Source organism: Benincasa hispida, chromosome 8, assembly GCF_027475165.1.
Source record: "Benincasa hispida cultivar pf3 chromosome 8, pf3_genome.v1.1, whole genome shotgun sequence".
In the NCBI taxonomy this organism is placed as follows: domain Eukaryota; kingdom Viridiplantae; phylum Streptophyta; class Magnoliopsida; order Cucurbitales; family Cucurbitaceae; genus Benincasa; species Benincasa hispida.
Window position 1 is genome coordinate 50,618,937 of NC_143485.1, and position 72,089 is coordinate 50,691,025.

General features: G+C 35.0%; 4 protein-coding genes and 1 long non-coding RNA gene across 9 annotated transcripts; 3 read left to right on the plus strand and 2 right to left on the minus strand.

Annotated features, from left to right (window-relative positions):
- Positions 1 to 4,424: 4,424 nt before the first annotated feature.
- On the plus strand, positions 4,425 to 5,135 carry LOC150034658 (uncharacterized). Its single transcript, XR_016531406.1, has 2 exons — positions 4,425 to 4,562; positions 4,748 to 5,135. It is a non-coding gene; the product is annotated as an uncharacterized LOC150034658 (long non-coding RNA).
- An 11,671-nt stretch (positions 5,136 to 16,806) lies between these two features.
- LOC120083283 (B3 domain-containing protein Os01g0905400-like) lies at positions 16,807 to 21,867 on the plus strand. Of its 3 annotated transcripts, none has more exons than XM_039038960.2 (8): positions 16,827 to 16,979; positions 17,347 to 17,541; positions 17,997 to 18,165; positions 18,568 to 19,537; positions 19,631 to 19,738; positions 20,287 to 20,370; positions 20,451 to 20,596; positions 21,368 to 21,867. In XM_039038960.2, exons 3-8 carry the CDS (start codon positions 18,034 to 18,036, stop codon positions 21,626 to 21,628), a joined length of 1,701 nt encoding a protein of 566 aa, XP_038894888.1. In that variant the 5' UTR covers positions 16,827 to 16,979; positions 17,347 to 17,541; positions 17,997 to 18,033; the 3' UTR covers positions 21,629 to 21,867. The 3 variants fall into 3 exon arrangements, with proteins under 3 accessions (XP_038894886.1, XP_038894888.1, XP_038894887.1); XM_039038959.2 differs by having other exon boundaries at positions 17,432 to 17,541; XM_039038958.2 differs by having other exon boundaries at positions 16,807 to 17,541.
- Positions 21,868 to 22,427: 560 nt separating this feature from the next.
- Positions 22,428 to 43,825, minus strand: EMB2423 (telomere length regulation TEL2 family protein). Of its 3 annotated transcripts, XM_039038190.2 has the most exons (13): positions 43,663 to 43,825; positions 42,782 to 42,810; positions 42,570 to 42,672; positions 41,486 to 41,657; positions 40,978 to 41,163; positions 40,609 to 40,739; positions 26,704 to 26,980; positions 25,986 to 26,200; positions 25,721 to 25,819; positions 25,113 to 25,639; positions 24,107 to 24,876; positions 23,692 to 23,890; positions 22,428 to 22,714 (listed from the first exon to the last, which is right to left on the minus strand). In XM_039038190.2, exons 1-13 carry the CDS (start codon positions 43,823 to 43,825, stop codon positions 22,556 to 22,558), a joined length of 3,030 nt encoding a protein of 1,009 aa, XP_038894118.1. In that variant the 3' UTR covers positions 22,428 to 22,555. The 3 variants fall into 3 exon arrangements, with proteins under 3 accessions (XP_038894118.1, XP_090172425.1, XP_038894119.1); XM_090316299.1 differs by lacking the exon at positions 42,782 to 42,810 and having other exon boundaries at positions 43,663 to 43,803; XM_039038191.2 differs by lacking the exons at positions 42,570 to 42,672; positions 42,782 to 42,810; positions 43,663 to 43,825 and having other exon boundaries at positions 40,978 to 41,244; positions 41,486 to 41,623.
- A 49-nt stretch (positions 43,826 to 43,874) lies between these two features.
- LOC120082853 (uncharacterized) lies at positions 43,875 to 45,796 on the plus strand. Its single transcript, XM_039038193.2, has 2 exons — positions 43,875 to 44,449; positions 45,346 to 45,796. The coding sequence occupies exons 1-2, from the start codon at positions 44,070 to 44,072 to the stop codon at positions 45,470 to 45,472; spliced, it is 507 nt and encodes a 168-aa protein (XP_038894121.1). The 5' UTR covers positions 43,875 to 44,069; the 3' UTR covers positions 45,473 to 45,796.
- A 726-nt stretch (positions 45,797 to 46,522) lies between these two features.
- LOC120083766 (Cysteine proteinases superfamily protein) lies at positions 46,523 to 49,974 on the minus strand. Its single transcript, XM_039039626.2, has 7 exons — positions 49,729 to 49,974; positions 47,929 to 48,112; positions 47,683 to 47,850; positions 47,475 to 47,606; positions 47,319 to 47,400; positions 47,003 to 47,113; positions 46,523 to 46,897 (listed from the first exon to the last, which is right to left on the minus strand). The coding sequence occupies exons 1-7, from the start codon at positions 49,787 to 49,789 to the stop codon at positions 46,814 to 46,816; spliced, it is 822 nt and encodes a 273-aa protein (XP_038895554.1). The 5' UTR covers positions 49,790 to 49,974; the 3' UTR covers positions 46,523 to 46,813.
- Positions 49,975 to 72,089: the final 22,115 nt, after the last annotated feature.

Here is a 72,089-nt window from a genome sequence, read left to right on the forward strand (position 1 = left end):
TCACTAGAAGTCGATTGCTCCCCAAAGTTAACACAATATCCTTCTCAGAGGATTGGAATCAAGTGAAAACAGCCATTTTTTCTTTCTATAAGAATCCAACAAAAATGTTTTTCTAAAAACGTTTCAGATCTTAATTAAATATAAAAAAGTTTCATATCTAAATTAAATAGGAAAACATTTCATATCTAAATAACCGTTATCAAATTTAAATATGAAAATACATTTAAAAATATTTTGGTTAAGACAAGTCATTCCAACAAATAACTAATTAACTAGTCATTCCCAACGGCCAACAATCAATTGCCTTTGAAAAATCCAAAATTTCCTTGTTGGGTTGCTTTTGATTTTGTTGGTTGAGGGATTAAATGAGCACCAAACTTGGATAAGTTTCTTTCATTTCATGAATAAAGAAAGGTTTGCTTTGTCCTTTGTTGAAGACAAATCGGGCAAATCATAGCCCCTCGTTTGAAAACATTGGCCATTAAATTGCTTCGGATTAGAAAGCAAAACACGAATAACAAGGGAGGGAAAGTTTGAAATATAAGAACCTGCCATCTTCATCTTCAACATTAATGGATTAACATTGAAGGTTCGCAGCTCCAATTTCAACGGAATGGACAGCAGCTATGGCAATAATGGATTCACTTTGCTATCCCTTCCAACTCCCACTTTTATAGACAAGCAAAAGGGTGGAACTCCAAAAATAAAAATAACATTTAAAAATAATAAATAAAATTTGTTGCTATTGTTTGTTTACGGTGTTTAGGGCAATAAGTGAAGCTCTCAAGTTTGAGACGTAATTATAAAATTGATATTTTTATCGATAAGATCTAAGAATTCTTCGAACCAAACAAGAAGTTAATTTACAACTCGATTAGGTACCTCCGACTCCTTTAGTGAATTCAACAAGTAAGTTTGTGAGATTCGAATATTTAACGTTAACATAAAAGGAAAGAAATTGTATTTTAATGGGTGAGCTATGTTTACGTTGGCATGAAATTTAAAAGAAACTAATTCGTCCTTTTTTTCTCAATAATTTGTATAAATGGAGGATGAAATTATCGACTTTTAGATTGACAATAGATATTTAGGAGGAATTTAAGTTGCACGTAATCATTGTCACGTTATATTATTATTATTATTATTATTATTATTATTATTATTATTATTATTATTATTATTATCTGAAAGAACATACATATAATCCCTTAAAACATTGTTTGGTTCAAATTTTAATGTTTTGAAGGGATGAAATGGACTAGAAGTTTCAAATTAAACAAATATCAAAATAACTAATTCAACAAATATCATGTGACAATTAATAATCCTCGAACTAAGAACGTCCAATAGATCCTTGAAACTTTAATTTTGCATTTAATAGACCTAAGATGTATTGGAAGTCTTTTAAAAAAATAACTTGTCTTTTTTTTTCTTGGACTAATATCGATTGTGGACTAATAATATACATTTAATATCAGTTGAATTATGTTTATTTTGACAATTAACTAATCTATTAGATATAAAATTAAATATTATATCTATTGATATTCTAAATTTTTTATTATGTGTCCACTAGATTTACTAATTTTTTTAAAAAAGTTGTCAAATAGGCTAATAATCAGATTATACACAATTAAAAACTTAATTATGTTTTTCTGATATCGACAACTTTACATTTTTCATTTTGAAAAGAAAAATAGAACTATCCACATCTACCACAATTTCCCAATATATAAAACATATGTGTGAAAAAAATAATAACAATAAATAAATAAATAAAATAATAAATTTTGGGCATTACAAATTATAAAGTTTAATTTGAAAATATGGCAAATTGATTTCATATTTAAAAAGTAGCAAAAGGATTAAATTAATAATTAATTAATAATTTGCAAAAATCATTAATACCCTCAGCTCCAATAGATTACATTCTCATTTTAATTAAAAAGAGACAAATTTTTTAATCCTAACAAAATCCAGTTGAATTGTAACAAATCATTAGAAAATAAATTAAAAATGAAATAGAACCCCTAAGAAATCAGGTAAAGTCTAAAAAATGAAGAAAAAATCGAAATAAGATGAAGATAAATCAAGATGGCACTAAAAAAATATAGTTAAATTCAATATAATGATAATAATAAAAGAAATAAGATAAAATTAAAAAATTAAGAAAAAATTGGAATAGGATGATGGTACAAGATTTGTTTAGAAAAAGTTGGGATCTCATATGGGTGTTACTTGTTTGAAGGACAATAAAACTAAACAAAAGAAATGAAAAAATTAGAAACTAAAGTTGGTTTATAAATACATGCAGTGAAATAAATAGAAAATATTGTTTAAACTCACCTCATAACACCAAAAGTATCTGATAGAAAAATGAATTATAGTGTAATTCTTCGGATACACAAATATCGTTAGACTTCTAAACTCATAATTATAAAGTAAGATTGGTTGACAAAGAAAAAAAAGTTAATTACAGTGTAATTTTTCAAATATAAAAATTTACAGTGTAATTCTTCAAATACAAAAATTTCATTCAACTTCTAAAGTGGAGAAACCCATGATTATGAGTAAGATTGGTTGGCAAAGAAAAAAGAAAGTCAATTACAGTGTAATTCTTCCAATAAAAAAATCTCATTCAATTTTTATCGTAAAATTTTTTTCCGTAATCTTTAACATTGAAGTAACTTGTCCACGATACTAAAGAAATAGAGAAAATTATGAAAGAGAAATGGCAGGAAAAAGAAACCCACTTACACGTAACATGGGATTAATCTTTGCTTAAGCAAAGATACCACCACAACCAAGTTCGAAAGCCGCCATTTTTGCCACGTGCAAACTGCATGTAGCTGTTACCTGATAAAATAGACGCCCAATTCCTCAAATTTTCTGTTTTTCTTTAGCTTTCAAAATTCACTATTTGGTTAAGTTTTTATTTTTCTCTCTCCTGGTTTTTATCTTTCCCTGTCACTTTGTGCCAAGTGGCATTTTATACATTAATAAATATCAGCACCGCGATAGCATTTGCATGGTAGTGAGTCTCTTCGTCTACCAAATTTCCTTTTCTTTCTCTACTGCTTTTTTCTTTTCTCTACATGGTATCAGAGCTATAAGCATCCTACCCCTTCTTCCTTTATGGCGTCAAGCTCAGGAACATCAGAAGAAGATTCCACTCTGCCGGTGACATCAAATCCAGGTACTCACTCGACTGTCCCACCTTTAACCAACATCTCCATATCCTTACCATCATTTACCCCACCTACTACTCAACAAATTCCTCCTCCCGTTCGAAACCCAATTTTCCCTCCCTAATATGGTCCTCCACCACCGCCTCTTCATCTTTAGTATGTCGATTTTCCTGCCCACCACCCATTTCCGACTCAGGTACCACATAATCCGTTTTCCACAATCCCATCTCTGTAATCTCCATTAGCAAACTTCCCTCACATGTCCCAATCCCTCACCGTCAAACTCAATGATTCCACCTACCTCCTCTGGAAAAATCAGCTTCTAAACTTAATCATAGGCTACGGCCTTGAAAGCTTCATCGACGACACCTATCCCCAACCTCCCAAATATCTCGATCCTCAATAGACACACATCAACCCTCATTTTTCTTATTAGCAAAAGTGCAATCACACTATTATCAACTGGTTCTACTCCTCCTTAAATAAAGATAAAATGGGTGAAATCGTCGGCTATGAATCAACATTGGAGATTTGGGAAGCTCTTCAAATGGTCTATAAGTCGTCTTCAACAGCTCGGATCATGGGACTGAGATCTCAACTACAAAAAAATAAGGAAGGACGGTACTACCGTGTCCTGGTACCTAGCGAAGAACAAGGACATTGCTGATAAATTTGTTGCCATTAGAGAACCTCTGTCTTGTCGTGACCATCTCAGTTACATTCTTGAAGGTCTCGGAAATGAGTACAATCTCTTTGTGACCTCTATTCAAAACAGAACTGACCGCCTTCCATAGCTGATGTTCGAAGCCAGCTTATCACATATGATTCTCGGTTGGAAACACAACTGTCATGGATCAACTTCAACTCGTCCAAGTCAACGTTGCCCATCTTTCTCTACATTCTCAACCTCGACGACCACATTGGCAACAAAACAACAGACCATCCTTCAGCCCCCCCCTCCCCTTCTAGGTATTCTTCCTAATCCTCATTTCTTTCCTATTAATGTTGCTGACTATACCTTTCCTCGATCCCTTGCCCGAGCTCAATGACCACCCCTTCACCAACCATCGAATTCCTCAAATCGGCCTCAGTGTCAAATCTGCAATAAAGTTGGCCATACAACCTTATCATGCTACAACATTGATAACCCCAAATACAGAACCATCCACCCTCCCCAAGCTCACTTTGCCCAAACCATTCCAACCACTAATCAATCCTTATCTTATGTAACCGTATCCCCTATTACCAAATCCAATCATCCGAATGAAGACTGGTATATGGATTTCGGAGCTACCCACTACATGACCCCTGATCTGTCTAACATCCAACAGCCTACTCCATATTATGGTGGTGAACAAGTTGTGATAGGCAATGGTATGTCCCTTCCCATCTCTCATACTGGTTCTTCACGTTTTCTATCCCCTATATCTAACACCCATGTACATCTTCATTCTGTCCTTCACACCCTTTCCATCTCTCAAAATCTTATTAACATTGGTCGCCTATGTTATGACAATCATGCTTATGTTGACTTTTTCCATGACTCGTTTGTTGTGAAGGATCTTCAAACCAAGAATCCACTCCTCTAGGGCATACTTGATCGTGGTCTATACAAGCTCTATATCAATCCAGCTGCTCCAAGTTCATCTACTTCCTCCCTTCATCCCACAACTTTTGTTTCAACATTCACTGATGTCTCCCTGTGGCATCGTCGCTTGGGACACCCTTCCTTTCCAATAGTTCAGTCAGCCTTGTCTAAATACAGACTAAATTACAAAAATAATGCCAATATGTCTACTACAAGCACTGTCAAATGGCCAAAAGCCATCGTTTACTATTTCATACTTCCACTTCCTGTCCCTTCTCTCCCTTTGACATTGTGTATGCTGATGTATGAGGTCCTTCCCTTATAAATTCAGTGAATGAAGATAAATATTTTCTCTTGTTTATTGATGCTTTCTCGTGCTTCACTTGGATATACACAATAAAAGCAAAATCTGATGTTCTCCCCTGTTTCATTAAATTTCAAACAATAATATCTAATCAATTTTCCAGCACTATAAAAGCAATCTAAATTGATGGAAGAGGTGAATTCATAGCCCTCTCATCTATTCTAGACAAACTTGGCATACTCCATCGTATATCCTGCCCCTACACCCCCCAATAAAATGGCGTTGTTGAGCGAAAGAATAGACATGTTGTAGAGGTCGGATTGTCCATGCTAGCCCATTCCTCTATTCCACACATCTTTTAGCCATTTACTTTCCACACGACCACATAGCTCATAAATCGGTTACCCACACCTCTTCTTACCAACAAGTCTCCCTATGAAACCCTATACAATAAGCCTCCAGATTACCAGCTTCTTAAAGTGTTTGGTTGTGCTTGTTTCCCCTTCCTTAGACCGTTTAGTGATCATAAGCTTCAATACCGATCTCATGAATGTATATTCTCAAGTTACACTTCTTTACACAAAGGGTATCTTTGTCTTCATCCCACCTCCGGTCGTATATATGTCTCTAGGCACGTGGTATTAAATGAAACTGCCTTTCCTTTCATATCTAAACTCCAAACACAAACTCCTTCATAGTCTCTCCCTCCCCCCCCCCCCCCCCCCATTTCCATTCCAATCTAATCCCATCACTCTTCCCTGTTTCTCCTCACTTAATCAGTCTACTGCCAGCCTCAACACAATAATGTTCATCACCATGGTTCCCCCCATCTATCTTCTTCCAACCCCTCTCTCTCCTCCCAACCTACACCAACCAGCTAACCTAATGTCCCTACCTTTCAGCCACCCGATCCTTCCACAAGCTCACCACATTATCCTATTCCCTCTCTCTCACCAACACTCACCCCTGTCTCCTCAAATCACTCCCCTTTACCACACGTAACCATTTCCAATATTCCCGACCCACCACAGCCTCTCCCTCTCACAACCAATATCCATCCTATGATCACACACTCTAATATGGGCATCTTCAAACCAAAGGCTTGGCTATCGGTTGTCATTGACTAGGACAAAATAGAACCACGGTCGTACAAGGAAGTACTTCTTCATCCCAAATGGAAACAAGCTATGCTTGAGGAGTACAAGGCACTCATACGAAACAACACATGGTCCTTGACACCTCTTCCCCAAGATCGTAAGGTAATTGGCAGTAAATGGTATTTAGACTTAAACATAATCCATCAGGTAAGATTGCTCGATTTAAGGCCCGCTTGGTCGCTCAAGGTTTTAGCCAAGACTATGGTGTTGATTACTTTGAAACATTTAGTCCAGTTGTAAAGCCTACAATCATCCGGATTGTACTATCCATTGCATTATCCAACAATTGGGCCATCCAACAGCTTGACGTGCATAATGCCTTTCTCAACGGTGACCTATCTGAAGAAGTATACATCAAGCAACCACCGGATTTTATAAGCAATCAACATCCGGATCATGTCCTGCTCCTCCATAAAGCCTTGTATGGTCTCAAACAAAGCCCTCGTGCATGGTTCTCAAAGCTCTGGGGTTTCTCAAATGCAAAATCTGATACGTCCATGTTCATCTTCCGCAGCCCTCACATCCTAACCATCTTTCTCATCTATGTTAATGATATCATTATAACCGACAATAATTCTTCAACTATCCAACACTTTATCAGTTGCTTACACACTCACTTTGCACTCAAAGATCTTGATGATCTATCTTTTTTTCTTAGCATTCAGGTAGTTGTTGGATCGATATGGAAACCCTAGAGGGGCGGGCGGGGGGTGAATAGGGTTTAATTAAACTTTTTTTCTAAATTAACCCAATTAAACTAATTAATACACTTTTTATAAATAATGAGAAAAATTCAATTTATGCAACAAATAAGATGACAAAAATGTGATAATTTAATTCTATCAAATTTTAACAAATAAATAAGAACAAACTAAAACATACAATAAATTACTTAAATTAATTACAAAAATAAAAAGGAAAGAGTTAGAGAAGAAGACACCATAATTTTTATAGTGGTTCGGTCAAACTCGACCTACTCCACTCCCCAAGCGCCTCTTGGGAATCTGAATAAAATCTTTCTGAATCTTTCCACGGATTAGAGCCCAACCGTTACACCACCACTCCTTTTATGGGTTCAAAAGCAAACCCGATCCTTTCCACGGTTTAGGATCAAACCGTTACAAATGTTGGAATTTTTTAAGAACACAATACATCTCTCACTAGAGTGGATTTACAAGTTCAAGCACTCAACAAGTTTATCCTCACAATACAATAACACTCTCTCAAGAATAAGATGAAAAGAAAATTGGGAACTTAGAGAGAGCAACAATGGAACTTTTGAGTTTTTGAGGATTATGAAATGTAAAATTTATGTATTTAAAATTTGGAGAGGAAAATGGTTTATATAGAGATGAAAAAAATTTTAGAAACCACAATTAATTTGGACCATTGGATTTTGGAAAAGAAAAATCAGTGGTGGAGATTTTAAACTAAAATAGTCGTTAGATACAAACAAAATATAATATTAAATTCCATTTCTTTTGAAATTCATTTTCTTTTTAAAGTTAATCCAAAAAATCAAAAAACATACCATGTGTCAAAAATTAGCTGTTAGACACATACATAAAATAATATTAAATTTATTTTCCTTTTAATTTATTTTTTTTTAAATTCATTCTTTTTAAAGTCAATCCAAAAATAAAAAACATACTATATGTAAAAAAAACTAGCCGTTAGACATAAACATAAAATAATATTAAATTTATTTTTCTTTTAAATTTCTTTTTAATTTCAATTTTTTATTTTAAATCAATCCAAAAATCAAAAGTCCATCATATGTTAATCTCTTAATGATCCACCATTCAACCAATATGCTGTCACATGTCTATATGCAAATGGTTTGGTTATGTCACGTCATCCACCACGATATTTTCTCTATAGACTTGTTTCGATCGTATCGACTTCGTTTTAGCTCCGATTTGAGTGATTCAAGAGGTGTTGGAATCGTTGTTCTGAGCTCTACGCTATGAACATATTAAAACACTAAGATTTTCAGTAATTAAAAATTGAGTTTGTTATCATCAAAGCATTGATTAATTAAGTAATTAAAATTAATTAATTTGAGATTAAGGGCCAAAAAGCCAACAATCTCCCCCTTTTCGATGATAACAAACCATTCAAGAAAAATAGCTTGAAATACATGTAAACCATATGTAGCACATAATAAAATTCAACATATCACCATAAAGATCATTCTTGAAATTCACTCAAAAAAATAAATTCTCCCCCTAATTAATACAATCAAAATCATAACAAATTTATAGCATATTTTTCTTAAACTTCCCCCCTTTGGAATCATCAAAAAGAATAATTAAGAAAAATTTAGAACTACATAAATGTTTCCCTTAAAAACATGAACATAAATTTAGCACAACTCCCCCTAAGAATATTAACACATGCTTTCCATATCTCTCCCCATCAAAATGCCTTCTAAAAGATTTAACAAGTAAAATTATAAAATCAAGAGGTATCACAACGAATAATACCGAGCTCAAGCCTATTTTTGCAAAATTTTTCTTCATTCAAAGGCTTGGTAAAAATATCCGGTAATTGATTATTAGAGCCTACAAATTCAAGAGTAATATTATCATTTTGCACATGCTCTCTAATAAAGTGATGCCTAATATCAATATGCTTAGTCCTAGAATGATGTATAAGATTTTTAGTCAAATTAATAGCACTAGTATTATCACAAAATATAGGCACATTATCAAACTTTAATCCAAAATCACAAAGAGTTTGTTTCATCCAAAGAATTTGAGCACAACAACTAGCAATTGCAATATATTCCGCGTCGGTAGTGGATAAGGCAACCAAATTTTGCTTTTTACTAAATCAAGAAACTAAGGAACTACCAAGAAATTGACAAGTCCCACTATTAGTACTCTTACGATCAAGTAAACTACCCGCAAAATCCACGTCGGAATATCCTACCAAATTAAATTCAACATTTCTAGGATACCATAAGCCTAAATCAATAGTACAAAGCAAATATTTAAAAATTCTTTTAACGGCATGTAAATGTGATTCCTTAGAACAAGATTGAAATCTAGCACAAAGACATACACTAAACATAATATCGGGTCTATTATCGGTTAAATAAAGTAAAGATCCAATCATACCTCTATAAGTTTTTATATCCACACACTTACCTTTTTTCATCCTTGTCAAGCTTAGTGGATGTGCTCATAGGAGTTTTTGCAATTTTACCTTCATTGAATTTGAACCTTTTGAGCAAATCCCTTGAGTATTTTTCTTGACTTTTTGGTTTGGAGTCCAAGGAAGAAGCTAAGTTCTCCCATCATACTCATCTCAAATTCACTATACATACACTTAGAAAATTCTTCACACAAAGATGAATTAATAGAACTAAAAATAATATCATCCACATATATTTGTACTAAAAGCATATCATTTTCTTTAGTCTTAATAAAAAGAGTAGTATCAATTTTACCCATTTTAAATCCATTCTCAAGCAATAAATTACTAAGTCTATCATACCAAGCTCTTGGAGCTTGTTTTAAGCCATAAAGAGCCTTTTTCAACTTATAGACATAATTAGGAAAATCAAAACTTTCAAACCCCGGAGGTTGTTCTACATAAACTTCCTCTATGATATAACCGTTTAAAAATGTACTTTTCACATCCATTTGATACAAAATGAAATTCTTATAAGAAGCAAAAGCAAACAACATTCTAATAGCTTCTAATCTAGCAACGGGTGCAAAAGTTTCTTCATAATCTATTCCTTCATCTTGACAATAACCTTAAGCTACAAGTCTAGCTTTATTTCTAATGATATTTTCATTTTCATCAATTTTATTTCTAAAGACCCATTTAGTTCCAATTATAGAAGCATGAGAGGGCCTAGGGACTAACTCCCAAACTTTATTCCTTTCAAATTGATTTAATTCTTCTTGCATAGCTAAAATCCAAAATTCATCATTTTCAGCATCTTTAAAACTTTTTGGTTCAATTTGAGAAACAAAAGCAAGATTATTAAACATATTAAGAGAGGAACGAGTTTTCACACCTTGTTCGGGATCATCAAGAATTAATTCTTAGGGATGGGAAGGAGCATACCTCCACTCTTTAGGCATGGATGAAGAACCAACTTCATTCTTTTCTATTAAGCTCACCTCTTGCTTACTTGAAACAATTTCCTTGCCTTTGTCACTAACAAGTAAATCTCCAAAATTTCCTTCTAAAACATCACTATAAATAGGCTCATTAGAAATAACATTGCAAGATTCATCAAATACTACATGCATAGATTCCTCAATTACTAAAGTTCTTTTATTGAAAACTCTATAAGCTTTACTAATATAGGAATAGCCAAGGAAAATACCAACATCCGTCTTAGAATCAAATTTTCCAAGTCTTTCTTTGTTATTCAAAATAAAACATTTGCAACCAAAAACTTTGAAATACCCAATATTTGAAATTTTGTTATGCCAAAGTTCATAAGGAGTTTTATCCAAAGAAGGTCTAATTAAAACTCTATTTAAAACATAACAAGCGGTGTTAACAGTTTCCGCCCAAAAGTTTATAGGAAAACCATACTCATGCAATATTGATCTAGCAAATTCTTGCAAAGTACAATTTTTTCTTTCAACTACACCGTTTTGTTGAGGAGTTCTAGAAGTGGAGAAATTATGAGAAAAATCATTTTCTTCACAAAAAGTTTCAAAAGTATTGCTATCAAATTCTCCTCCATGATCACTCCTAATTTTAGAAATCAAAAAACCTTTTTCATTTTGAACTCTTTTTGCAAAACTAGAAAAGCTTTTCAAAGTATCATCCTTATGTTTTAGCATCAAAACCCAAGTAAATCTTGAAAAATCATCAACTATCACAAAGGCATAATAGTTCCCTCCAAAATTAGCAATTCTAGAAGGGCCAAATAAGTCCATGTGTAATAGTTGAAGGGGTCTAGTTCTAGAGATTACATTTTTACATTTGAAAGAGGACTTAGTTTGCTTACCCATTTGACAAGCATCACAAACTTTGTCTTTTTCAAATTTAAATTTGGGAAGACCTCTAACCAAAGAATTCTTGGAAATATTTGAAATTAAGTGCATGCTAGCATGTCCTAGTCTTCTATGCCATAACTAAGAATCATTATGCAAAGCCAATAAACATTTATCATTAATAGGACAATCACTCAAATCAATAGTATAAACATTTTCATCTCTATTTCCAACAAATATAACTTTTCTATCACTAGCATTTTCAATGATGCAATTCTTTTTATCAAACACAACTCTAAAGCTTTTATCACACAATTGACTAATACTAAGTAAAACATGCTTCAAACCATCAACCAAAAGTATATTTTCAATTAAAATAGAAGATTCATTACCTATGCTACCCTTACCAATTATTTTACCTTTCTTGTTGTCACCAAAGGTTACAAGACCTCCGTCCTTTTGGGAGAGAGAGACAAACTTGGATGGGTCTCCCGTTATGTGCCTCGAGCAACCACTATCCAAGTACCACTTGTTTTTCTTAGAGGCTTTCAAACAAACCTACAAACACAAATGTTCAAGTTTGATTCTTTGGTACCCACACTTGTTTGGGTCCTAGATGGTTAGCATTGACAAACTTGGGAATCCATTTCATTTTTGCAGACATTTAAGGCATTGGATTTAGACAAGTAACAAGAATAAGTTGTATGTCCAAACTTGCCACATGAGAAACAAACAACATTATGCAAAGATTTATCTCTTACAACAAATTTATGCACTCTACTTTTCTTGGAGAAATTATTCCTTGGAGCATTGTGAAACTTTGCCCTTTGAGAAAAATTTCTTCTTGGAGAAGTAGTATGAGCATATTTCGACTTAAAACACTTAGGTCTAATATGGCCTTCAACACCACAATAATGACATATAGGCACAAAGTTAGATTTAACATGCTTAGACACAACCTTAGGCTTATTAAACTTAGGCATATTATAAGATGTTTTAACAAAGATAGCTTTAGAACTTGAAGGAGTAGAACATTCATCAATATAGCCTAAACCTCTTTTATCACCAAAAGGCTTGCCTACTTCAATTATCTTGTCTAATCTTTGAGAACCTATTGTCAACTTTTTAATAGATTCTTTAGCCTTATCAAGTTCTTGCAAAGCACTAAATTCCTTTTCTTTGAGTAATTTAATCAAATTTTCTTTTTCACAACTATCATGCTCAAGAAATTTAACTTTGTCAAGCAAGGCATTTTTCTCATCACAATCAAAAGCATGTTTGTCACAAGAGATATTCATTTCATCAATATGCATAGCATCATGCTCATTCTCTTTTAAACAAGCAATTTCTTCAAGTAAAGACTTATTTTTACTAGATAAAACATTGTATTTCTTTTTAAACACAACATACTTAGAACTAAGTTTTTCTAAATCATTTTGTATATTTTCAAAAGCTTCGAACAATTCATTATAAGAAAGAGGTTCTAGAGTTACCTCATCATTTTGTTCATCCTCTTTGTCACTATGAGCCATGAAGCAAAAATTGGCCACTTCTTCATTATCACTCCCACTTTCGCTTTCATCGCTATCATCCCAAGTAGCTTTCATTGTTTTCCCACTTTCGCTTTCATCGCTATCATCCCAAGTAGCTTTCATTGTTTTCTTCTTGGATTTCTTGGATGATTTGAGAAAAGGACAATCGGTTCTAATATGACCAGCTTCGTGCATTCATAGCATATTACCTCATCCTTTTTGCTCTTTTCACCTTTTGACTCTTTTTGGTTGGAGAGATGCTTCTTGAATTGCTTCTTTCTCTTAATGAAGTTCTTATACTTACATGAAAGATAGGCAACATCATCTTCATCAAGGTCATCTTCATCTTGGGAGTCAACTTCTAAAGAGATGGTCTTTAAAGCTATACTCTTTTCTTTCTTTTTCTTCTCATCCTCCATGTTTTTCTTGATCTTTATCTCATACGTCAACAACGAGCCCATGAGTTCATCAATGGAGAGAGATTTGAGATCTTTTGCCTCTTGAATGGTGGTGACTTTAGGCTCCCATTGTTTAGGCAAAGACCACAATAGCTTCTTTATCTTCTCAAGATTTGAGTACTTTTTTCCAAGTCCTTCTAAAGCATTGACAATGTTAGTAAATCTATAAACATATCGGAAATAGCTTCATTTTCATCAATTTTAAACATTTCATATGATGAACTAACATGTCAATCTCTGTTTCTTTTACTTGATTAGTTCCTTCATGAGTAATTTCTAATTTATCCCATATCTCTTTAGCAGTTTTGCAAATAGACTCTATTATACTCAACTTTATTCAAAGCACAAAATAAGCAATTAATAGTTTTGACATTTAAAGAGCATGCTTTCATTTCATTTATTGACCATTCTTCCTTAGGTTTTATAGTGCTAACACCGTCTACATCTTTTGTTGGAATTTTAAAACCTTCCTCAACAATATCCCATAAATCATAATCAATAGAAAGCAAGAAAAATCTCATTCTATTTTTCCAATAACTATAATTAGTATCATTAAAGAGAGGAGGCTTTGTAATAGATTGACTATCGGTATAAGGGATAAAACCTAAAGTTGTCATAGCTAAAAAAACAATTAAGTTTATCAAGAAATAAATATTTCAAGAAGAGCAACCCACTCTGATACCAATTGTTGGATCAATATGGCAACCCTAGAGGGGGATAAATAGGGTTTAATTAAACTTTTTTTCTAAATTAACCAATTAAACTAATTAATACATTTTTTATAAATAATGAAAAAAATTCAATTTATGCAACAAATAAGATGACAAAAATGTGATAATTTAATTCTATCAAATTTTAGCAAATAAATAAGAACAAACTAAAACATACAATAAAATGCTTAAATTAATTGCAAAATTAAAAAGGAAAGAGTTAGAGAAGAAGACACCGTTGGTTCGGTCAAACTCGACCTACTCCACTCCCCAAACGCCTATTAGGAATCCGAATAAAATCTTTCCGATTCTTTCCACGGATTAGAGCCCAACCGTTACACCACCGCTCCTTTTACGGGTTCAAGAGCAAACCCGATCCTTTTCACGGTTTAGGATCAAACCGTTACAAATGTTGGAATTTTTGAAGAACACAATACAACTCTCACTAGATTTACAAGTTCAAGCACTCAACAAGTTTATCCTCACAATACAATAACACTCTCTCAAGAATAAGATGAAAAGAAAATTGGGAACTTAGAGAGAGCAACAATGGAACTTTTGAGTTTTTGAGGATTATGAAATGTAAAATTTATGTATTTAAAATTTGGAGAGGAAAATGGTTTATATAGAGATGAAATTTTTTTTAGAAACCACAATTAATTTGGACTATTGGATTTTGGAAAAGAAAAATTAGTGGTGGAGATTTTAAACTAAAATAGTCGTTAGATACAAACAAAATATAATATTAAATTCCATTTCTTTTGAAATTCATTTTCTTTTCCAAAAAATAAAAAAACATACCATGTGTCAAAAACTAGCCGTTAGATACATACATAAAATAATATTAAATTTATTTTCCTTTTAATTCATTTTCTTTTTAAATTCATTCTTTTTAAAGTCGATCCAAAAATAAAAAACATACCATGTGTAAAAAAAAATTGCCGTTAGACACAAAATAAAATAATATTAAATTTATTTTCCTTTTAAATTTCTTTTTAATTTCAATTTTTTATTTTAAATCAATCCAAAAATAAAAAATCTATCATATGTTAATCTCTTAATGATCCACCATTCAACCAATATGTTGCCACATGTCTACATGCAAATGGTCTGGTTATGCCACGTCATCCACCACGATATTTTCTCAATAAATTTGTTTCGATCATATCGTCTTCATTTTAGTTCCGATTTGAGTGATTCAAGAGGTGTTAGAATCGTTGTTCCGAGCTCTACGCTATGGACATTTTAAAACACTAAGATTTTCAGTAATTAAAAATTGATTTGTTATCATCAAAACATTGATTAATTAATTAATTAAAATTAATTAATTTGAGATTAAGGGCCAAAAAACCAATGCTCATCAAATTTTTTACACTTATCTCAGTCCAAGTACATTCACAGTCTACTTGATCATGCGAGTCTTTCCGACTGCAAGCCCATTCATTCTCCTATTGTCGTTGGTACCATTTTGTTACTGATGGACTACCACTAGACAACCCCTCTGAATACAAAAGCTTAGTAGGAGCCCTCCAATACTGCACTCTAACCAGACTCGACATCAGCTTCAGTGTCAACAAACTTTGTCAGTTCATGCACATCCCAACCTCTTCACAACTTCAAGCAGCAAAAAGGCTTCTTCGCTACCTCAAAGGCACTACCAATTATGGTATCCTTCTAACCAAATCCCCTGTTTTGGCCTTAACGTGCTACACTGATGTGGATTGGGTCAGTTGCCTGGATGACAGACGAAGTACAAGTGAGTCCTGTGTCTTCTTAGGTTCCAGCCTCATCTCATGGTACTCCTCCAAGCAAAAAGTAGTTTCCCATTCCAGTGCCGAATCAGAGTATCGTGGTCTCTCCAACGCTGCTGCCGAGGTACTCTGGATCCAATCTGTTCTGACTGAAATTGGCATTGGCCAAATCTCAACACCTCTGCTGCTCTGTGACAATCTCAGCGCCGCCTACATGACCGCCAATCATGTTTTACATAATCGAACAAAACATCTTGAGATCGATCTTCATTTTCTCAGAGAAAAGGTAGCCTCCAAGCAACTTTCAGTCAGATTTGTCCCCTTCGAAGACCAACTCGCAGACATCATGACAAAGGCCTTACCAAGTCCACGCTTTCTTAGTCTCAAGACCAAGCTTACAGTCACGGCAGCTCCTCGTTCACTTGCGGGGATGATAAAATAGACACTCAATTCCTCAAATTTTCTGTTTTTCTTCAACTTTCAAAATTCACTATTTGGGTTGTTAAGTTTTTACTTTTCTCTCTCTTGGCTGTTATCTTTCCCTATCGCTTTGTGCCAAGTGGCATTTTATACATTAATAAAAATCAGCATGCGATAGCATTTGCATCGCAGTGAGTCTCTTCGTCTACCAATTTTCCTTTTCTTTCTCTACTGCCTTTTTCTTCTCTCTACATTACCAACATACTCCTTGTTTAGAAAGATAATTGGCTAAGAAGTCGGTGAAGAAAGAAAAGGTGGAGGAATTGAATTAGTTTGTGCTGGAAAAATTGCAGTGTAAGAAAAATTGAATATTATATATAAGATTAGATAATTGGGAAAATGAAAAGAAAAAAAATTGCATCTTTTATTTTAATTTCAAAACAATGTGAGGAGATAAGCTAGGTGAAAATTAAGATCTATGTTTAACAAAAATTGGTAAAACAAAATTAGTTACATTAGATATTCGGTTGAGGGGCTTTTGGATGTTGCAGAAGATCAATATCATGTGCAGATAGCAGAGGAAGATTTGCTATATTCCTGAAAAAATCTTATTCTGGTCATATATCCAAATGAGAATGTTGCTGCTGATTAGCTCACAAATGTCTAGGCCCAAGGCCCAAAAGAATTGGGCTCAACAGAAAAAGGCCGATCCTTCTCTTCATCCTTAGAGTAAAACTTGGCGCTTGACAAGGTCGTCACACCGTCACTGGTGACTGAACCCGCCGAGTAAAACCGGAGTTCCCTCTGCGGCTCTGCGGATTCGACAAAGACATTTTTAGATTGGTTTTAGAGCGAGAAACAGAGGCTCGTGATTCTGGGACTTCAGCATTCTTCATATAGAGTTATCAACTTTCTTTCCTTAAATTCCCTTTTTCTTTTTCCCCCCTTTATATTCAACTGTTAATTGCTTCAAGTTCATTGTTTTCTAGAGAAATGTCTTAGCTTTATTCCTGGGCTGAAACTTATTTGCATGGCTCATTGGCTAAGTAAGAGTTCGAAATAAATAATGCTGGGTTTTGTTTCTTGCATGGGAATGGTGTGAGTTGTTGGAGGGAATGAAGGGGAAATTTTGTTCTTCTTCTAAATGTCTGTGGATGCAAAGAAACCCTTCAACGAAAATGTCTTATTTGGACTTTTTGATTTTCCCTTTTGTGGGTTTTTCCTTTTTTGAAATCCCATGTCCAGTTAACTCTTTGTGGATTTATCAGGCTATTATGTAATTTTTGTTTGGTGGAGGCGGAAAGAAGTTGTGTTTTTCGCCTCTTCTGATTTCAAAGATGTTATGCATTGAAGGATCTCTCAAAAGGCTGGTCGAGGCTTCACATGAAAGCTGCAGGAAGCTTTCTGTCTCCTGGGCATCTGAATGAGAAGTGCATTGTAGTTGGTATATGAGGCTGAACTTGGTGAGCCCTTAGAATCTCACTGTTTATTTAGTTTTTCGCCTAATTATCCGGTTCTATTTTTTTCTTTTTCACTTTTGTGATTGAGCTTTTTTGTGCCTTATATTGGAGAAAAAAAGTGCAAATGATCAGATTTTGTCTCAAAGGATATGTCTTTTCTTTTTATTCATCCTTCAACTGCATTGGTTTTAACTTCTCTTGTGCTTACATGGTGGATTTGAAGATCTATAAATTGCTCTGAAAAGGGATAGACTTTTCAAAATTTATCCAATTACTTCATAGATTGCATCTTTGAGATACAGGAAGTATTTCACCAAATTAGAGCACTGTTTTTACCATCATTATTTGCTTGTCTGAAATTTGATTTTCCACCTCTTTGTTTTGGGATAATTTCCTCTTGGATTTTCTTTACTCTTCTTTACCTCTGTCCTAACAATCATTCTTCCATTATGCGGTAGGTCCATTCCATCTTTTTGCGTTTGAGTATAGCAAAAGATGAGCAGCAAGGTAGAAGCCTGTCCAGAATGCACCCAAAGATGCTTACATCTTCATAGAAAGACAGGGAATTTATCATCTGTTACGTCATTCTTCAAAGTGATGTTTGGAGATCGCTTTTCTGAAGTTTTGGTACTATATGACTTCCAAAATTGTCTTCAATTTCCTATATCTTTGTATTTATATACATATTTCCTCTTTACATCTTGTCTGTTTTATCCAAAATGGTAATTTGCTAATTTCTGGTGGCATTCTCCATTCTTTTCAAATATATTAAAGAACAGTGCCTTGTTTAAGGTGTTGAAGTTCTTATAGCTATTAGATATTGAATGGCACCCCTGAGATCTTTCCTTTTGGACAATCGCTGTCCCTGTAAATTTTTCTATGTTGTTGTCGACATTTTTTATGAGTTTATTAAGTTCCCTTGAGTAGTCATGTGCTACAAGCTCTCAATTTGTTCTGCACGGATATTTTTTTGCCACTGATGTTGTGTTCTATTATTTTATTCTTTGATGATTACGTTCTCTTTTGTAGTACTTTCCGCCTATGTTTGCTGCTACACTGTCGAGGTTGGTTGATAAAAAGGTTGTTCTTGAGGATTCTCTTGGACAACAATGGAAGGTAACAGTTTCCAATTGTGAAGGATCCCTTGCCTTCCAAGAAGGATGGAATACTTTTTCATTAGATCATAGTCTAGAAATTGGAGATTTTTTGATCTTCAATCACGTTATGGACTTGCACTTCGATGTTAGTATCTACACTAAAACCGGTTGTGAAAAAATAGAGTTCGCTAAAAAAAGCAAAATGAGGAAAAGAACTAGAAGTGCCGGTCCTGTAATTGAGACAACTAATGAAGGTTTGACAAATCCGCAAGCTTCATACCCCTCTGTGGGTTCTGAATCCAATGTGGCATTATCTCAAGATAAATGTAACGTGGCTGGTTACCGAAACATGAATGTAAACCAGGACAAAAGGCCAAAGTACTGGAGGAATGATGAGGGTTATGGACCTCTCTTTAAAGTAGATGTTGTTGATGATTCATATTGTTTCATCAACCAAAACAAGGATGTAGGACTGGAGGAAAACAGAAGCCCCTTACTTGACTTGTTTTCCATGGAAATGCAGATAGTCAAACCCTCCATCAATGAGAATACCACAAATAATGTTGCTCAGGATGAGTTAGATCCTAACTGTACTTCCACATCACAGAATGCTGCAATCATTGTCAGCCCAGTTAACAATGCTCCAATCGATATTAGAGGAAACATGGAAGTATTGCCTTTGGATATATCTGCCAACAAGATAATTGATAAAAGTCAATGTTTTGAGGAGGCTGAAATAAAGATGAGTGTCTCTGACAACGATCCTTGCCATGACAAGACTATCGAGGTTCCTTTTATTTCATCTGCAACAAATTCTGAAGATGTTGAGCATTTTTGTGACACGCCATTAAAAATGGTAAAAGACTGCCAGAATGTACCAGCAATATGCAGCACACCATCAAGTGAGTACTGAAGTCATATAATACATTTCTGTTCTGATTTACATTTGAGACCACTTTTTCTTTTACAACTAATCATGTGAATAAATATTTCAGCAATTACAAGACATGATCAGGTCTCCAATCATAAATGTACATCTTCCACCGAACATTGCCGTAGTGTGAAACAGGAGTACCCTCCAAATTCCTTGGAGGTTAAAAAATGTCTGTATGGTTTGTTCTCTATTATGGTTGCTCTTTATGGGAGTTGCCTTTATAATTAATGACATGTCCTTCACAAATATATGAAATCTAACCTTATGCTTATGTTACTACCACGTTTTATAATCTATCGTGTTAGGGATGGTTATGTTTATCGTAACCCTAACGTAATGACCATTTTACATCTTCACTTTTCTCCATTGCTTTGTTATGCTTTCGCCATGAATATTGTAGTGGAATGGAGAAAAATGAAGATCGTGATAGAGATGACCATCGCGTTAGGACTATGATAAACACATCCCTAATGCACTACACTATAAAATGCAGTAGTGTGCTTTGACGTAGGCATGAGATTAGATTTCATACATTTGTAGGGGATATGTCATTAATCATAAAGATGCCCATGAAAAGGTTATCCATACAAAAAAAACTTCTCTTATGGTGTATAATTGCCAATCCACACTTCTGTAGAAAAGAAACTTCATTTCTTGCCCTCCCAAATCTGACAAATGTTGTAACTTTAGCTTATTGTGAATGTCGTATTCAAACAGGGGACATGACAAAGATCATTAAGAAGGAACCATTGGAAATTAGAACAGAAGTGAACAACTGTGGAAACTCCATTAAACGAATATGTAATTCATCTTAATTTATCACATTATTCCTTTGTAGTTTTTGGTTCAGCTTGTCTAATTGAGTTTGTTTTTGCTTACAGTGGACCCGAAGGTCATTAAGAAGGAGTTCATTGTGACGTCTAATCAAAGTGGTAGAGATAATAATGATGACACTAATAATGAATATCCGATTGGAACTCCAGCCCATATCTCCTGTATAATAGCTAAAGATACTCTCTCTTTTCTGGTATGCTACTGCCAACTCTCTTTGTTAAGTATGTAAATTTTATTCATATAAGTTTGTTAAAGGTTATATGACATGCTTTTGTCTTTATCTGACAGAAAATTGATATTGATGAAGGGCAACTTCATTTGAGTTTCATTACCATAGCCATTTAGAATGTATATTGATTGTATCATTTGAGTGTTAATATCTTTTCTTGTCTTCAATAAAAACATTCGGCTTTAATTATAAAAAAAGCATTTAGAATTTATAAGTTATTCTTGGTCTTTAACTGTTTGATTGGATTGAGGTTGAGCATTTCTGTCTTCTCTTATAACCAAGAGCCATGTGTAGTTGAGATTTGGGAATTATACATAAGAGAGAGGGAAAGTCCAGTACTATTCTTTACTCAGACTGAAGTGAGACAACCTGTGGATAACAGTGAGACCCATTCTTCCAAGAATTTTGAAAAGCGCATGCTTTTTCCTCAAAATATGAGAGAGGTTGAGCATTTGATAGTTATCTAAACAGGTAGGTATAGGTAGGTCCTTGAGAAAATCACATTTATCCCCAAGACAAGTAAATGCTCAAGCTTAAGTGAGATAGATACGTACTTACATCGACACACACGCTCATATGTTGACATATTTATGTGTGATATCGTGTTATGACTGAGAGTACCAATAGCATACGAACCATGCATGGATGCATCTTCACATTTCGCGTTTCTTATGTATCAATGAGCTAATTTCTTCATTGACTACCATTTCTCACTTTGTTCTGCTACCCATAAAGGAGCTGCCGACGAGTTTGCACCTATCATGTTCAAGAGGCCGAAGAAACCCAGAGAAGAAGAAGGTAGTCTTTCTTCGGGATCCCAGGAAGAGATTGTGGCCAATTCTTTACCATGAGATGCCTAATGTTAAAGTTTTAACAAGTGGATGGGAATCATTTTGCTCTGCAAATAAAATCCAATCTGGGGATGAGTGTTTGTTTCATGTCGAGGATGAGCTCGAGCGCATATATGAAGTCAGTGTTAGGAAATGTAAAAACTAGTTGTATTATATGATTCTAGAACTCTACATTTTGGTTTCTTGTTTAAATCTCCTGTGGAAAAAAAGAAAGGCATTAGTCTGAGACAATGGTGGAAACTGTTGCAGTGTACAAGTTTGGGGAAATTCATGCTGTTGATTAGTACTTTTGTACGGAACTGGAATGGTGGTATTGTTAATTCAAACAGTACTATAAATACAATGCAACATCCTACAATGGAGGTTTTGTAGGCATTCATCTTATTAATTATTTCAACACTGGTTTATCAATATCTGTGTCAGTATTTTCAAACTGGCAACTTGGGAAGTGGTAGAGATGTTCTTGTTACACTATCTTGATTCTAGTTTTATATATTCAAATCCGCTGAGCTAAATGGATTTGATTGATTTGTTCTCTGAGTTCTTTATTTTAAAAAAAAATTGAAAAACTTATCTAACTTTTGAATTTAAATTTGAGTGCAGAATTATGTCAGCAAACTTTTGAATAGTTGAATTGAAAATTCATAATTCATGTTATCTAGATATTGTAAAATAATAATTTTATAAAATTTATAACATAATTTATGTTTCTCAATTTGTTAATAATAGCTAAATTCAAGTCAAATTTTTTTTTTATTTATAAAATTTTATCAAACGCTTTGAACAAATGTTTAAATCAAAATTCAGTATTCGAACTTGTTTGATATGAAAATATTTCAGGTTTCTAAAGTGTGTCATGGTGTAGTCATATAAGAGTTTGTTTGGAATGACATTACTTAGTATTTACCTTTTTGAAAGCATAGGGATCAACTTAAAACCCAGGATTTAAAAATAAAAAGTCAACCGAGAGAAAATAGCTTAAAATTTAAACTCCAGTGAGCATTTCACGTCAGAAAATAAATAATTACAAGAGAGCTCAGAAGATTTTTCTTTCATTTTTTGCTTGTTCTCCCTAATATTCCACATCGGAGAAGGGGATTTTGATCGTACCCTTTGACAAATCTGATGAAAAAGCAATGTTTTTTGGCTTGAACGTACTGTTTGCAGATTCTAGTGTTCGAGTGGCTTGGAGAGCCATCTCAGAATGGAGTTGGAGGCACGTCATAGCCATCTACAAACCAAATAAGCAATTAGTGAAAGTGGGCATAGTGAATTTGTAAAATGGTGTCAAATTGTGCAAAGCAAATAGAGTACAAGAAATAAGTAGGATGTCTGAAAATGAAAGAGCTTGTACTGGAAGAGTGGAAGCAATTAGATATGGATCTTAGAACTTTGCATCCTCACTAGTACATGTTCAAAATCCAATAAAAAAAACACTTAAATCCTGCCTCTTGTACAAGTTATCTATCAATCTATAAATGTCTTTTTGACATAATGTAAACGGTAAAATTACATCACAAATACAATTCAGATGATAGAGAATGATTATTTCAATCAATATACCACATTGGCCTTTTGTCGAATCATTTTTTTGAAGTTAAATGTATGAGCACGCTCCTTACCTACATATTTAGCTTATCTCCCTCACACGCCACCATTTCCAACTTCATCACTCGTTACTACCACATTGATCAAGGTCCCAACATTTATCTAACCATCTAGCTGATTTCTACTCTAGTAGTTCTAAAACAATTATGAAAGGTCGAGGATAATACTGCAATTTTTAAAAGAAAATGAGTAGTTTAACTTTATATCTATACATGCCATGTTGGTTGACTAATCTGATAGGAATGCTGTTAAGGAAATATATAGAGTATTGAGGATACATTAACAATCAGTTGGAGAAGTTATGATAGCTTGTCATGACTAGAGGGAGTGGGAATGGGAAAGGCAAGCAATATTTTAATGAGTGATTTAGGACTTGCGAGAATTCTCAAAACAGTGAAGGTTCAAATATCTTTAATATCGGTCTATCTTGTATTTCCATTATTGTTAATCCTTCGATAAATTTCTATCATATTCACTAGACTTTCAGAAAGTACCTTCTAAATCCACAGATGGTACTAATATCGATCACAAAGCACATGTAAGTACAACATGGAAACCTAATGCATAATTATCTCAGTTTTAATCATTAAAATTCCTTACCATATAGCATTCTCTATCTGGGTCAGAGTCGGCCACATGAAGGGACCATGTGCGAACCCATTCAAGTCCTTCAGATATTTCAAGGTTTCCTTCAAGCAAGCTGGATACTATGTAAGAGGGATGTATTGCTACCAGTATGCATGAAGCTGCAAATAGAACAGCTCGCCTGACATATGCTTCCTTGTGATGGCATACCTCACTGCATAACATGGAAATTTTACAGTTAAGGAAACCATTAACAAGCATAGAAGATTGTTATGCTTCCTTTGATTGTCGATATTTACCATGTTAAACCATCAATCAACCCAAAAGCTTAAATTGATTGGACTATGTTAAATTTAATGATATCAATACTTAACCTTATGTTATAAACCATCTACTAATTCAACCAATCGACTACACAATAGAAAAATACCTGGATCTTAACATATCTAAAAGAGGAGGGGCCAGGGCAGATGCTTCAGGATGCATGGCTGCACATTTCATGCACACACCAAGCATATATATGAGTTTTCCCAAGACAATGAAATCCCTATTCAACAAGTCCACCCCATGTCTTTTCTTATCGAAGCCTTGCATAGCTGGAAGCATAAAGGCAGCCGCATGTCCTGGGAACTTATTATGAGATAACTCCATTTCATTGTCTTGCATGTTAGCTGATTTCAGGCTCCAGCGTCTCGTCTTTCCTCTTTTGACGTGACCAGGTTTTAAAGGTAGTTCTCGTTCATAACTATTTGACCAGTTTGGTAAAGTTCCTGTTCCTGATCTCTCTTTCCAGGAACCAGCTCCAGGAGGCCCTTTACTACTTGGCAAGAACCATGGTTGAGTCTCAGCAGTGGTAGCTATGAGAGTCCTTGACTGATGTTTTGGCTTCATAGTCTTCGCATTAGAAAGTTCCTGAGCTGCATCCGTCATGATATCAAGTATCATTATGCGCTGACTGGTATCCACATTAGGTGAATAGAGTAGTTTATTGAGAATATTAAGAGATTCAACTGGGCACATAACAATCAAGGCAACCAGCGCTCTTTGCCTCTTGTCTTCAGTTGATTCTTCCTCTCCTTCAATAGCTATGTCAGAGCATCGGACTTGAACAAGAGTTCTCGCAAGATCTGATGCTACATGTCTAAGTTCATCGGGTGATGCTCGGATGAGCTTTTCAGAAACATCAAGAGCTCTCTCTACCTGCAAAAAAGATGATCAATTTCATGTCAAGAAAAGAACTTTTATCATTTTATAAATATGACAAACCATCATATGATGATTGTAAGCATAGTTCAAATAAATATGACAAACCATATGATCTCTCAGACAAAATGCAGAATATTACGATCTCACAAACACCTTAAGCTAATTTGACAAAAATAAGAAAGTGTGATCTAACTCCTGGACATTAACCACCAAGAAACTTGAAGACTCACCCCTTCAACATCATCAGATTTACGGAGAGACCCAACTACATCGACCAACTGTGACAATTTTTTTTTAAGATCTGTGTCATCATCCGACAGATCATATGGCTGTAATGATGAGTCACTGGTGGAATCAGATATATCACTTTCATTATCGTCATTATCCTCAGAAATAGATCCACAATTTAAGCTAGCTGGATCAACAACCTCATCTGGATCAGCCAACTTAAACTCCCAAATTTTCTTATTTTTACTTTGTATATTATGCCCAGTCCCCACTTTGGCAGCATGAGTAGCTTCCTTTTTCTGAACCAAAGTAGTAGAGGCTTCTGTTTCTTTAAATCCAGTCCCTGCACCAATTGTACAATCTATGGTCCCTTTTCTATGAGTAGTTGACCCAAACTCCCAGTCTATGGTGTCTCCCATGCAACTATCATCAAGATACAGAGGATTCTTCGGGTCAATAACTTTAGAGAACACTAGAGCAACATTGCTAGCCATTTTCCGAATCCATTGATTAGGATTCTCCAGCCTACCTGAAAGCAAACAAAAACGGTACAAGAAAAATTACACTTCCAAAAAGGATATTCTATCAATACAACTAAAATTGGACTTACAGCTAACCCCTTGAAGAATTGAGTGCATAACGGTCTTAATTTCATCAAGTTCCTCTTTAGACATTAATTCAAGAGAAAGACCAACCGCTGCAGATATATCTGATAGCCAGTTAATGCAAACAAATTTAAACAAGTGCAACAAAATACAAGACCCTTGGTGAAGCAGGAACATAGTGATTAAACAAATCATTTATTATTCACTTTCATTTTCACTGTAATAATGAATCAGTGGGATAGGGCCTAGAAAGAATGGAAATGCGGATACAAGCTTGCTGCTCAATCGTGGCTGATTGGACAAACTCCTTTTTAGACCACACTTCTACCAGACGCTGCACGGTCATTAAGAGGCTGCTATTATTATGACCTTTCTTGAGACAATTGGCATCAGGCGGCCATTCAAGAATAGCAAACTGTAGAACCCAGCGCAGGCAATGAATGGGGAATACCTTCCAGACCAAAAATTTGTCGACGAAAATGGACCTACAAAAGTACATTAAAAATAATCAAAGTGCTCGGTTAGACCAAAATCAACGAAACCCCACCAAGAACTTTTTTTTCTTTTAAGAAAAAAATCCATTTTTAAGTACCCGTTGTTGGCTAGATTAATCAAATTTATAATTAATAGTTTGTTGCTTCTCCAAAGATTTGCGGTCAAGTCTTAGCTGTGGACATTTTATGACAGGTTGGGACAAATTAACTCATTCAAATAAAGGGGTGAAAATGAGTTCTTCTAGACAAAAAAGTTATAAAGCCACGGTTATAAATTCAACCACCTGTTGCAGGAAATAGGAAGCATTACACTCTCCTAGTTATACACATCTAAAATGTTATGAATTGATGCATGATACAGTACACATAATCAACCCGTAAAACATGCATGACTTGAAAACATATCTAATGTGATTCTTTTTTTTTTTCCCCTTTCTTTAGGTGGAGGAGGGTGGGGAACACATGTATTGGACATGTGGATCTTGATCACTGACCTTACTGACATTCTTAATCTTAGACTACGATGAAAAAGTAGCCAAAGCACCCAGTAAGCATCAACATCACTCTCACATTTAGCAGCTAGCTGATGTAAAAGTTGCTCAGAAATTCTTTCAACGGCATAATTATCTTTAATTGTTTCCACTATCTTCAACCAGAACTGGGAATTGGGGCTTGATTCAAATACGTCAGCGACAGCTGAATGAATATTTGACATCACAACATCTTGGACGTGCTTCAAAATATGTGGAACTAATTCATTTAGCAACAAGTCTGCCAAAAGAGAAAATCAAATAATTTGGTTATTATATGTATCCTGTTTGATGAAATAAACTTAACAGAACGTAAACGAATGCCTGAAAATGATAAAGTATACTGATTACACAAATATGTAAACAAGGGTACTAACAATAAAGTTAAACAAGTTAGAGAAGAGGTGAGATCATGCAAACAGATAAACATGGGGACCAAGAATACGAACCACTTTCATAGGGTGGCTTGCTAGAAAAGAGGTAATAGTGGCATTCCCAGACTTTTAAACACTAAATGTGACCCCTTGGCCAACTGTAATGCAATTGAAAGGGATACTATTAATTACTTTTTCATGGGGGGAACTCTAGAGGCGATCTCTTTCGTCATTGTTGACTCTTTGCAACATTGTGTCTAAAGAAAAATTTCCATGAGGAAGAAATAGAACTTGAGATCCATGAGATTTTTCAAAAGAACTCTTTCATTCTAACTGGGATTGGATCAAGCATGATTTGCAGAAAGTTTCCATTGACTTTTTGAGAAGGGTGTCTCTAGTGCTTGTACTAGATTTACATAGCCCTCAAACCTAAAAAGATAGGAGTTGAAAACATTCTTTTAATTGAAAAAACAACTTTCATTCAAAAATAAAAAATAAAAGAATACATGAGGAGTATATAAAAGCACAACCCAACAAAAGGAGCCACCCATAACTAAACTATCTATATGTGTAAAGGGGGTTCTAATCCAAATGAACATGACCTAAAGGATAGTTACAAAATTCTTTTAGAGAGAAATACCTAAAGAGATGCATTAAATCTAACTCAAGACCATGCCTCTTTCCAACAGCTCTCAATCACACTAAATATTCTTCAAGCAAAACCCCCAACAAATCAACAAAGAAAGTGTCAAAGGACATGCACCTTATCACAAAATGGGGGATGGAAGAGCACCTCCCCCATCATCAAATAACGCCCTTTGTTCAAGGTCAAGAAAACAAACACCAAGGGCCGTTTGGGACACCAAATATAATAGTGATTTTTACAATCATTTATAACTTACAATTAAGTATACTATATAATATTTCAAAACCCTCTTTATTATAGTGTTTACTATTTGCTATAGTATTTGCTATTTGTCACTCATCCTCTATTTTCTTCTTTGCTATAGTGTTTACTATTTCCTACCCAAACAAAAATAGTTTACACCCCAAACACAAATTATTATAACTCAAACTAAAATAGTTGGCACCCCAAACCCTAATAATTATAACTGACTATTATATTTTGGTAAAAAAAACATTTCATTGATAAATTAAAACAGGGGAAAGACCCAGAGAGAGATTACATCAGGGAATGTCAATTGCTCACTAAAAAATATAAGCTGAAATGACTAAAAAAGGGTGCTTAGTTTTGCACAAAGAAAAAACAGTAAATAAAACTGATTCCATAAAACGATTGAAAGGGGAAGAGGAGTCATTAAAAAGTCAACTGTTCCTTTCTCCCCACAACCGCCAGAAAAAGGCGCACACAATTCCCAAAATTTTGCAGCAAACGGGCAATGGAAAAACAAATAAACTGAAGATTCAGCATTGATGACACATGAGACACTAAGAGGGAGAAATACATATATAAGGAAGACGTTGCAAACGGTCAGCAGTATTAATGGCACCCCAGCTAAGCTCCAAAAGAAAAATTTTAATCCGCTTAAGGTAACAATTTTTCCAAATCATCAAGTAAAGATGAGAAAAGGCAGAAGCCCTAGTACCCACAAGTCAACCATAAGAGATTCAGAGGCCAAATTCAGGAATCGAGGGATGAGCGTAATCTGACAGAAGACAAGTGATGTGACAAAGTTGCCCACTCTGCAATTTCTAACTCATTAAGATTACGACGAAGATTTAGGTCCCAAGCACTAGATGATGAGTTCCACACCATAGCCACAGTAGCCTTCGGCTGATGAGCAAAGCGATAAAGCCGCGAAAGCACAGTTGAAAGGACACCACAGCTAAGCCAAGAGTCATTCCAAAAAAAAGTATTAGTACCATCACCAAGCCAATGACAAATACATGAAGCCACCAGACCAATAGATTGGCAAATAAACCTCCAAGGTGCCTTAAAAGAAGCACGAGCGATAGGAGTAGGCCACACACAATTGTAGAATAGTACTTAACCACAATAAAAGATCTCTTGAAAGCATCCCACTCAGATAGAAACCCCTAAGTCCATTTTACAAGAAGGGCAGAATTTTGATGCTTAAAATTGCCAATACAACACCCCCCCACCCCCCGCGCCGATAATTGAGGGTGTTGAGATATATCCCAATTCACATTATGCATGCCAACATTACCATGAGAACCCTCCCAAAAGAAGTCACGAACCATCTTGTCAAGGCAATTGATGAAAGATGAGGGAGCCCTAAACAAAGATAAGTAATACGTAGGGAGATTAAAAAAGGTAGCCTAAATGAGAGTGTGTCTGTCACCTTTCGAAATATAAGCATATTTCCAATTATGAAGTTTGTGTCCACCACCGACTGCCAAAAATTCACAAAACTGGAATTACCACCCAAAGGGAGGCCAAGGTAAGTAGATGGCCAGAAACCTCGTTTACAGCCAAAAGAGTTCACCAACCAATCAAAACCAGAATTAGGAATATGAATACCGAGATGCATATTCAAAAATACGGACGACGTCAACAAATATTGTAAAGCATGTCGCTCAGCAATGGAGAACAATGTATCATCAGCAAATTGTAAATGATTCATAGAAAAAGACGAATTCCAACCAGGTGTGCAATAGTAAGACCCATCGAGGAGCTATGATTATGAAGATGACTCAGGCAATCAGCAATAAGAATAAATAACAAAGGGGAGAGAGGACTGCATGATACCACGGATAGGTATAATCTTCCCCCGAGGACGGCCATTAATAATAATGGAGAAAGTAGCTAAGTGATGCAACCTTTGATCCAAGTATGCCAAAAACTACCAAAACCTTTAATCATAAGAACATAGTCAAGAAATTCCCAATCAACCGTATCAAAAGCCTTCTCTAGATCGAGCTTAAGGATCACCCCAAGCTTCCTATGGAATGACCAATCGTCAATGAGCTCATTGGCCGTCAAAGAAGCATAAAAAAATTTCCTTCGATTGACCACAATAGTAAAAGGGAGAAGCAACTTAAGACGATTCGGAAGAACATGAGCCACAATCTTATAAGCACGAGGAATGAGACTGATCGGCCGATAATCAGAAACAAATTTATAGTCCACTTTCTTAGGAATCAAACATATGTAAGACTCATTCAGCTTAACATTAATAATCCCAAAGAAAATCCCGTAGCAAAAGCATCATGTCAGATTTGATGGTGGACCAGAAAAATTTGAAAAATTCAGCAATGAAACGATCAGGACCAGGAGATTTGCTTGTGCCAAGAGAGGAGACAGCCATATAAACCTCCTCTTCAATGAAAGGATGCTCCAAGTCAGTGGCCTGGGTGGAGGAAATAGGACTCCAATCGAGGTTGGTTGGAAGAAAAACGTTGTTTATCATCTTCAGTAAAAAGGGAGGAGTAAAAACCCAAAAATTCAGCCTCTGTGTCCTGATCAGTCAAAAGGCTAGTGCCATTCCTAGAGACGGTCTCAGATATCGAACTTGTACGATGCTGAGTAACAACAATTTTGTGAAAAAATCTGGTATTTTCATCCCCTTCAAGAAGCCATTTAAGCTTACATCATTGTTGCCGATGGATATGATCCTAAACAGTCAAGTTTTCAATATCTTCTCGAAGTAATCAATGCCTAATTAATTGATCTTCACTAAAAGGACTGTTATCTTCCAAAACATCCAACTGTGACCATTGAGACATAAGAGAGGGAAGTTGAGATGCTTCCACCCATTGTGTAGTATTCTGTAAGACCTCAAATAATTTACACCTACAAAAGAAGGGGTAAAAAGGAAATATCAAAGCAGCCAATGGAGAGCAAGGAAAGAAAGTGGGAGAAAAGGTGGAGGGGACACGAGCTGGGAGGAGAGAGAAGAAAGAGGGGACCACGAATTGGTTACAAAAGGGGAGTGCGATCAAAGAATTATCTAAAAGTTAGTGAACTTTTAGGAGGAAAGAAAACCAGTTCTCTCGAAGGTGCTGGGGGAGATATTTCCTTGTTATAATTTTCTTCTTTTGGCAAGACAGGGGAGAGTGATTTTCGAGGGTGGGTTGCTCTATTTTTGGGGAAGGGTCAGAGATGAAGAGGGAATGTTTGTAAGGAAGAAATGTTATATAAATAATAGCAAGGAAAGGGCTGAATATTCATCCATCCGTCTTCTTCTTCTTCTTTTCTGTTTTTCTTTCTTCTTGTTGCTCTGTTTTTGTGTTCTGTATAACCAGGTGCAGGGGAGGAGGACGAAAGAGTTTGATTGAATCTTACAAGTGGTATCAGAGCCCGCTTCATCCTGGGACGTACACGAGCGATGGCTCAGAAACAAGTGGAAGAAAGGCTGGAAAAAAATGAAAAGGAGGTTTCGGAAATGAAGGAGAAGCTACTGGGTTTATGCAAAAACATAGAGAAACTGACAGAAGAAATGAGGGAGAGCAATGCAGCTCGAAAGGTTGAGGAATCGGGCGCTTCTGATGGGAGAAGGATGAAAATGAAAGGGAAAGCTGATGAATCCGAGTCAAATACCAACCAGGGAGGTGGAGGATTAGATAAAAGCAAGTATAAGAGGCTGGAAATACCCGTTTTCGCTGGTGAAAACCCTGAATCATGGGTGTACAGGGCAGAACATTACTTTGAGATACATGAACTGTCGGATCAAGAGAAAGTCAAGGTTGCTGTCATCAGTTTTGGGCCGGAGGAGGTAGATTGGTGTAGATGGAGCCACAACTGGAGACCTATTCGAACTTGGGAAGAACTAAAAAAGAGGATGTTCGAGTACTATAGACCTACCGGAGAGGGAAGTTTAGGCGTGAGATTGTTGAGAATAAAGCAAGAAGGGACCTATGCAGAATATGTGAAGAAATTTGTCACATATTCAGCACCCTTGCCCGACCTAGCTGAAGAAGTCCTTCGAGATGCTTTTGTTAATGGGTTGGAACCAACCTTGAGGGCCGAAGTTATCAGTAGAAAGCCAACCACACTTGAAGAATATATTTATGAAGCCCAACTTGTAAGTGACCGCAATGTAGCACTGAAGATGGCACTAGCAGACCTAGGAGTCGTTGGGCCGTGCAAGAAGGAAGGCCCAGGTTGGGAAAATATGAATGTAAAGAGCGGGAAGAGTATGGAGACACAAGGGACCAAAAGAGTTACCCTACCAGCGAAGAACTTTGTGAAGAAGGAACCATCCATGAAGAGGTTGTCGGACAGTGAGTTTCACGAACGGCTAGATAAGGGATTGTGTTTTCGTTGTAATGAGAAGTATAGCCCAGGCCACCGATGCAAGCTGAAAGAGAACCTGGAATTAATGTTGTTTATCACCAATGAGAATGAAGAAACTGATCTGGAATAGGAGGAAAAGGGAGATCCACCGGAGGAAGAAGAAAAAGAGAAAACGGTCGAAATTGCCTTGAGATCAATCTATGGGCTGTCAGCAAGGGGGACAATGAAACTGAAAGGGAAGATGAAAGGAAAAGAGGTCCTACTGCTGATTGATAGCGGAGCCACGCACAACTTTCTGCATAAAAGGTTAGTGAACGAACTAAAAATACCTATGAACAAGAAGAACTTCTCTGTAGTCATTGGTAATGGAGACGCGATAAAAGGGGGAGGAATATGCAAGGCCATTAGCTTGGAACTACCCAACCTCAGTGTGAAAACTGACTTTCTGGCAATTGATTTAGGTCAGATGGATGTGGTACTAGGATGCCTTGGCTGTGTACAACCGGATTCATGGGAGTATATTGGCCATCTTTAACTATGTCCTTTAGGGCAGGGAATTCACAGGTCATTTTGAAAGGTGATCCATCCCTAACCAAGGCTGAGATCTCCATTAAGACTCTTACAACATCATGGAAGAAGACGACCAAGGCTTCTTGGTAGAACTTCAAAACTATGAGTATGACAGTGAAGACAAGAAGGAAGAGGAAGAGGAGCGTGAAGAGTCAGGGGAACTTCCACTTATGATCAGGGCCTTAATCGAAGAGAATCAAGACATATTTGAAGAAATAAAGGCTCTTCCTCCAAAAAGGGCTATTGACCATTGCATCTTAACAAGTAGAGATTAGAAACCAATAAATGTAAGACCATATAAGTATGGCCACTGCCAGAAGGAAGAAATTGAGAAGTTGGTGGAGGAAATGTTGAGAGCAGGGATCATCCGGCCAAGCCACAGCCCCTATTCCAACCCGATCCTACTAGTTAAGAAGAAAGATGGAGGATGGAGGTTTTGTGTCGACTATAGGAAACTAAATCAAGCAACAGTGGCTGACAAGTTCCCTATACCAGTCATTGAGGAGCTGTTGGATGAGGTACATGGATCAACAATCTATTCTAAGCTAGATCTGAGGTCAGGGTACCATCAAATCCGAATGAATGAAAAAGACATTGAGAAGACAGCCTTCTGAACGCATGAGGGTCACTATAAATTTCTTGTCATGCCTTTTGGACTCACCAACGCACCAACTACATTTCAATCATTGATGAACCAGGTTTTTCGTCCTTTCCTATGTAAATTTGTATTTGTTTTCTTCGATGACATATTGGTCTATAGTCCTGAACACACTTGGAAGTGGTCTTCAATGTGCTTAGGGATCACAAGTTGTATGCAAACCAAAAAAAAATGTACTTTCTGCCAGGCAAGAATCCAATACTTGGGCCATTGGATATCATCGAATGGAGTAGAAGTTGATAATGGGAAAGTTAAAGTGATGAGGGAATGGCCACCACCTCAAAATGTGTCTGAATTAAGAGGTTTTTTTGGGGCTTACAGGGTATTACAGACATTTTGTGCAGGGATATGGGAACATAGCAGCCCCTCTCACCAAACTCCTCCAGAAAAATGCCTTTGAATTGAATGAGGAAGCAAATCTAGCCTTTGAGAATCTGAAGCAAGCAATGGTCACAGCACCTGTACTAGCTCTACCTGATTTTTCCAAGAGTTTTGTGATTGAAACGGATGCATCAGGGACTGGCCTAGGGGCGGTTCTCTCCCAAGATTCGAAGCCTATAGCCTACTTCAGCCAGAAATTGTCAACAAGGGCCCAAGGGAAGTCCATTTACGAAAAAAACTGATGGCAATAGTGTTAGCAGTGAAAAATGGAGGCACTACCTGTTGGGAAGCAAGTTTACTGTGATTTCAGACCAGAAGGCCTTGAAATTTTGGATAGAACAGCGTGAAGTACAGCCTCAATTCCAAAGGTGGTTAACCAAACTACTTGGTTACAATTTTGAGATTCTTTACCAACCCGGGTTGCAAAATAAAGCTGCAGATGCCTTATCAAAAGTGAGGGAACAAGGGGAATTGTGCACTCTATCAGCACCTACTATTATCAAGATGTTAAAGTGGTTTTGAAAGAAGTAGAGGAGGATGAGGAATTACAGAAAATCATCACCACCTTAAAGGAAGACCCGGAGAAAATACCGAAGTATAAGTGGCAGCATGATCACCTAACCTATAAGGACAGATTAGTTCTATCTAAAACGTCTAGTTTAATCCCTGCACTGCTGCATACTTTTCATGATTCGGTGTTAGAAGGACATTCGAGGTTCTTGAGAACTTAAAAAAGGATGAGTGGTGAACTATACTGGCCGGGAATGAAGATAGATGTAAAGAAATACGTGGAAGGTTGCGAAATTTGTCAAAGGAACAAGTTTGAGACACTCACACCAGCTGGCTTACTTCAGCCTCTCCCGATTCCTAACATGATATTGGAAGATTGGAGCATGGACTTCGTGGAAGGGTTACCAAAAGCTGAAGGATATGATGCAGTAATGGTGGTGGTAGACCAATTGAGTAAGTATGCTCACTTCACCCCTCTCAAACACCATTTTTCAGCAAAGCAAGTTGCTGATATATTCATTAAGGAAGTTGTAAAACACCATGGAGTACCTCTGTCCATTTTAACCGATCGAGACAAAATCTTTGTGAGCAACTTTTGGAAGGAGATGTTTTCAACAATGGGGACAAAACTTAAAGAAGTACAGCATTCCATCCACAAACTGATGGACAAACGAAAAGGGTGAACCGATGTTTGGAGACCTATTTGCGTTGTTTCTGCAATGAGCAACCAAGGAAGTGGAATATATGGATAGCTTGGGCAGAATTGTGGTACAATATCACCTTCTATATCTCTATTAAAACCACCCCCTTCCAGGCAGTCTATGGGAGACCACCACCACCTTTAGTCAGCTATGGAGATCGGAGAACATAAAATAATACTGTGGAACAACAACTACAAGAGAGGGATCTAGCACTCAATGCTTTGAAGGAGAATTTGGCCATAGCCCAAAATGGAATGAAAAAGCAAGCAGATAAACATAGGAGAGAACTAAAATTTGAGGTAGGAGAAGAGGTGTACTTGAAGCTAAGACCTTACCGACAGAAGACATTGGCTAAGAAAAGAAGCGAAAAGCTAGCTCCAAGGTTCTATGGGCCGTATAAGATAATTGACCGAATAGGAGAAGTAGCTTATAGATTGAGTTTACCACCAAAGGCTGAAATACATAATGTTTTTCATATCTCTCAACTCAAGAAGAAGCTAGGACAAGATCAGTACGTCCAACAACATCTTCCAAGGCTAACTAGAGAGTTCTAATTACAGATTGAACCCGAGACTGTCCTAGGGGTCAGGTGGAATGGAAGTATGGCAACACACGAATGGTTAGTAAAATGGAAGGGGATGTCTGAAAATGAAGCGACCTGGGAAGATGTAAGTATACTCAATCAACAGTTTCCTCATTTCAACCTTGAGGACAAGGTTCATTTCGAGAAGGGGAGTATTGTAAGACCTCAAATAATTTACACCTACAAAAGTAGGGGTAAAAAGGGAAATATCAAAGCAGCCAATGGAGAGCAAGGACAGAAAGTGGGAGAAAAGGTGGAGGGGACCACGAATTGGATACAAAAGGGGAGTGCGATCAAAGGGCAGGATAGGAAAAGAATTATCTAAAAGTTAGTGAACTTTTAGGAGGAGAGAAAACCAACTCTCTCTAAGGTGTTGGGGGAGATATTTCCTTGTTATAGTTTTCTTCTTTTGGCAAGACAGGGGAGAGTGATTTTCGAGGGTGAGGTTGCTCTATTTTTGGGGAAGGGTCAGAGATGAAGAGGGAATGTTTGTAAGGAAGAAATGTTATATAAATAATAGCAAGGAAAGGGCTGAATATTCATCCATCCGTCTTCTTCTTCTTCTTTTCTGTTTTTCTTTCTTCTTGTTGCTCTGTTTTTGTGTTCTGTATAACCAGGTGCAGGGGAGGAGGACGAAAGAGTTTATTGAATCTTACATATTCCAATCACAAATGATAGATTTCAAACCTTGCAACTTCATCATGAAGTTGCGACCTCGCCAACCGATAATGGGGTGAAGATTCCACCAAACCTCCACCAAACCGCCACCAAAGTGTGAAAACTAGGAACTTTAAGCCAAGAATTTTCGAACCTGAAGGAACAAGGACCCCAAGCAATACTTCCCATGAACAAAGTCAAAGGAAAGTGATCAGAAGTAGTTCGATCCAGCCGTTTGAGAGTAACAGTCCCAAATTTATGAAGACAACTCTCTGTGAGAAAGAACCGATCAAGAAGAGAGAGATATTGAGTGGGACCAAATTTAGACCACTGACCATGTAAAGCAGCCATTCGACAAAGGAATATCTCGCAATTGGTAATTAGAAATCCATTGGTTAAAAGCACGCATAATGGAGGAGATTGTGGGATCATGATATTTCTCCCATGACCACCTTGTGACGATCACCACCAATAACCCAATTTGCACCTCTCAAACCAGCAAGGTCATCAAGCTCTTGCCATAAATTAGATCAATAACCATTATCAGATGGACCACAAACTGCAGTAAGCCAAAAGCAATAACTATCTGCCAGAGAAACATGAACAGAGACGGTAAAGAGGGCCTTGGATGACCTCAAGGATAGAAAAATCAGGTTCATGTTAGACCTCCGATTATTCACACATATAGAAGGATGAGTAAAAAAGGGAAAGCAGTGAAAATTACTGAGATGGAGGGAGAGGATTCGGGTAGTGGGAGGTGAAGGATTTGTTGGGACCACAAAACGGTTATTTTGGGGAGGAAGGAGGGACCACTGAGTTGTTATAAAAGAATGGCAAGGGAGAGGCTCTAGGCAGGAATGTCTTTAGCAAGAAGTTGAGAGAGCTAAGGAGAGGTAACTAGCCCTCTCAAATAGGCTGGGAGATTTCCGGATAGTATCCTTGTTAGTGTTGTTTCTTTTCCTTTATGTGTTATGATAGTTTCTTTTTGTAATCTTTCCCAAGAGTTCATAAATAATATAACAACAGAGGAATACTCTGTTTTTCTGGGAAGTTGTTTGTTGGGTATTGTTGTAGGGAGGGATACCTAACAGTTCACTCCAAAAACAAGAATACTCCCTGATGTACCAATGGCATCTAAAGCAGTCCAACCAATGTATGAGGAGCTCCAAGTAGATTTAATAAAAAAAGGAATCAATTGATGATAAATTTGTTTCTTGGAGAAGAACAATGCTGAGGCTATGTTTTTGTAGAAGTTTTTTAACCAAGGTTCTTTTCCTCCAAAAATTGAAACCCCGAACATTCCAAGAAAGGAATTTCATTGATGGTTAGAAGAACCCTCCCTGATGGCCAAGGTTGCTGACTTGTCGTAATGGACTAATGAATATAGGCCAAGTAATTCTCTTTAAAGTTTGGGATTTTTTTTGCTAGTTGTGGCAGGTGGCTTCTTGGTTTTATAAGGAGGAATGGTTGGGATGGCCATAACACATAATCCATGTTTTGACAACAATGAGACCAAATCATTACGGCTGAAAGGGAAGGGAGATATGGCTTGAGGCTGCTGTAGATAGAAGAAGGTGAATCTCTTGTCGGGACAGAAGAGTTTGAGATTGTGGTAATTGGAGATAAGGAGTCATGACCAGGGCTTAGGTCGGATGGGAGGGGAGGAAGGGAGTATAGGGGAAGATGGTTGGATTCGTCCAAGTGGTCTCCAAAGACAGACAAGTCGATGGGCAATTTAGTAAATTTTGATGTGTTGGTAGGGCAATCTGATTCATTGACAGGGTTGGATAGATATCCCTCTACATCATATCCAACAAATGGAAGATTGGAATTAGTGGCTAAGGTGGAAAAGATGGTGCCAGCATGTAGGGAGGTGGGCCCCTCTCGAAAAGTAACTGTGGAGAGAAAAGGTTGGGAAAAGGATGGAGAGGCAGAATTGGTAGGGCTAGGATTTTGGGGTTGAAAGCTGAAAGAGGGGGATGAGTTGGCTGAGGTGGTAGGGTTAAAGCTAGTAGTTGGTAGAATTAAAGTGGGTTAAGAGATGGAGGGCTCAGATGGAAGGGGGAGGTTGATTGGCTCAGGTAATATGTGATCATTGGATGATTCGGATGGACAAGGGTAGGAAGGCGACTCAACAATTTTAGGAGAAAATGGTGGGGCCACCGACTGGTTGACCAAGAGAGAGAGAGAGGAGGTTGTTGGTTTGGCATCTGCCTAAATTTAGGAGAATCGATCGGCTCTAAAGAAGGAGAGAGAGAAGGAGAAACCATTGGCATGGATTTAATGGCTTGAGATTTACCTTTTTTAGCAACCCTAGAATCACAATGATCCTCAATCACAACACCCTCATCAATGCAATTCTCAATCGACAGTTGCAGACCTCTTCGGCGGCTCCTCAATCCAACAGCCATGGTCTGAATTCTGGCCGTAAGTTCACCGCCGGCCAACTCTTTGGGAAGATGCACTTCACAAGTAATGAAACCTTTGTTGTTTTCTTTGATTTTCAAGGGAGCGAACGAGAGATTAAGGCCTCTCTCAATTTGATCGGATGGATGGAGATAACCACCATATAAATCACCTATATACTTAAAGATATCATCTGACCACATTGTCAGAGGAAGATTGTAGACATCAATCCATTCTCCATATGAAGCAATCATAAGTTGTTTGAATGATGAACAAGAAGAAGGATAGAGGAACTTAAGTCTCATTCTGTCCACGTCACCCAATCAGTAATGTTGCGAAGACCTTTAGAAGTCTCTATATTATAAACTTGCAGAAGTGCTTTGTCGTCAGAAAGAGGGTTAATGGTGCAGCAGACCAAGAGGGATGATTGAATTCTGTCGCGAATAGATGGCCATGAGTCACCAAGTGTATAGCATTGGACAATTACCATAGCATCCCAATCAAATTGATGATGAAGCAGGGATGAAGTTGTGGAGGAGATGGTGCGAATTAGAGGAGTTGTGGCCTTGTGGATTGGCCACGGTTAGATGGAGGATGCATGAATAGCAACTTTGTATGATTGTGGTTTTGAGGTGACTGCAGAAGAGTTGTTTTGGTGGGGCTACCTTGGGTAATCCGAAACCAATGAGAAAAAGGAGAACCATCCCAATTTACTTTCCATAGATGGGATGAGGATATTGGTGCGACGGCCCGAGTATTCCAAGAGAGTGAGCTCAGCAAAGTGTCCATTCTTATTGCTGTGTTTTTCAAGCCAAAGGGTGTCGTATCGCCTTCATCGTTCAATTTCCTAAAGAACTTATGGTTACATGGTTAGTTGAAGATAGAATTGAAAGATGAAGCAAGCCATTCAAGAGTCGTCCATGAAACAAAGATGGAATATGTGTTTGAACGGGTTTGTTTGGTTAATTTGAAATGCATCCCTCTAATTGGCATAATCGGGGACAGAGAGAATTTTCAGGTTAATATGAATTGACCGGTTAAGGCAGAGGAGGCGGTGGGCGGCGAAGGAGGCATGGTAGCCAGAGTTAATTATGGTAAGGTAAGGGGTGCAGAGGAGAGCATTTTTTGTCATCATGTTGCTTGTACGAGTATAAAATTGTTAGATGTCATAAATGGAACAAAGGGAGCATGTTGCCTCATGGTAACTCATTTAGCTATGCTATAGAACTATGGAAACTCAAGACTCACAGTTTTGGCCAAAACTCAGGCACCCTCCTACCTTTTTGGCTCTTGAAATTTCCTCCTTGATAAGGTTACAAATAGTATGTAACCTTTCCACTGGTAAAGACCAGACCATCAAACTTTGGGATATTAGAAAAATGTCCAATGCCACTCACCAACTATAATAACCACTCAACGCCCCAAATGCCCCCAAGAGTTCCCAAAATAATTCATTTTTAGACGTATTAGCCTTATACACAAAAACAAAAAACACAAATTATCAACTTCATCCTTATTGCTAAAATGCCAAGAAAATGGGAATGGTGGATGATTAAAATATTAGAAAGAAAAAAGGTCCATTTTCGATTTAATATTGGAAAGGACAATAAAAAAAAAAAAAAATAGGGACTTTCTCGCTGAAATCAAGAAGCTTAAAGGCAATGATAAGAACCAAAAACTTGGATTGCCAATTGTCATGGACACAAATGGATAAACAGCTGACCAAGATTGACTCTTCCTAAAATTATAATTTTTTATAAAATAAAAGAGCATTTAAAAAATCAATTCTACTACATATATATCTTGCTGACCTGCAGATCCACGCCGACAAATGCGAGAAAATGTCTCCCCCACAAATATCATGGTGCCATCAAGTTCAATACTAGAAGATTTTGCTTCTGCTAGAGAAAGAAGTTGATTGGTAATCTGCTTGAAGAACGAGCTAAAGACCTCTTGTGAAGAAAAACAGTAGAATGATGACACTCACTGAGAAAATAGTGTATCGTGGATGGTGGAAAATTTTCGCAGCTCTATTCAAAGCAAACTGCAAAACAATATTTCATTTCGGGCAAGTCCATTAAATATTAAAATATTAATTCTTATCCCATATGAAACTTGTTTAACATATACGGATTCCCTAAATATGAGCTCCATACGGCAGGAATTAGAGAGAAGGATACTGTGATGACAATGAGTTGGATGCTCTCGATTGTGCTTTGTCAGGAATTGATGTAACAATTTGTGCAACCTTAGAAATGGCTGGTATGGTGCGTTCAGTTACAAAATTCTCATATTTGCAGGATTCTCCAAATTCTTTTGCCATCTGAAGCACCCCATCCTTTTCAAGCAAGCAAATTACAATCAATCTGCTTAATAGTAATGAGAACAAGGTCAAGAATTAGCAGTGTAAGCCAAAGGAAACTCTCATATCTTTTGATAACAACGACCTGCACTCACAGTAAAAAACTATTTTATATTCAGCCAAGGAGAGGAAACTGCACATTGGGAAGAAAAGAACATAGGCGAGGATGCTAATATTTTTCAAGATTGGATGACGTGATTGATTAATTTCTTAAATCAATTGTTACTAAAACCAAATAATTAAATATCTTTGGATACGCTGGAATGGAAGGGGCAAATAACAGCAACTTTCACAAAGACTGCATAAAATCAGTGACCATTCCGCACCTTTCAGTATTTGAGCGTACAGCTTTAACATCAGCCGCATCACTTGCATTCGGCTGCAGAAAAGGAACGAGGTTCTGAACAACCTCAGTGGCAGGTCCATCAACAAAGAAAATGTCATATAAGTGCTTCTTTGCCAAGAAAGGGAAACACACCAACCAACTGGATGCAAGCTCTGCACAGATTGGCAATGCATAACAAATACAGCTGTTTATTTCATGGCCATTTTGGACAATAAATCAAAATGCTATGTTTAACCAGCCATTTCAGAAGCTAAACTAAATAATTTAGGATTTAGAGGGTTAACTATGATATCTTTGTACGACTGAATTAATCAAGAATTCCTTTCCAAGTTCCAACTATAGTAAGAAACAATTTCGTTGATAGCCTGAAATCATAAAAGAAATGGGAGTCTCAAGGAGAGATTACAAAAGGTTTATCCAATGTTAAGGAGAGCTAGTATAACTATAAGGATGAAATAAGGGAGAGCACTTACGCCAAGTCAGCTAGGTAAGAAATTGTTTTTTTTTAAATGTATTGTAATTAAAGTATGGGGTGGGGGAATTGAACATCAAACCTCGAGGTCGATAGTATGAACACTATGCTAGTTGAGCTACGCTCTTGTTGGCTAGGTAAGAAATTGTTTTGTTCACTTAATTTTCAATCGGACACATTTCTCAAAATTGTAGTCAACATTAAACAGAAGAGAAACTTGCAAATGCAATGATTAAGACTCTCCTTTGCTAAACACAGCATCCTTTTCCTAATTTCAATTCTTTCAACATATATGAAAGCATGAGCCTAAAGCAGAGTGGGAATCTTGCCCATCTTCCCTTAGAAAGAAAAAGAGCAATTTGCCAAAATATCATGGATCATTCCATGTCTATTACATCTCATTCTATCTGTCCATACGGCAAGTTACAGAAATTATCTATATTTTCATAGAAAAATCATAACAGCTTGTGAAATGCCTAATCCACGCAGCTAAAATTAGTAATACTGTAATAGAACAGAAAAAATAATATAATATATATATATATATATATGTATATATGTATAATAGATGACTAAAAAGACTAAATATTACCAAGTAATAAAACCCGGGACAATGCTGAGAATGCAGCTCCATTATAGAGTGCATTCCAACACTCCAGCCTCTCACTTTTGGAAGGAAGCCTCGAACTGAGGATCTGTATGCACCACAAGCAGAAACCTTACTACCTGATGTATGGAAGATAGCAATTCCCAAAAGAGATGCTAGCTTGACTATGAAGGTTTGATTTCATAAACTATATTAACCTGGTCCCTGTAGCTCTGACCAACACACTCTGCAAGTTTTTAACGCATAAAACAAACAAATAACTAATAAATTGACTTCAAAATGAGATTTTAATGCAACATTTTGAAACATTGCAGTGAAAATAAAAGAAATATTGAAATGTGAGAGACTGAATATGGAAAGAGAATTAAGCACCAACTAGAAGATGATCCATCCTAACAATTCAACTAACTTTAATTTATACCCATTTGATAACCATTTTTCTAATTTCTAAAAACTAAGCTTAGAAACACTATTTCCACACATAATTTTTTAACTCTCTATCCAAAAACAAAAATTTTAGAATTTAACTAAATTGGGGAGAAGCAAACATAACTTTTAAAAACAAAATACTAAATAGTTATCAAACATGTCTAAAAAAGTAGTTTTTAAAAAACATGTTTTCAGAGCGTGGAATTTGGATATAAACTTAAATGTTCATTAGAAGAAAATTTGAGAGTGAATAGCTAAAAATGAAATGATTATCAAACGAGTCTCACCATATGATCTAGCATAAAATCACGGCAGTGGGGGAAGGTGAGCAAGAAGGCTTATTTGTACCTCAAAATCCACACATATGAATGATATAAATTATTCTAAGGGGATGTTTGGATCGCTGACTTTTAAATAACCCAACTTCATCGGTGTTAACTATTGAAGAATTTCATCTCCCCATCTTTCTTTCTTTAATACATTTATGAGAAACTCATCTTACAACCTTACATCCCAAACAAATGTTTAAACTCCAACATATTAACTCTGAAACTTCAAAATTCAACTCAGCACCAAAACGCCCCCTTGAAAAATACTACCATAACAAACTCGTTTGCAAAAAAGTGGAGGCTAAAGAGTCGATACTAACCGGCGATTAGAGACGCATCTACAGGGAAGAGAAGAACAGCTAGGGAATAAAGGGCAGATACGACTTGGTCAACGTGCTTCGCATTCTTAATCGCTGAGATAACCTCCGCCACCTTCTCTAGGACCTTTGCCTCAACCTCCCTCCTCTTTCCGCTGTCCTCCATGGTTAAAGCTTCAACTTCTGCAATTTTGGTTCGAAGCTCTGTTTCTCGGAGGAAAATAACAAGAGAACTACGTAATTACCAATTTACCCCAATTGATGGGCTCCATCCATTTGGCCCATAATTGACCCAGCCCAGGCCCATTAGCAAAAGGTTCAAAACTCAAAACCTACGTTTCACCTGCGCGACTTAGGCCCGGCCGCCGGTCGGAAGAGGAAGTGGGAAGACGGACCACCGGTGAGTCGCCATGGCCGCCGCTGCAACTTCATCTCTCACGAAGTTCTTCTCCTCCCTCTCAATCTCGAAATCATCACAAATACACCATAACTCCGTCTCTATAAACCTTCAGTCTCTTCCAAAGTCTAAACCGGCTCGGTTGTTTGCCACCAGGGGCTCTGTTACGCCTTCTTCCCAGGAACCTAAGGGTGTTTTCTCGGGCATGAGAATTTACAATGTTCTGATCACCGTGGGTGAGAACGAGTCTGAAGACCAGCTGGTGAATCGGTTCAGGCGGCAGGTCTTGAGAGCAGGGATCTTGCAGGAGTGTAAGAGGAGAAGATTTTTTGAGAATAGCCAGGCGAAGAGAAAGAGGAAAGCTAGAGAAGCTGCCAAGAGGAATCGCAAGAGGTTAGTTGATGATCAGCAAAATCAGATGAGTTGTTCATGGCTGAATTTGGTTTCTGTGTGATTTTGTTATTTTGAATCTTCTTTCTTCTTCACTATGGTTGAATGGTCTGTTTTCTTTCATTTTCTTGGCAACCAAACAGTGGGTTTCGATGTCAACTTCTTAATTGTGTTCTTCTTTCAAATGCTCAATACAAACCTTGGGGTTCCTTGATCCACCAGCCCCACCATTGTTCTTCTTGGTTCCATTTTCTCCTCTTCATTTTTAATCTTCCTTAACATTTTTCTAAAATTCATAAGCCAGCCTCAGATTGATCAATGTCAATTCGAATAATTTGTCTATCAAAATTCAAAACTTCTTCCATTTTAGTGAGAGAAGGAAGAGGATAGTGAAGATTATTCAATTACTGATCGAAGAAGCTTGAGTAATAGTTATCACTAAGGTATTCTACATATTTCAAGCTTACAAGTGTGAGGAGTGTAAGACTAATATCAAATATACTTTTACTCATCTACTTAAGTTTTTGAGTCAATTGGTGATTTAACTGAGTAAAAATTTGAATCTTTAATCTTTTGGTTGATGGTACAATCCTTGATCGATTGAGTCATACTCCATTAGCCACACTTGTATTGTCTTCATGGTCTTACGAATCAAAAACAATACTTTGAGAGGCAACTAGTTTCCAATACAAGGGTTATCTCCAAACATCCCAAGCTCTTATGACATGACTAAATATGTTTCAACTCTCCTTAGGTTCTGTGTTTTAAAAAAGTGAAGAATGGGAAAAATGAAGATTGTTCCATTCAGTTCGCTCTCATTGCAGATTCAGATTTTTGTTTTGCCATTTTGAATTCAAGCAATGGTTTTCTAAGTAATGTATGTGATTCTCAAATTGCAGATGGTTTAGGAGGCCTCAATCAAGAGCTGAGGAGCAGCCAAACAAGAAGACCCCTCAGAGGAAGAATAGAGATGAGGAAGATGACAACTGGGACTTTTACCAAGTAGACCTCCCATACTGTTCATAGAAGAAGCTCACTGCCTTGAGTAATTGATGGGAAGGATTATTAGATAATGGGTATATTTTAGTTAATATTTAGTTTAGTTGTTAATTTAGATTAATTAAAGTTTAACTCGAATTTTAGAATTAGTTAGTTAATTGCCAAGGCTATAAATAGCTACTTAAGGGTTGCAATATGAAAATTTATAAATATCATTTTGAAGTAGGAGTATTGTTTTTGGAGAGCTCTCTCAACCTTTGGGATGAACTTCATTTATTTGACTATGGACTTGGCATAATATCTTTACTTGCTGCATCAGAAATATTAAACTCAAGCCCTTTATCTCAAAAAGAATGGTCTCAATCCTCTTCTTTCTTAGCATTATTGTAAATCATTTGATCCTAATCGCCTGGCGTAGAAGGAGCCAAATGACGGTTGGTTAGTCATTCTTTAGGAAGAAACGGAACTAGTCAATTGAGAGGATCATCTTTTTGGGGGGGAAATGAGAGATATTTTGTTCCACCACAAAGAATTATTTGATTTTTGCATCCGTTGGCTTCATCGAGATCGTCTCATGCATAAGAGAGCATTTTTTGAATGAGAAGATTCTCTTTCTACACTGACGACATATCCCCGCCTCTTCCTTCCTTGCCCGTCTCAGAATATTTCTTCCTGGATTAATTATGTCCAGCTTAAATTGATGTTTTTCAATGCAGTCTCTCTTCTACTTTGAAATTGAACTGGTCTAATTAGCAAAACAAGAAATTTGTTCTGAAGATGCAACAGATTATTTTGTAGATGAGTATCAATTCCAAAGCTTTGTTTTTGGATGAAAATTGATATAGAACATAGAGTAATCACATTATCCGGACTTCAAATATATAAATATATATTGTTTATTTAACAAATTCTTGTAAAACTTCTTTATCACATTCGCTTCGTGCAACGATGTCATATGCACCTACGAAGCTTTAATCAAAGTTTAAAGTTATATGTGTATATATATATATATATATATATATCATTGAATTGAATTGAATGATTGAATTTACAAATAGGTCATTCCCCAACCCAAGATTTGACGGTGAAAGTGGCTCTTTTATAGTAATATCATATGAGCCAAAGCATTTACATACATATTCAAATGCGAATTGGGAAACCCAATCAGTTCATCGGGTATTACTCTAGTCCTGAAACTGTATCCAAATTTAGTAGATGAGCCAATTACAAATGCTGCTCATTTCAATACAACTCCAATTAAAAACACACTAAACTATGTCAGTAATTAGCAACCTTTGCTATACAATTTCTTATGGATTAGATGAACATGACCCTGCCAAGGATGAACATGCACGCGTCGAGCACAAATTAGAGACAGACAACTTCATCAGAACGGCCGAATTTCTTGTAGAATTGGCACACACCATCTGCTGTAAACCAATTCTCTTTCATCTGCAAGGCACCAATCCAGCTCGTTAATGAATCTCTACAGCATTTGGAAGAGAGAATATGTCATTGATGTTTTTAAAGTGGAAGTGCGTAAGGATAAAAGCTCACAAAGTAAGGGTAGTCCTTGATGCGAAACTTTGCTGGAGCAGCCTCCATAAACAAATGAATGAAGTACAAAACAAATTTGCCACATTCGTCGCCATTTTTCTGTTGTGGCACCTGGAAAGTTCGTAGGTCATGTAATTAGTCTTACAATAACGAGCGGCAAGTGAAAATGCGAAAGAGAGCTCTGAGAGTGTTGTGGGGGGGACAATTCATCCGATACCATATTACAACTGAGAATAAACAAAATTAAAAGTATAACACCTTACAAATAAACTCTAATAATTAGAAAAGATAGTTCAAACGTGACAATTACGATTACCTTAGGCACCATGAGAGGAATTTTACAAATAACATTCAAGTTTTTGCATTTTCCATCTTCTTTGAAAATGTCCAACACAAATCTGAAAAAGATTGCAAAAGCATATCCAGTACTTAGAGAAAGGCATTTACAACAATAGAGAAATAAAAGACTCACTTTCTAATCTCTGGTTCAAACCGCCTTGGATTTGCCTCCTGAAGTGAATCAAGCAATAACATGCATGGTTTTCTGGTTTTTGACTCCGGTCTCTCATCAAAGTGGCAAAATATCAGGAGGCTCCAGTGGCTCCTAGTAACAATTAGTCAATTACAAGATACCGCATGATGACGACAAGAGACTAATTCAGGAGTGGGGAAGAATCTACCAGCAAACAATAGGAACAAAGACATATTTCTTTGAAAATATTTGTTTGTCCTTGATCCATTTCAGGACCTTTCTTCTGTGGGATGCTTTCAAGTACAAGCTAAACCATAAGCAGTCAAGGTATGTAAAATGAATCTTCTTCTCTTCTGGAGAGCTCCTCCATAAATTCCTACGCATTTCAATATTCCAGTCAAATTACCTCAAACGTCTCAGTATGTTTACCAAAATTATAAGAAATGTTACTTACTGAAAACAATATTCAAAAGCTCCAGAGTCGAGCTTCCTTTTTTGAACAGGAATTGCACTGTTGCATCCAACTTTCCTTGTTCGCTTGCGTCGACGAACAGGACTGGTGCCTGACATGGAGGGGGATACAAGCTGAAAATTTTTAACATTCTCAGATTCTTCTAACTCATTCCTGCTACCATGCCCTGATAATCGATATAAGAGGTGAGTTACATATGGAACCTGAATACTGCATGCCTCTGTAAGCAACCAAACAGATTTACTACAAAAATTCCTTCTGGCAACTTTCTTGGGCGCTGTACATTGCCTTTTAGCATATGATATGTAGTTGTATATATTTACCTTGTAGTATATTTTTACCTTTTATATATATAATATGTAGGGGTTCATTTATAACTTAAATATAATATGTAGGGAATTCATTTATACCTTATATATATAATATGTAGGGGTCAATTCACCTTTTTAGTGTAGCACAGATGTCATATCAAAGAAGGGTTATACACGCATATGTTATATATAAGGTATAAATGAACCCCTACATGTTATATATCAAACGTAAAAATAAACTACATACTATATAGAAAAAGGCCAAGGATGTCCAAAATAAACAGACAAAACTAAATTGGAACAATGACAGGAAGTTATTATAGTGCAGGGGATCTAGACGACTATAGTACAACATATCTGACATAGTTTTCTCACTAAATTCAGTCGAACAATCTAACTTAAAGTTAAATAGGAATTTCAACAGAGGAAACTGAGGCCATGGTAGGCCATAAATAAACAATAAACAACAAAAGATGAAGAAGTGATTTTCTCCATGAGATAATAAAATTTGTTAACCTTACTGGGAACTACTGTTCAACACTATCAAATAACAAAAACAACTTTGATGATGAAATATTATAAAATGTAGGTGGTTATGGTCTTCTGAACTCCATACAACTTCGTTGAACTCTACTTGATTTATAGAGAATAAAATTAAGAGGGAAAAAAGGAAAGGGCTAACAATTTCCAACAATCAATAACTTCAATACAATAACCAGGAGGTTGAGATCTCCAGTAACCCTTCAAAATAAATTGGATAAATAACCATAGTCCATAGGTATCATCCAACTCTATTATTAACAAAATTCCCAAGTAAAAAGTACTGAGCCACATCCAGAATTCATTGAAAGGTATGCATAAAACTAATCAGGTGTAAACAGAGACCTTCATCATTCTTTGAAACGAACCCTTCCTAAATTTCTAAACTGCAGAAAGTTTAGCATAATACATGATAAATGGGCGTGCGAATGAAAGTTTCACCAAACGAGACAAACTCGCGTAACAGTCAACATACATGGGCTACCAAATAATCTTACCTACACCTCCATCCACTTAGTTAACGAAATTCAAGATATTCTATGAGTTTTGGTTTCTGCTGAGTTCGAGATTCTGCTTCCGCTTATGAATTATCAACACCGCGCCACTCCAAAAACAAAAATGTCTATCGAAGTCCAACCTACGCCCTTCTAATCGATCATTCAAACTACAGAGCTATACATTTCTTTCTCCAATAACCTTCTTAGTCGCTTGTGGCAAAGAAGAAACATACAACTAGCTAGTAAAAACAAGCTTCTCATTATCACTACTCCGCATCATCAAGAAACAGAAATATCAGCCAAAATCGAGCGAAAGACCTTTAAATCGCTATAAATTATCTCCTTCCAAGCTCCAAATTCAATCTCTCGGCAACCAAGCGAGGCTAAACGAAAATAAGAAAAATGATGTTGGTAAACACACTAATAGAAGTTACCTGTAGTCGTGTGATCGATGTCAATAATTATTACCGGTTGTTGACGCTTTCGCTTACCCATTGATTGCGATGCTTTTCAAAACTCTGCCGATCCTTTTTCTCGGTCGAAGAAGATGAAGCGTTCGCTGCCGGGCTGTGCTAAGTTTGAATGCCAGGGAATCTGAATCGTTCCTATGGTGAAACGACATGTCGTAATTCGTAATCCGTAGTGAACTTTTTATGAACTCGATTAATATTGGTAAAGAGCTGTTGAATTTATTAATTTGTATCCATTTTATAGCCAAATTGATTGCAAAATTATCAAAAATAGCACGTACCTTACAAAAAATAGTGTATTTTTTTTAATTCTTAAAAATAATTCTTTTCGGTCCATCTCGAATTAGATCTACAACGAGAATTTTTGGATCGTTTCGATACATCCCTAATTTTTATATAATCTTTCCAATTTTTTTTTCAAATTTTCTCGAAATTCGGTTATGTAATTTTTCAAATCTTTAGTATAATTTATGTTTTCACAATGAATTTCTAGAATTCCAATTGTGTTTTTCAACTATCAAAATAGATTTTCCAAATTGGTTCAACATTTTTTAATTTTAGAAAATATCAAAATTTTCAAAAAAAAAAAAAAGGTAAAATTTAGGATATATATAAAATCTTTGTGTTGATATTGCCCGACATTCCCCAATAAAGTTCAAATATATGGATTTTAGTGTTAATTATGCTCGAGATTTCATCGAGAAAGCTCAAATATATAAACTATTATTTTGTCCGGATTAACATCAAGATGCATATAATATCGGTGTATGATTTGGTCAGATGTACTAAGAAAGCCCCAAACAATCCATAAGTTGGAAAAAAAAATTGATTTTTTAACTAAAATCTCACTGTTGATTTCGTCCGGATGAATCGAGAAAAACTATTTTTATGAGATTTCAAAAAAGATGCTAGTTTGGTAAGATAAAAATTTAAACGTGCTATTTCTGACAATTTTTTTCATTGGTTTTTCTTTTTTCTTTTTCTCTCTTTTTTAAAGGAAGATTATATGACTTACAAAGAAATGAAGTAATTTTTATTTAATTTGAAATTAAAAATAAATGAATGATTTAATTACTATATTTTAAAAGTGGAATTTAGGAAAGGAAATCAAATAATTATCACAAGGGGTGTAAGAAAAAATATTTAACAACTCAAAATATCAATTCCGACCAACCAAAATCGATCGAACTGATATTGATAAATTAATTTAAGGAGACTCAATTGGAGTGTGTTAGTACTTAGATGGTTCAAATCAATCCACAAAATTAAAAGATGCTAGATGTTATTAATATTATTTCAAAATTGTGTGGTTCTTTATGTACGTGTTTATTATAGTTTCATCTATTTTTCACCTCACATCTCGCCTCGATATGTCATTCACACTCTCTACTCTTTTAGTACATCTAAACATCTCACACCACAATCATATGTTGCAACTCGAAACAACATGTTTCTCAACAATATTTTTACAATAATAATTAAATCTCGTATGCATAAAATTAACCCATTGATTTCATCGTTGATTTGAGTCTCGAAGAGATTGTGACCACGTGGGCATCACCAAAATTGCCACTTCATATTCTTCACAATAATTGTAATAAGAAACAATAATAATATTTTGATGCTCTCATGTGGTCTAATGAAAGGTTTTGTAACACCCTATATTTTTAAATATTAATGTAACTTTAATATTTTATTATTGGAGGGCATTTTTTGAATTTTGGATTTCCAAGGTAAGTGCAGTAATTTATTATTATTATTATTATTTTTACCTTGGAAATTGTTCGATTTAGAAATTTATGATAGAAATAAATTTCTTTTCAGGAAGGAAAGTAGTTAATGAAATATAGTAGACTTTGGAAAAGAATAAAATAAAGGGTTTATTTTATTTCCTTATAAATTATTATTTTTATTTATTTATTTATTATTATTATTATTTATAAAAACAACCCTTCTCTTCTTCTTCCTTGAGCAACTTAAAGCCTAGCCGCCCCTTCGTTTTTCTTCTTCCTTCAGCCGCCGCTGTCCAGATCGGACGCTGAACATTCGTCGCCAACCAGAATCCCAGCCGCTCACCGATCACCTCCACCGCTCGCATCCCTTTCTCTCTTGGCAACCCTTGCCTAACGGTACCGTCCGCGAGCATCGGCGACCCAAACTACGTGATCTCTCCCTTTTCAGTCGCGTGTTTGTGCCTTTCCTCGCCGCCGACTCTTCGCACTAGGGTTTCGCACGCCTCTGCTCATGCCGTGTCGGTCGTCGTCAACTCTCAACCGTTCGCAGGTGCCAGATCTAAGATCGTGGATTCGACGTCGTTGCTGATCCGTCTTGTCGTCCAGAGCCACTTCTTCGTCCGGCGTCGGTTCTTCGTCCGACGCCGCCCAACTTCTACCGTCGTCGCGGTTGCTGTCACATCTCTTTTGGGTAAGATTCTTAGTTTTTGGTTAAAATCCAGAGGATTTTGAGGACGTTTTTATTTTGTTGAAGAGCATTAGCTTGGATTAATACCTGAACTTGGCTTCGAAATAAGTAATCTTACCACCGGAACTGCCCACGGACCAGACTTATCTTACCACTGGAACTGCCCACGGACCAGACTTTAGTTGTATGCTAGCATGATAAGTGTATGTTATGGTAAATGTTAGCATGTTGATTGACAGTATGACCTGAATCAAAGTATGTTCTAACACAAATTCTGATTTGTTTATATAAACACCTAAGTGCTTGATCGTTAGTATGTGATAGTATGTGTTTTCATATGTCAATGTCTGATCTGCTGGTGTTGAGGCATACTTGGTAGATTTATGATATAAGTTATACATGGATGATGTATAATATGTTATTAAGAATTATGTGTATGTGATGAAGCCATGGTATTAAGGATTTTTACGTATGTTTTAGAACCGTACAATGTTGAATCATAGCACGTTAAGACTGTGTGAATATCCTCATTGATTAGTTAGATGCTTGTGTTTCCTTCGGGATTCACCAACTATAATAGGATAGGACTTAGTCTCTCATTTGTTACATGTATTTATGTGTCATATACGGGTATCTAGAGGACATAGATGCCTAGCTTGACCCCAGTGGTAAGGCTACTTACTGAGTATTTCATACTCATTCTTTCTTATGTTGACCTTTCAGGTAAGGGTAGAGATGCACTAGTTTTTACGCTTCCGCATCATGAGATTTAGAGTTCTTTTCATGTTTCTCTTAATGTTTAGTTTTGATGTTTGGAACTTATTATTGAGGATTGTTCTTCATATGTGTTTATTAACCTTTATGATTTATGGGTACTCTATTATTGTTTATAACAATTGCATTTAATAAATGTCTTTTGAACTTCTCTTGTTTTAATTAGCATTTATTTCAAATAACTGAGCGTCGTTTTAAATTCTTCGCACGCATTTATTTTAATAACGACCTTACCTAAGTCCTAGGGGGTCGGTTCGTTACAAGTTTAGTACCTTCTATAATAATATACGTGCGTACAGAATTAGTGTACCTACCCAGACTTAGCTAAATTTGTTGAGGTTTATAAAATTGATAGAAGAGTTGGATATTCAAATCTTTCACTCTTATATGTTGAACTTGAAAAGGAAATATTTGGTAAATTATCTAAGAAATAGCAATTTCTCTTGATACAATATTTTGACTATAAGCCAAAGTGTATGTTTTTTTTTCAACAACATGTAGGATAGGAGAATCAAACCTCTAATTTCAAGGTTGATAGTACAAACTCTATATCATTAAGCTATACTCGTTTTGGCACTAAAATGGATGCTTGTTAAATGAAAATGAGACATGAAATATATAACTCATAACAGTGTGATGATGTCTCTCTCTATGTATATATTATATTATATTATAACCAATAATGCTTAAGTCGATGGTGTCCAAGTTGAGCATGAAGTTGCATACCTAATTCCACTCAAGAGTATTTAAATTGGTTGGGGGTATGGTGGGATGGACTAATTAACTATACTCCATATCTGGCTTTAAGAGTTCTTCAACTCATTGTGGGTCATGATTTATTAACATCAATTACATGACTTACTAACTTCTTACCCTGTGGGTCATGACAAAACTAAATTGGAAAATTAAATAACTCTCGACTAAATAATTTCAATCTTTGCTCCAAATGTTTCTAACTTGGTTTCAATTTGAGACCCTTTATGCTCGTCGACTGACTGATTGGTCAATTTTTTCACGTGCAAAATTTATTCCCCGACTACCAAAGCTATAAGATTGATCAACCAAAGTTAATTAGTTGGATTGATTTTTCAATTTGGTTTGGTCACTGTTAGATTGTAGTATCACGTGACATGTAATTTCACGTTTGAATTAAAATTTACCAAACTATACTTACTTTCAAAAGAACGATAAAGAACTAAATACTCTCTTTTACTAGAGCAATATTTATATTCGAATGAGATTCATGCATGTATTTTGACTAATGTACATTAGACATATTTAATAATATGTATCATTAAAGTTTAGGTTATGTAAGTGAATTAATATTTTATTGCATTGGGTTATTTATTACATTGGATCTTATCAGTCTAACTAATTAAGGTTCTACTTTTAATTCAGTATGGACTTAATGGACAGAAGTCAATTATTCATATTTAATTAGGGTTTAATAGAAACTCTAATTGAAATAGTATATAAAGAGAACTTAGACTATGATCTCCAATATACTAAAACAATTTGCACTCGGTTTTTCTTGAATCTCACCTAGAGAGATTCCACTAAGGGCATTAGAGTTTTGGATAAGGAAGACAATAGTTATCTTAAAGTTATCGTCATCTTGAAGTTATCATCAATCTCTCAACGGAATTTGATATTAATATGGCAATTTGTCATTAATAATAGGGTTTATCTATTCAGTATAGGTTTAAAGTAATTATGCCAACAAGTGGTGTCAGAGCATGATTTTCATGTTAGATTGTCGGTTATATTGTTTGCTATCGATCTTGATTCAATTTTTGGGTAAATATGTTTAAATAATTTAAAGAATTAAAAAAAAGTGTGTCGTGCATAAACACACTTCTGTTGATAGTGTTCGATTCTCGCAACGGAAGGGTATCAGTATAGTCAAACAATAACATCGTATCCTCGTTGACATTGTAGGCACTCAGTCTTTCCAGTGCCAATTGTAGGTCTCCCCAATATCCCATAACTGATTGTATTGGGGAGTTTTGAACTTATTAAGGGAAAATGGGTGGCTTTTTTGTCTTTATTCGAATGTGTCTCGAATATTTTATTAGTTTTCTTACAAAGAGACGCATTCATTAAAAATTAAAAAATTAAAATTATGAAATGTCAAATCGTCCAAATGCATCTATTGAACATATGCATTCAGACGGTGCAGCCTGAACGCCTGAACGACGACCTCATTGACCGTGCGTCATTGTTTTTTTTTATTTTGTCTTCTTCTTCTTCAATTTCAACATAAAGTCTACCCAGTCCCTTCACCTTCTTCCTTCATTTTATCCCTACACAAACCTCTCTTTTTTCACCTTCTTCCTTCATTTTCTCCCTAAACACCCGAGAACCATCTTCATATTTTCTCCCCATCCATTCTTTTAAAATCTTGAAACTATCTCCCCCAAATTTAACGAACATCGCAATTTTCACCATCTTCATATTATTAGTTTGTTTCAGTGCAATATTTTATTTGGTAAGTTGATATATTTTTGTTATTTAATAAAAAATTAAGTTTTTGATAATCTTTACTTATTTTTCATTTTTATTTTGTTTACAGTGGATATTATATCGAAGAAAAATTCTACAAATGATCGCTCGATTTTTTTTTTTTTGGTAAGGTGTAATATTTTTCTTTTAATAAGTTGATATTTTTTTTTATATAGTGAGTTAATTCCTTATGTATTGATTCTCATAGTTTTTTTTTTTATTGGGTTAATTTCATAGTTTTCCATAAAGGAGAATTACATGCGATTAACATTGGGTTATATATGTTCGTATTAACTATGATTCTAGATTTTTTTAAAATTTCACTAAGTCAATGACCTAATAAATTCAAAATCAAAATGTACTATAAAAAACTTATTAGATGGACTATAAAAAAAAATAGAGATTTATTAGACAATTTTAAAGTCTAAAGTAATTGTACATAAACTATATATATATGTATGTACAGATGTATATATATATGTATATGCATATGTATATACATATGTATATATATGTATATATATGTATATATATCTATACAATGTATATATATATATATATAAAAGCTTTTTTAATAGTGGATATTATTTCTTTATTTTATAGTAGATTAATTGGAGAATTTATTTTATAGTGGATTAATTAGAGAATTTATTTTTTAGTAGGTAAATTGAACGTTTTATTTCTCATATGAAACAAAAATGTAAGTGTCTAAAACGTCAATAATTTTGTATTTTTTAAATTTTATTTATAGTGGCTATTATTTATGAGAAAAATCCTACAATCAAGTCATTCAAAGGTTATGTATATAGTCATTTACTTTTATTTGAAATGATGTATTGATTATTGAATATTGAATGTTTGAATGTTAATGTAAATGTTATTGTTGTTATTGTTGTTGTTGTTGTTATGTTTACCGTTTATCTAGTCAATTTATTTTGGATTATTCACCTTAATGTTAAATTTTATGATAATTAAAAAACAAAGATTCATGTCAATATAAAAGAATATTTATCATTGGTTTCCAAAATGATGATGCATGTCTTTAGTAACAATATTTATCATGATTTTGTACCTATTTTTTTATTATTATTTTGTTTAAGATGGATATTATTTTAAAAAAATATTCCTTTATAAAAATAGGAATAACAAATACTTATTTATCATGATTTTGTACCTATTTTTTTTTTTTATTATTTTGTTTAAGGTAGATATTATTTAAAAAATATATATATTCATTTATAAAAATAGAAATAACACATACTTATTTATCATGATTTTGTGCATGTTTTTTATTATGATTTTGTACTTATTTTTTTATTATTACTTTCCATTTTCAACCCATTATTCGAAAACATATCTTTAAACAAATTAATTGATTGTTAATTTAAGTTCAAATGTTTGAAATGAATAGAAACCAAAAAGCTAAACATTTTTTTTTAATATAGTTGGCCTAATTAAACGTAAAAATGAAACCTATTAAATGTTTTAAATGGTCAAATTAAAATTTCATTTTAAGTGTAATTATTTTTTTAATATAGTTGCTCTAATATATACTTACATAGTCTATGATAAATATCAGATTGCATTGGTCAAACTACAATGGACGTTGTAGAATTTTTATGTTATATACATGGAAACATGGTTAATGGGCCAAACAGGATAGAATATGATAGACAACCATCTCTTCTTATAAACATGCATCGTCAAGTTGACTTGAACATATTAATCGATAGATTATGTGATGCATTATCCATAAATAGAGATGATGGGGTAGAGTTCATATTTAGATATGGTAGTTATGTAGCAGGATTTACTTTCTACGTCCCTATCTCATTACAAGTGAAGCTGATGTATGGTTTATGATGAGCAACGCTCCATACCCTCAAAATAGAGTTGAACTGTATATATCCCAACCCAATGTCCCAAGTCCAACATCAATCAGAGAGCAGTTGAAACTACTATTGAGTTGGAAAGTCATAATGTGGAGGATGGACATTATAATCCAACTGTTACCACAAACGACGAAGAAGTTGAAATAGACGATGATAATATCGATCTAGATCAACTACCTGGTAAATTTTATGGCGTTCATGAAGTCCCTGAAACTTTTACCGAGATAGACCCGAACGACATGAACATTGTACCCGATTTGACAACGGAGGAAGACAGTAATATGGGGTCTGATTTATTGCTTAAGGGGATAATATTCAATTCGAAATTGGATTTAAAAAATGCAGTGAAAAACTATTCAATCATTCGACATAAAAAATTTGAAGTCATTTAGTCGAAGAAAACAATATGGGATATTAGGTATAAAAGATATGGCAATGGTTGCACGTGGCGACTTCATGCTGTCTACCGTAAAAAATACAATAAATTTGAAAATACCTAGTATAATGGCCCTCATTCCTGTGTGTATGCAATACTGAGTCAAGATCACAATCAATTGGACTCATATCTAATTGCGTCTAAGATAAGCAGCATAGTTAAAAAAAATCTGTCTGTTGATGTCAGAACATTACAAGATATTATCTTGAAAAAATATGGCTATTCCGTTAGTTACTGGAAAGTGTGAGACGGAAGAAGAAAAGCAATTGCTAAGATATTCGAAGATTGGATCGAATCGTATAATTTTCTGTCTAGATGGATGAATATCTTACAAATCACAAACCTCCGTACAGTTATCAATTAGAGGCCAAATGAGATGGATTGTAATGATAGGATTGTCATGTTCAATTGCGTGTTTTTGTCATTTGGACCTGTTATTGAAGGTTTCAAGCATTGCAGCCGCTACTTCAAATTGATGGAACCCATTTGTATGGAAAGTATGAAGGAACATTATTGATAGCTACTTCAGTCGATACAAATGGTCACGTCTATCCAATTGCATACATTATTGTACTAGAGGAAAGTGTTGATTCATGGGGCTGGTTTTTTAGAAATTTATGAGATCATGTGGTGCATGGAAGGGGGAGAATGTGTCTAATTTCAGATAGACACAAAGACATTATATCTGCGGTCAGAAACCCTAATAACAGCTGAGTAAGAGTACATCACAAATTCTGCTTGTGACATATGGCGAGTAATTTTAACAAGTATAAAAATAGTCTATTGAAGAATGTACAGTGCAAGATCAAAATTTCAAGTTCTAAAGTTTAATGACTGTATGGTCGAACTTCAAATAGTAAACCCTATTTGCTTACAATCTTTTGTTTCTATAGATCCTAAGCAGTGAACACAGTTACATGATGGTGGTCATTATTATGAATGGCTAACCACAAATGTGGCCAAAAGTACAAATGTTGTTCATAAAGAGCTAGAAAGCTACCAATTACTACACTAGTCCAAGCAAAATTCTATCAAACTATTGCTTATTTCGCCGTTCATCGTGTAGAAATAGAGACTGCTCTTGAATCTGGAGAGTGTTTCACAAGGTAAATTATTCACATCTTAGTTATCTCACGTTTTTTAAAGGATATACAAGCATACAACGGAAGCAAACAGAATCAATAAGCACTCTAATTACATTTAATTGAGTTCTAAAACATGCTTTTGCAGAAAATCACAAATGGGCTTCAAATTTAACATACATTTGATGAATTCTCCCAAATCCAATCAGCCTTCACGTTTATTTAGCTCCAAATTGACAATGAATCACCAAGATATATTCTCTACTATTCTCAGCCTTCTTGAGTGGTGGAACTCGAATTTGAGTGAATTTGTAAAGTTATAAATGTGGGTTTTGTGAGGAAGAAGATGAGTTGTAGAAAATCATATTTTCAGCTTTTGAACTCTAACAAACTCAATCAATTGAAAAGGTTTTATCCTCCTTTAATATGCAAGCACTTCAAATCAATTTCAAGGCCAGCAGCTGCTTCAAAAATTTAATGGGATTTGTGTGTAATTAGAAGAGCAACACCTCATCCTTGGTGAAAGTGGGAAACCCCACTAAAAGCTCTATTTTTAAAAATTCCAATTTTTCCAATTAATTCTAAATTAATCAAATCCAATTTGATTTAATTTCATAATTAATCAAATTCAATATTCAATTTCTCAAATTGAATTTAAAATTGGAATTTAATTTGTTTTGTAATTAATTAAATAAATAATTTAATATCAAATATCAAATTAATCACACACTAAATTTAAAACATGAATCTTATTCATGTAATTGATATTTAAATATTACAAACTCTCCAATTTCGTTTAATTTCAACAAATTAAACATCAATTATATCAAATGTAATTATACAAATCCTAATTTGATTTTGAACTTATTCAAATCCAAACCCTAATTTCAATTTGGATATTTTCAAATTGAAATTCAATTTGAACAATTCAAATTAATGTCATTCCAAATTCACTCAATTTAATAATTCAAGGTGTTCATGTTTTATGAGCGAGTAGAGGGACCTTATGGACCTACAGATCATGAGCTCCAATGATATAAGATTAATTGGCTAAAACTCTTTAGACCAAATTAATCAGTATTCTTTAATTATTAAGTCACATCACTATAGCTCGATAGTTGCACTATCCTCACTATAGATATATTTGCGTCCACATGATTTAACCTAACCAGTAAGTCAACCCTTCATAGGTTGTTCGTAATAACGACAAGGTCAATATATTGTTTTAACCTCGATATTATGTCTTGTTTCTTAAGTTCCTACTGATCCTCTAATGAAAAATTGGTTTATGATCCAATCACTAAACCAGATCCCTCTCGGGCCAATGAGAGGATGGGGTCTCTTGTTCAAGACCTGAATTCAGTACTTAAAAGAACAATCTTTCTCCTATCCCTAAATCGGGTAGGCGTGAATTCCGTCTTGCACCCTATGTCCCCAGCTATTTATTCGATCTTACCCCTAAAATGGGAGGCTTATTGACCCAACGTTGTTGAGCCAACCCTCACCTATCCAAATCTAAGGATAATCCTGAATGAATGAGAGTTCATAGTTAACTCAGGATTAAGATCGAGTTACCTAGGTCATCTAAGCAAAATAGTCAGTCTTAAACAGTAAACAACGTTATAAAGTAAGAGTGACTCTAATTTTATACAAAATCATTGCATAGGAGGCCCCCACTTCTCATGTCAATACATGAACGAATCAGTATCACTTCATTTGTAGCACCTTTACAACAACTTGTAACCGCTACATAATAGGCTGCATCCAATAGTGTTATCAGAAAATGGTACCCAACCTTATTCGTATACAATAGACCATTTTGGCTATTTACTTGAATTTGATCCATCTTTATATCTCTACATAAAGTTCAAGTATTCATGTAATAACCATGGATCTTAGTTTATTGGATCTAGACTTTATGAATGCAATTTAAAGATTCAATAACAACTTTATTGAATAAATGTTGAATAATATCTTTAGTGATAATAGAAAATGTTTAACTTTAAAAACTGCAAGTTTTAGGATATATAACCCAACAATACTCCCATTTGAACTAAAACTTCAGTGGATTATGTTTAATTACAAAGAGAGAATAAAAGGTATAAATACAACAAACTAGGGCATCACATACCCATAAATTCTCTCATTTCCCTAGTTACAAATATCTAGACCTAGTTCTACTAAGTGACCCTCAAATACTTTAGCCGATAGGGCTTTCGTAAATGGATCGGCTAAGTTGTCTTGTGACGCTATCTGCGTGACAATCACGTCTCCTCTAGTACAATCTCCCTGATGAGATGGTACTTCCGTTCGACGTGTTTTCCTCATTTATGGCTTCGAGGTTCCTTTGAATTTTCCACCGCTCCACTGTTATCACAATATAGGGTGACCAGCAGGTGCATATTTGGAACCACTTCCAAATCAGTCAGAAACTTTCTAAGCTATACTGCTTCTTTCGTCGCTTCACTTGCAACTACATACTCAACTTCCATTGTGGAGTCAGCAATACAACTTCGCTTGATACTTCTCCATTCAGAGTGGATAATGACCCCGAAGTTGATTTTCTTGAATCTATTCGGTCTGAAAGTCAGAACAATGTATCCAGTAAGGATCAAATCCTTAACACCATACACGAGCATATAATTTTGCGTTCTCTGAAGATACTCAAGAATGTTTTTTACGGCAGTCCAATGATCATATCTAGGGTTGGACTGAAATCTGCTAATTATTCCAACTACATAGCATATATCAGGACGAGTACACAACATAGCATACATCAAACTCCCTACTGCTGATGCATATGGAATTTGTTTCATATCCTAAATCTCTTGAGATGTTTTAGGATTGTGTTCCTTTGACAGATGAATTCCATGTTTGAAAGAAAACGTTCCTTTTTTGGAATTTTGCATTTTATATCTAGACAACATCTGGTCTATATAAAATGCTTAAGATGGCATTAAAGTTCCGTTCTTGTAGTTCTAAACTATTTGGATCCCAAGAACATATTGTGCTTCTCCCAAATCTTTCATTTGGAATTACGTAGCTAGCCATGTCTTTACGTCAGCTATAAATTATACTTTATTTCCAATTAGTAGAATATCATCAATATACAATACCAGAAAAGCGACAGTTTTGTTAACGATTTTCCTGTAAACACAAGGTTCGTCAACATTTTGTTCAAAGCCATAAGATTTGATCGCAGTGTCAAATCTCATATTCTAGGATCTAGATGCTTGTTTCAACCCATAAATAGATCGATTGAGCTTACAAATCTTTTGTTCTTGACCTTGTTCAATAAACTCTTCTGGTTGAGACATATAGATACTCTCTCCAGGATAGGCATTCAAGAAGGTTGTCCTGACATCCATTTTCCATATTTCATAATCATAAAATGCAGTTATGGACAAGAGTGTTCTAATCGACTTAATCATGGCAACCGGAGAGAAGGTTTCTTCATAGTCTACCCCTCTATTTGGGTTAACCCTTTTCCCACAAGTCTAGCTTTGTAAGTCTGTACCTTAACAGCTTGGTCTCGTTTTCTCTTGTAGATCCATTTGCAACCGATGGGTTTTACCCCTTTAAGTTGATCCATAAGATCCCAGTCTAAATTGAAATACATAGATTCCATTTCAAGGTCCATGGCTTTAATCCATTGGTCTTTATCCACATTATTCATTGCTCGTTTGAAAGTTAATGGGTCCTCCAATCTATCATCTGGTATGATGACTTGAGTTTCAGTTAAACCCATGTACCGGTCAGGCTGTTGCATAACCTTCCCATTACGTCGAGGCATTTTCAACTCTTAAGAAAGATGTGAAGTACTAGTTTCACCAACAACTCTTGTTGATGGATTTGTTTTGTCAACAACTCTTGTTGATATATTTGTCATTTCTATGGACATTTCTTCTATTACTAACTTACTGCGAGGTTGATGATTCTTTATGTGGTCCTCTTCCAGGAAAGTTACATTTGTCGATACAAATACCTTGTTTTCCTGAGGACATAAAAGAAACCACCCTTTGTTTCTTTAAGGTAGCCTACAATAGGCATACTTTTGAACGGTATTCCAACTTCTTAGGATTTTGCACCAACACGTGTGCTGGGCAACCCCAGATTATGAAGTAATGTAAACTTCCTTTATGTCCTCTCCAGAGCTTGTAAGGTATTTCAAAAACACTTTTCGAGGGTACCATGTTCAAAATATACACTGTAGTCTAAACTGCATAACCCCAAAAGGAACTTGGTAACTGGGCATAACTCGTCATGGAACGAACCATGTCCACAAGGTTTTGTTTCTCGTTTCTGCCACACCGTTTTGCTGAGGTATGCCAGGGGCTGTGAGTTGAGACTGGATTCCATGTTCTACCAAATAGTTATGGAATTTCAAGTCTACATACTCACCACCTTGATCTGATTGGAGTGTTTTAAGCTTTTTACCTAATTAGTTCTTAACCTCAGCCTTATATTCTTTGAACTTTTCAAACGTTTCAGACTTTTGATGAATTAGGTAAATATGCCCATACCTTGAATAATCATCAACAAAGCTAAAGAAATATTCATATTCTACTCTAGCTCTAACATTCATAGAACCACAAAGGTCTGAATGTACAAGCTCTAAGGGTTTTTTTGGCTCTGAGACCTTTTCAAAAAAAGATATTTTAGTCATTTTACCCTCAAGACAGGATTCACATGACGGTATTAAATTGTCTTCTAACTTATTATGATGACCGTTCTTAACCAATCTCTCAATCTTGTTGAGATTTATGTGACCCAGTCTCAAGTGCCAAATATAAGCATTTGGAGAGACTTTCCTTTTCTTATTATGAGTTTCAGCTATTTTAAACATCTCTATGTTCAAAACAGCCTTTACCTCAGTCGATTTTAACAAATACAAGTTATTTTCTATTTTTGTGGAACAAATTTTGATATTCTTTGAAGTTATGAACACTTCATCATTTTTGAAATAAACTTTATAGTTTTGTTCCAACAAACAAGAGATAGATATTAGATTCCTTTTCATAGAAGGAATGTAATAAACATTTTTTAAGTAAAATGTATTTATCTCTTACCTTAAAGATTGCTTCGCCTTCTGTCAACTGTCTCCAAGAACTTGTTTCCTATGAGAAAGTACAGATATCATTAGTGGCACCTGAATCTATTATCTAGGTTTTATCGTTTTCTACTAAACAGTTTCGATAACAAGTAAATCATATTTATCTTGTTGTTCGAATTTTATTTTCTCATCTATCGAGTTCAAAACTTTAGATGAGTTGGGAGATCGAGGATAATCCTCTGTTAAAATTCTTTTAGAACCATCAACTGCTAGTAATTTGTACATTGATTCGGTTTTATTGTTAACTAATTCAGAAGCGAGTATTCTAGAAGAATTCGACATAATGAAAAATTTAAGCAATTTTTAATTTAATAAAATTGCATCTAAATCCAAAATTAAGTTTTAGCAAAACAAATAATAATGTACCCATAACCATTGTTTATTTGCAACGATACTATAATGAGTTAGAATAAGTGCTACTGAGGGGTAGTCAATTACTCCACTAAAACAAAACAATTTTGACCAAACGCTATCTTTAGAATAATTCTTATTCCTATAGTCGTTTGGTTTGTTTTCAGACCTCAAAGGTCGGTCCCAACGATACTACTGAAATGGAGAGTCAACTCATATGCTTTTTTGTTTTAGAGTGGCATCATCCAGATCGTGTGATACGTCAATTTGAGATGTTGCAACAAATTCTTCAACCTTGCAATACAGACACCTGACTCCATTCACACGATCTAAAAGGTAGGCATGAGGGAGACTGGATTGCATATTTGGCTCCTCAAATTTCAATTTGGGAAAATCGTCAAAGTTTGGTTGTTAATGGGCCTCCCATTAACAACGGTGTAGATACTGGACCTCGATATATTGAATGGTATTTCATCGTGAACAACGATATCTAACGAAAGTGGGAGCATCCTATCACTTGTTGATACGAGTTTATTGTTTACTAGGATTGTTTAATTTTATTGCTTAATTGCATAAAAAATAAATTAACTTGTTATTCATTTATTTTTTAGGCTGATTTACCAAATATGTCATTATCTGGTCTAAGGGCCTTGTGTAGACCCACCTCTATATATCAAGTACGATATTTCGATGGTGATATTCCAGTGGAAGAACAAGGTGATCCAGCGAGACATCAAGATATTCCTATTCAATCTAATGTTCAGAATGAGTATCTAATAACCCCACTCAATCACTTTACACATACTTCCATGATGCCCTCTCCCTCGACATTTGAATTCTTTCTAACAACCCTCGATACGCTAAATATGGAAGAAGGACAAACTTCACATGTCTGTCCAGATGTTCATGACCAGTACGTGACATACAGACATCATGGTGAGGGTATACACTTTACAGATGAGGGTCAACCATCAAGTGTAAGAGGTCGTGCCGATGGTGGACACTATGTGACTCAACGTGATCGATCTAGGCGTAATAGAGGGTCTTCTTCTGGTTATGAATAAAGAAAATTGTACATATAATCAAATTCAAACAAGAAAATGCACTTGTAGTCTACAATACATCCTAAAGAACTTTGAATATTACTTACAATAGTCGGAAGTTAATATCTATATTTCTGCATAAGTTTCTAACAACTTTCAACAAAAATAATGATTTGGAATTAAACTAATTGAATACTATTAAAATTAATATTGAATATATCAAGTCAATCAGAAAAATTTCTTTATCTCAATGTAACATTATTGTTTATATTGTTAAAAAATTAGTAATATTACTATTAAAATAAAAAATTGGATTAATGAGATGGTTGATTTTAGGTACAATGATTTGGAATTAAACAAATTGAATATTATTAAAATTAATATTTAGTATATCAAATTAATCATAGAAATTTCTTAATCAAAATAACATTATTGTTTATATTGTTAAAAAATTACTAATATTATTATCACTATTAAAAAAAACAAAAGTAAAGAGATGGTTTATTTTAGGATTGTTAAAAGAATAAAAAAAAATTAAAAAAATATATTTTTGACCGAAACTGAATGTGTCTCTTGTGAAGGAACTCGTATTGAAGAGATCCTTGAGTGGAAGTGGATCGTCCAAATTCCATTAATTATTATAGACATAATTACAGTAGATATGCATTTAAAGTTAAACTACAACATGCTTTTACAAAAAAAAAAAAAAAAAAAAAAAAAAAAAGTTCAAGATACATTACCCTTAAAGAGTCTTTCTTCGTGAAACTCCCTTGAACAGTCACGAGCCTCGAACAAAAAACAGCAACTCTTAAAGACCTTCTTTAAGATATCTCGAACAGTAACAGAGACACTACCACTAAGAGCCTTTGGTATTCTCGGGGTGAGAACCAAAGAGTGGTGGGCTCTGACTATTTTGGTTAGGTTTGAGAGTTTGGGCGTGGAGGAAGAAGATTAAGAGAACACACAAAATTTTTCTGCAAACTCAATTTTTCAACAAACTAAAAAACGTTAGTCGTAGAGGAAGAAGAGAAAACCAATTTTCTTTTATTCCTCTTGCCAAAAAAATAATAACCACCCACTAAGGTTGTTGGAGAGAAAAGAGGGAAGTTATTATTCAAATAATAATAAAATAATATAAATAAATACGATAACTAACCTATCATATTATATTTATATTAAATTATATGTTATATCAAATATAACATATAACCTATAGTTTTAATATTGTATCACATACAACATAAACTATAGTTTCTTTTCTCTATTTTATGACATTTAATATAAATCATGTTTATATTAAATTTAACAACCATGAATCATATTCATAGAAAAAATATTTGAATCTCATTCAAATATTTATTTCCTCTCATTAAACTATAATGTATCAACATTATAATGATTATACCATATATAATTGAAACAATTTAATTATATCATATATAATTAAATCTCTCTTATTAATTTGAACAATTCAAATTAACCCAAAAACTGATTCTCAACTAAATCCTTTTGAGCTAACAAGGGGACCTGATGGACATCTTGAAGCTCCAACGGTACATGAATAATTAACTAAACTCTTTAATTACATTATCCACCGTCCGTTAACTGTTGGGCACTCCACTAAAGATCGGCAGCTGTACTCTTCGCATTATAGATATATTTATGTGTCTGTTGGATATAACCAATCAACAGTACGACGACCCTTCACAAATTGCTCGTAAATACAACTAGGCCAAATTACTGTTTTTCCCCTGTAGTTACATCTAACTCCTTAAGTACCACTGATTCCTCTAATGAACCATAGTCCTACTATGACTAAACCCCTCTCGGGCCATGAGAGAATGTGGTATCACATTGTTCAAGACCTAGAATCAGCCTTTAAAGGAGAAATTTATCTATTTACCCCTGCTTTGGGAAATGAGTGAATTTCATCTTGTGTAGTCGTGTTCCTAGCTTCCCAATTATACGAATCCCCCAAATGGTAAGCTTGTTGAGTTAGCGATCTAGTCACTCTTACCCATATAAATCAAAAGACTCCCCTCATAGGTAGAGTTCATAACTCATTCAGGATTCATATCATGTTACCTATGGTCATCCTGGTGAAATGTAAGTCTCTATTATGAACAGTGTTATATAATGAGACTAAACATTTCGTTGTCCGGTCTTATACAAACTCATTTGTATAGAATATCCCCGCTCGCATGTCTAATATATGAATGATCAGGATTAGATTATTTGTAGCACTTTACAACAATTGTAACACCTATAAAGCGGGTCATACTCGTAGTGTCACTAGGATAAGGTATCCAGTCTTATCCATATACTACAGACCATTTAGGTTATCACTTAAATATGATCCACCTGTATGTCTTCACATACTTGTTTAAGTTACAATGATAACCTTGTATGCTAGTTTATTGGTTTGTGGTTAATGCAACTAAAATATCACATATTTTATAGACAAAGTGAATAAAAATACCATATATTATTAATCACATAAGAGTTTGTTCATATAAAGTTTACAAACTATAGAACCCTACGAGATTTTGGGTATCAACCCCAACATCTTCAAGAGACACATTCAACTTTATTTTTTTACTTTTTATTTGAATGCGACTCTTCTAGAGACGCATTCATAATTATTTTTTTTAATGAATGCGTCTCTTGTGGTATAAAAAAAGAAAAAAAATATTCTTGAATGCGTCTCTTCGGATTAAAACAAAAAAAAAATCACCAATTTTCCCTAAATAAGTTGAAAACTCCCCCTTTTACCTAATTAAAATAAAAAAAACAACCCTACAAATCTAATTAACCATGGATTGAAAGTTAAAATTGATTGTTCATAATTAATCAATTTTGTTAATAATTAATCAACTCAATTTTGCCAATTTAACATCTATTGGAAATAAATCAATTCGTTAGATTTTGTCATTGCTTCTTATCTGATTTTTCCTGTGATTCTCGTTAGATCTTGCCGATGGTTCTTGATATTGATTGTTGATAATTTAGTGAATTTAAATCTGGCTTTCAAATTGATATGTTTGTGAATTTGAATCTAAAGTTTGATTGATGATTTAAGTTTAAATTAGATTAATCATATTTTGAATTTACGTTTAAATTTTATTAATTATTTTTGGATTTAAGTTTAAATTTGATTAATCATATTGTGGGTTCGAGTTCAATTGATCATGTCGTAGATTTAAGTTAAATTTGGTCGATTATTATGTGAATTTAAGTTTGAATTTGATTGATAATTTTTTTTTATGATATTCACATGTTCATGTTGCTTTAATTGCATTTTATGTATGCAATTATTAGGTGCATCTTGGTAAAGACTATTTGGTATTCTTCTTCCTTTATTTTCGTACAATAATATTATTATATATCGTGTCTTATATTTTGGATTGAATTTTTCAAAATAATATGTTACCAAAATAGCATCTGTTATCTAGATTGGTTTAATTCTAAAACATAAAATGTGCATATTCATTGAGTTATACGGATGATTATTGACCCAAAGAAAGATAATTATTTGGTCAAATTATGGGTATGCATGTGTTAATGAATATGTGACAAATATAAGGATTGCTCATGGGAAAAATAATCGGTCCAAAGCAAGACTATTTTTTTTACAGTGCTTATTATCAGTAATTTGATTACTACATTGAGAGTATCATTCACAGTGGATGTTTTTTGCCCAAAGACTAGGCATCAATGTTGTGTTAGGTATCTTATTAAAGAGGTCCACTATATATGTAAAATTATTTGGTCATATTTTAATTACGAGTTTATGTTTTATTGTTTATTGTTTCAGTTGGTCTTACTCAAATATCTAGAAATCTAAGTTCAATCCCTAAGTTAAAGAGATCGAACTTCAAGATTTGGAAGGAAAGCCTGAAGATACTTCTCGGTGCATGAATTTGGACCTTGCAGTAACGATTGATAAACCTTTCTACTAGGAACAACCAAAGCTAATATTGAGAAGTGGGAACAGTCAAATTGCATGTATCTGATGATCATAGGCACTCCATTCCGAAGTATTTTTGGGGTTCCATCACATAAAGTGAAAATACCAATAAGTTCCTAGTTCAAATTATGAAATATTTTGCTATAATAATAATAAAAAAAAGCAAGTAGTCTTTTGATTTCTTTAATTTCTATGAGGTATAAGGGCAATGGGGATATAAGGGAGTACATTATGGAAATGTCCAATCGCGCAGGTAAATTAAAGGCATTTGATCTCGAGATAAATGAAAATTTACTGGTACATCTAATACTTATCTTTCTTACTATACAAGCCATTCAGATTAAGATGATTTATAATATTCAAAAGGATAAATGGAGTATTAATGAGCTTATCTCGTAATGTGTGCAAGAAGAATATATGATTAAGAGAGAAATGATAGAGAGTGCTCATTTGGCAATTGACTCTCGTGATAAGAAGAAAATAAAATCTACGAATGTTGCAGAAGGGGCATCTCAGCAATATATAAGAGCAAGAGACATGTTACTGAAAATTCTTGTTTCATTTCAAGAATATTGTCCCAGATACACCAAATGGCGTGTAAAGAATAAAAAAAACTTCTTATTTTGGTTTGCTCTAAAGTTAATTTAACTTTCATGCCTACAAATACTTGGTGGATAAATTTTGGTGTTACTACTCGCATATCTATGCAGGGTTGCCTGTGGAGCTAACTGCCAAGTGATGCTGAAAGATTCATCTATGTGGACGATGACAAAGCAGTTCAAGTTGAAGTTATCACGAATTTTAGATTACTTTTAAAAAGTAGTTGTTATTGGCCCTTAATCTCAAATTAATTAATTAATTAATATGTTGATGGTAGAAAAATCAGGTTTTATCTATTAATAACTTGAGTGTTTTGAAGTGTCCATTGCGTAGAGCTTGGAACAACGGTTTCAATGCAATTTGAATCACTCAAATTGGAGTTCGAACGAATAAAATATGGTTGAAACAAGCTTACTGAAAAAAGCTAATGAATTGACAGTATTTTCATCAAAGTGGATCAATTTAAAGGTGCCATTTAGAGCATAAGAAGAATGATACATAGTAGAATTTTGATTTTTGGATTTATTTTGAAAAAAAAAAGAAGATGAATTTAATATTATTTTATGTTTGTGTCTAACGGCTAAGTTTTAAATACATGGTTAGAATTTTACTTTTGTTAGGTTTTAAAAGAAAATGATTTAAAAAAATATACATTATTATATTATATTCTGTTTATGTCTAATGGTTAGTTGAGTTTAAATCCCCATCATTCAAGTTTCTTTTACCAACATTCAATGGTCCAAATTGAATTTGGCTTTTACCTACCCCAATCTATTTTTAAACTCGTCTTCTTTTCCAAATTTTCAACAACAATTTTACAATATTATAATCCTCCAATTTGCTAAAAGCCACCATTATTATTCTCTCTCCAAGCGCTCAATTTTTTTCTTTTCATCTAATTCTCAAGAGAGATTTATGTATTGTAAGAATCGATCTGCACTAAGATATAATTTGTAAATCCACTCTCACAAATAATTATAGTAATAGTTTGATCCTCGACCATGGAAATGATCAGGTTTGTTCTTGCTTTTGAAAAAAAGTACATTGTAGCAATTCAACTCTAAGACGTGGAAAGAGTCAAAGACTTTTAATGAAGTACCCAAGAGGAGCGTGAGAAGTTGATGTGGGTCGGGTTGTGCCAAACCACTATAAAATCACGATGTCAATTTCTCTATCCATCTCCTATTTAACTTTGAAATTAATTGCTATAATTTATGCTTAAAATTACTTGCTCAAATTTGATTGATAGTTCTTAAATTTCTATATTCATTATCAATCTTGTTATTAGAATCAAATAGGGTGCTTTAAAGTATTATTATTAATTTCTTAATTATTTTGGGTTAAATTTATTTATATGAAAATTTTGAGTATATTAATTTTCTTAATTGGGCCCACATTAAAAAGAAAAAAGTTTTCATTAGTTTAAATAAACTCTATTCACCCCCCCCCCCCCCCCCCCCCCCAATCCAGAGTTGCCATATAGATCCTACAGTGATTTGGATTTGAATGAGTGATAGAACAAAAAATGTGATATCTCGATCCGCTTAATTCAAGTTCGTTATTGTCTTTCATGTGTTTATTTTGTGTTTTTACAAGTTTCGTGCACTTAGGAGGTAAAATCGACCATTACGAGTTGTTCAGCGATAATTTGGAGTAATTAGGAGCTAAATTGAGCATTCGAGCTTCAAATGAGACAAAATGACAAAAATGTCCTTAAGGAGAGCGTGGCATAATACTACGCTCAAAGGCAGAAGACACCATTTTGGTGCAACATCGTGGTGCTGCCTTATGGTGTCGTGGCATTACTGCCACATCAGGACACACGGGTGAAAGGCCTAGTGTCGCAGCGCTATCGAAACTGTATAAATATCGTTTCTTCGATTTTAGGGCAGATTTTCATCCTCTCATTCGGCCCCAACTGAATTTCTTCCTCTTCTCACCTCTTCCACTTGTATTTTCTTCCTTTCTCTCATGTAACTAATAGAACGATGCCAGAATTTGTCCTCTCCATCTCCATGAAAAGGTAAGTTCTAACTATTTTCTAGTTTAGAAGGTTTTGGAACAATGAAAATCTTGAGAGTTTTTTTTTTTTTTTTTTTTTTTAATGTAATCTTTCATCTTGTCTATGGATTTCATTTTGATTT

Coding starts and splice junctions, on each gene's coding strand:
- LOC120083283 (XM_039038958.2), top strand. CDS start 18,034: ATGAGCAGCAAGGTAGAAGCCTGTCCAGAATGCACCCAAAGATGCTTA. Junction 18,166..18,567: donor ATCGCTTTTCTGAAGTTTTG/GTACTATATGAC, acceptor TCTCTTTTGTAG/TACTTTCCGCCTATGTTTGC. Junction 20,371..20,450: donor AAACTCCATTAAACGAATAT/GTAATTCATCTT, acceptor TTTTGCTTACAG/TGGACCCGAAGGTCATTAAG.
- EMB2423 (XM_039038190.2), bottom strand. CDS start 43,825: ATGGAGGACAGCGGAAAGAGGAGGGAGGTTGAGGCAAAGGTCCTAGAG. Junction 26,981..40,608: donor TTGTCGGCGTGGATCTGCAG/GTCAGCAAGATA, acceptor CTCTTTTGGCAG/ACTTGTTGCTAAATGAATTA. Junction 23,891..24,106: donor TTAGATATGTTAAGATCCAG/GTATTTTTCTAT, acceptor CATGTTATGCAG/TGAGGTATGCCATCACAAGG.
- LOC120082853 (XM_039038193.2), top strand. CDS start 44,070: ATGGCCGCCGCTGCAACTTCATCTCTCACGAAGTTCTTCTCCTCCCTC. Junction 44,450..45,345: donor GCCAAGAGGAATCGCAAGAG/GTTAGTTGATGA, acceptor CTCAAATTGCAG/ATGGTTTAGGAGGCCTCAAT.
- LOC120083766 (XM_039039626.2), bottom strand. CDS start 49,789: ATGGGTAAGCGAAAGCGTCAACAACCGGTAATAATTATTGACATCGAT. Junction 47,401..47,474: donor TTTGAACCAGAGATTAGAAA/GTGAGTCTTTTA, acceptor AATCTTTTTCAG/ATTTGTGTTGGACATTTTCA. Junction 46,898..47,002: donor TCAAGGACTACCCTTACTTT/GTGAGCTTTTAT, acceptor GGTGCCTTGCAG/ATGAAAGAGAATTGGTTTAC.